A 71,435-nucleotide genomic window follows, 5' to 3' on the forward strand; every position below is an offset into this window, starting at 1 on the left:
CAGGATTGTATGTTGAGGAATAGTTCTGAGGAGGAGGTGAGATGGATGGAGAGATGAAGAGTTCATTACTAGGTGTAGGGATTAGGGGGGTTAATAGAAAGTGAAGGATTATAGAAGAGAGAGTGAAAACAGACAGGCACATTGTTTACTGTGACTGAGTATCCAGTTACCTTCAGTTTCAATTCAGGTTTAATTCAGAGCTGTATACTTCTTCAGTACACTTCTATGCTACACTGGCAGACGACCTCCTGCTACAAAGCGCAGGCAGCTGTGCACCAGAAGTGAGTGGCCTCTGCTCATCCATGTCAGATAATTAACACTGAGCTACATGCAGGATATTTAAACCAGATTTAACAAGGAGGTAGTAAATAAGGGTGGGGGCAGAACAGTGAGTAGGTGACATGCATACCAGAGACTAATGCCAGCAAAGGAGGGAGAAATCACAGCATAGGAAAAGATGGGTTTCATACAATAGCTTTATTTTGTAGGGGCAGAGCTTTCGCACAGCGTTACCCCGATCTTAAAGACCGTGAGGATTTGGAACAGAAAATATATTTGAAAATTTTCTAACGTTAAATTATACAAAGAACATTTGCTGTGATAGTAATACCCCGTTATAAAGCCAGGAGGTAATTAAGCTCAATGGATGCTGGTTGTACCTGTACAGGGAAGAAAAGGCCCTATCTCAGGAACGGAGAGGAGCAGGAACAAAAGAACAACATCTCCGGATTCAGGAGAACAGCGGCATTTACACCAGGTTAAAAAAATTACACATTTATAGCAAGTAACAGGTTTTCTTTAAAAGAATCTATAACTGTTTTTTTCTCCATAACCTTAATAGTTGACTTTAAAATAAGGAAAAAAACAACTCGATTCAAGTAACCAAAGTATTTATTACAAAACACAAAGTGCATAAATGTCCTGGACTGCTGCATAGTATTACCTGCAAGAATACAGGTAAACGGCAGCTGTGACCAGAGATATAATGGGGGTGAAGAGGTTGATTGTTGGAGATGTAAGCCCCTATTTCATGGGATTTTCTCTTGCATTTTACACTTTCTTCTACCTAATGTGCTTGTTATCAGCACATTCACGAAACGTTAATTCCCTTCACTCCTTCCAGGTCTACTGTGTAGTAACAAGTGGAGGGAGGAATGTGAGGTGCAAAAACAACTTCCATGTTCCGTACAATCCCTCCTGTATGCGGAGGAGGCGCCGTCATCTGTGTCCGGGAGACCATGAGCCTCATCAATAGCTGGTTGGACCAGGAGATGCCCAGTGCCGGTTGTACTTTTTTATCCTGTAGCCTGTACAAAAAAAAGAAATAAAGAGTCAATCTGAATTGCAATCCATTCACTTGCGATATTCTGCAATGTGGCAGCGGCATATAGAAATTTTTGGCCGTTTGATCACCGTTGCGGCCAGGGTCACCGTGTAGAAGATTGTACAAATATATCACCGATTCTTGTAGTAATAAAATTATTAAATCAGTATAGAGTTGATTGCCAGTATGGGGTGGATCAGCATCACCCCAAATCCCCCACTCCAAGCTGCACGAAAATGGAGCAGATGATCGGGCATGTGCCATGTTGCTCCCAAAGCAAACTCGGTGGAGCTGACAGTGACATAGACTGGGAATGGAGTAGCAATGCATGTGCAGGATTGCTGGGGGTCCTGATGTAAACATTAACAGTAGGGATGAGCAGACACATGGAAGTTCGGGTTTGACTAAAGTTCGGTCCAGGTACCAGAACGGAACCCTATAGAAATCAAAGGGGACCTGAACTTTGTAGCTGGAAAAACGCTCTCCGAACTCTCCAACTCCCAAAACTGTGAAAAAGACTTCCAGGAGAAGTCAGTATTCGGAGTTCAGCATCGGACACTAGATAAGAACTCCGAACATTACAGTCCGGGTTCGCTCATCTGTCTTTTGGATAGGTGCTAACTTTTGATGCAGGTAGATCCTACGAACGATGGTTGAGCCGTGATTGGTGTGAACACGTACGTAGGAAGTCTTACCCTAAATAACTCAGGACTGAGTCCATCTCCTTCATGGTGTCCGTGACCTGGTGAACAGGAGTAGAGATTTCATTATATGAGATTAGGCCCATGGCTGCCCCCAGCTCTACTGGACCATACCTAGATCGGGACTGGACCTCCAATGATCATATATTAACATGAAAACTTCTATAACAGTCTGTATTCTGGGGTTATAGTGTGATTAACTTCGGTAACACAACAGGTGATCCGAAATATGGACTGTCAAAGGCCTTACTGACTTATTAACTACTTGCCGGCAGCAAGAAGTTTGGGGGAAGCGGCCGTCAGAGATGGCTGGACTCTTCATAGAGAAGGCAGAGATGGTTTAGTACCACCTCTGTCTTCCTCATCACCTCATACGCAACACTGAATGAGCGCGGCTTATAGGAAGCCCCACCAGCGCTTCCTCTTCCCGTCCCAGCAATGTGTTTGCAGAAGGTCTGGAGGGAGCAGAAGCTACCAGCGCAGCAGTGCAGGCAGAAGGCTAAATTTCTACTGTAACTAAGACCAAGTTACAGGGGAAAACAACTTTAAAAAAAATTAATTGTGATGTTGAAATCCCACAAAATTCTTGTAGAACATTATGGGGGGGGGGGGACACAATGTGTGAAATAACAAAAACGAAAAAAAAAAGCCTCCACCAGTCTCAACCTCTGAAAAGAAAAAAAAACATAAGTGCGATATATAAAAATAGTTGAAAGAGGAACGGGATTTAGAACGGATTTGAGTGGGTTTGTGCTCTTAAAAAAAAAAAAAAAAAAATTAAAGGAAATAATGTGGGGAAAAGAAACGTATTTCCTTCTTTTCTTTACAACCGCAACTCCTTCCTGATATTGCCAAAAATAAAAATATAAAATCAAATTGAAAAAAATGATTACATGAAAAAAAAAAAATAAAATGTGATGCTCGGTCCTGAACCGGTCAGAGCCATTGTACCTGATTGATGCAGAATACTGGTGCCGTGAAGCTGCTGCTGAGATGATGGAGTTTGGCCCCGAGAGACTGCAGATGTTTAGCTTTAAGGGCGGCGTCCTTTGCTGTAAATTCACAACGGAACAAAGCAGCGATGGAGTCGATGACGATCAGGCGGACTTGACCGCGGCGGAGCAGGATGGGAAGCTTCTTAGTGATGCAGTCAGTAACAGTTTCCTGGAAGAACAAGAAGAAACAAGTAAATTGAGGAAGATTTCTTAAAAGTTTTGCTAAGGAAAAGTTGTGCGCCATACCGGAACCAATCACAAAGAATGAAATCTTTAAGCGTATAAGAAAGTTGCAGAACTTCTCGATGAGATCACTATATGGTAAGTTTCCCTACAGTGGGTCCGTATGGTAGACGGACATCCTAACTGTGGTCACTGTCGATCCAAGATGCCACTTACGATATCCGCCGCGTGCTCGACATAGACGCCGTCTCCAAACCGGATGCCGCGGATGACGTCAGTCGGGACGTCCGACCTCAGCTTGTGCTGGGATTTAATCAACTGCTGCAATCTCTTGCTTGGAAAGGCGTCTTCAGTGCAGATGTACACGGCCCCTGTATGATAGGTATATGTTATACAGCGCGCAGTGAGGGACCCCTATATAAGATCTGCTCTATAGGTACCTGCTCCAAGACCCCCGTAGTCTGCGGAGTACTGCACGGACAGACACAGCTGGAGAGCTACCTGCGTCTTCCCTGCGGAGCTTTCCCCGGCCAGTTCTGTTATGCCGACTATCGGGATCCCCCCTCGAAGGAAGAGATTCAGGAGGCTGCAGCCGAGGCTCAGCCTCTGGTGCTGGGAAGGGAAGGCCGCCGTGTCCTTGTACAACTGCAACGCTGGGAGTTGTATGAAGATGGATTAATAAGTGATCATTACATATAGGGCAGATGGAGGGTAAAGCAATTCTCCTTCTAGTTTCCAGGAATCATAAATGGTAAATCTGCAGTAATGCATCCCACAGTCCCGTCTCACTGTAATGGCCGCCATATTGATTGCTAGTCTGAGGCCAGAAGGGAAAGACGGTAAAGGGGGTCCCAGCGCTCAGCAGCCCCCTCATCCTCAGGATTAGTGGAGATCAGATCCAAATGACGGTACAGCCTAGTGATACACCATCACTTTATAGCATGGGAATACCCCTTTAACACAGTGTGTCAACTTTGCATGGCGTACTCTACCTCTCTTACTAAGGCCACGTTCACACATTCAGTATTTGGTCAGTATTTTACATCAGTATTTGGAAACCAAAACCAGGAGTGGGTGAAAAAATACAGAAGTGGTGACATGTTTTTATAAGGCTATGTTCACATGTTGCGTTTTTGCTGCATTTTTTTTTATGCAAATTAAAAGCTGCGTTTTACAGTACCAGCAAAAGCTATGAGATTTCAGAAATCTCGTGCACATACACTGTTTTTTTTTCCTGACTGAATTGGAAAACTGCTGTGTTTTTGAAAACTGCAGCGCGTCACTTCTTTCAGCATTTGTGCATCGTTTTTTCACCTATAGAAAGCAATGGGTAAGTGCAAAAATGCAGGTATCAGGTTTTAGTGAAAAAAAAAAGCATGTACAGCAGGATGTGAAACTCATTTATTTTTGTGAATTTCCAAGTTTAAACCATAATGTCTTGGTCGCCTCACCCAAGAATGGAAGTTAGGATTAGTACAGTTTAATTAAATTAGTGATGTGTGCAAAGTAAACATTGGCCAACCAAGATGTGAAATTAAACAATACCTGAGCAACTTAAGGGCCGACCAAAGTGTGAAAGTAAACAGTGTCCTACAAACTCAATGCTCTGCCAATGTCTTAGGTAAACTATTCCAGACCAATTCAACCCCCCCCCCCCCACTGTTACATTAATTGTGTATTTTTTCATGAACTTTTTTGTTCAGAATAGTCACTATTTTTTTCAGACATAAAAATCTTTTTTCCACTAAATATTTTGTTCAAATTGCCCTTTTTTCCAAAAATGTTTTTATGGTTTCATATATGTCTTGCATTGGTGACCTGTGTTCATACTTCTGTGGTGGAAGCAAAGCTGAACTTTGTGATCCTGAAAAACGCAGCAAATGTGAATTTGGGTCAGGATACCCACAAACAGACCGAATTTAACAGCTTGTACTCTGACTGTGACGTCTGTGAGCTGAGTAACATGTAGACTCGAAGAGAAAAGAGATCGTGCCCGGCTTCTATCACTGCAGCTTTACCGGAAAGTATCTCTTTTGTACACTTCCTGATTCAATCTGACCAAAAAAGGGTTGCAGTGTAAAGTATGGGGGACAGATCCGAACCTTGGATCAGACAGTTGTGTTTTACATGTACTACAGTTTAGACCTTTCACCTGTAATTTTCTTTTTATCCTTTTCTAAAGTAACAGCTGCTGCTTTCTGCAAGTCCTGGATGTCTGGAATGGACAGATGAGCGATTCTCTGCAGATCCACAACGGAGAAAGTCAAAATGTCTCCGACGGATTTTATATTTGCTGTAAAGAAAAAAACAAAATTAATTAGGTTTACAAATATATCCACTAACGAATCCCTGGGTCACTGTACCCAGATGAAGGCGAATATATAAGTTCAGTTAAAGGACTTTTCTTCATTTATGAGGGTATTTTTTTTTTTGGGAGGGAGGATGAAAAGTGTAAATAGTGGCGCCTAAGGGCGCATTCACACTACTGTATTTTACAGTCCACAATTCCCAGCTTGACCGAGGCTCTCATGGCCTGAAGCCTAATGGGCCAATCTGGGGCTGTTAGTGAGAGGCAGGAGACCCGTGGTCGGGCCGAATATGGACTGTGAAAGGCGCTGGAGTTACTATATGTCCACATGTGAAATAAAGCTCTTACCCTTACGAAGAGCTGCGGCGACCTGAGGATCCAAATTCAAGTGTTCCCAGTCCATGACCTCAAGAATCGCACTGTAAAAACAACAGGGAAATGTAATATTCCTCAAATATCCAGTATCTACGATTACCCCGGCATGACCTGTGCCTCCATACGGCCGCACATTAGTTATTCTTTTCCAGCAGCAATGCTGGGGAATACAGCAGCAACCGTGGTTCAGATTGTAAAATCCATAATGCGTCAATCCTTGGTGCGGATTTTACCACTTTCATTGTAGATAGCTAAAATCCACATTGTAGACAGCTAAAATCCACCTTGTAGACAGCTAAAATCTAATATATATAATCGTCTTATCCCGTCTGTCTGTCCATCTGTCCAGGAAATCCCGCGTCGCTGGTTGGTCCGGCCGAGGCCAATCAGCGACGCGGGATTTCAGAAAAAGATTGCGGCCGTTAGCGGCTCATCTGCCGGATGGAGGTCAGCACCAATGCAGCCAGGAGATGAGCAGCGCTAGCAGCTCATCTCCCGGCTGCTGGCAGCACAAGTACCCCGACGGGCGGCGCCGCTGACCTCCATGAGGCTACCATCGGGAGATCAGCGGCTTGGCCCGCTGATCTCCCGACGGCAAGTGCGAAGGGAGGACCGGTGAGCGGCGCCGCCGGTCGGGATACTTCAGCTGCGAGCAGCCGACCATCTCCCGGCTCTTCACAGCGGAAGTACCCACACAGGCAACGCCGCTGCTCGGTCCTCAGAAATACGATTCGCTGATTGGTCCCGGCCGCGACCAATCAGCGATTTTGGCGCTAAATTTAAACACGCTCTCCGGTCTCACTAACACAGTTCGCTGATTGGTTGCGGCCGCGACCAATCAGCGATATTGGCGCCAAATTTAAACACCGCTCTGCTGATTGGTCGTGGGCCGCATACATGTTCTAGAATACCCGATGCGTTAGAATCGGGCCACCATCTAGTCCACATCATAAACCGCTAAAATCCACCGTGTAGACAGCTAAAATCCACATCATAAACAGCTAAAATCCACCGTGTAGACCAGGGGTCTCAAACTCAGCTGGGTATATGGGCCGCACACGGAAAAACATTTAATTTGGGGGGCCGCATTATTTGCATGACAAAGTGACATTTTTAGTGATAACATTTTATTTTCTATACACCTTTTGAACTGGTCCTCATCTTGCAGACATGGTCTCCCCTCCAGGTCCCCCATACTGCAGACATGGTCTCCCATCCAGGTCCCCCATACTGCAGACATGGTCCCCATATTGCAGACATGGTCCCCCATATTGCAGACATGGTCCCCCATCGAGGTCCCCCATCCAGGTCCCCCATATTGCAGACATGGTGCCCCATATTGCAGACATGGTCCCTCATATTGCAGATATGGTCTTCCCTCCAGGTCCCCCATACTGCAGACATGGTCTCCCATCCAGGTCCCCCATACTGCAGACATGGTCTCCCATACAGGTTCCCCATACTGCAGACATGGTCTCCCATCCAGGTTCCCCATACTGCAGACATGGTCTCCCATCCAGGTCCCCCATATTGCAGACATGGTCCCCCATATTGCAGACATGGTCCCCCATATTGCAGACATGGTCCCCCATATTGCAGACATGGTCTCCCATCCATGTGCCCCATATTGCAGACATGGTCCCCCATATTGCAGACATGGTCCCCCATCCAGGACCCCCATACTGCAGACATGGTCTCCCATCCAGGTTCCCCATACTGCAGACATGGTCTCCCATCCTGCAGATATGGTCTCCCATCCAGGTCCCCCATACTGCAGACATGGTCTCCCATCCAGGTCCCCATATTGAAGACATGGTCCCCCATATTGCAGACATGGTCCCCCATATTGCAGACATGGTCTCCCATCCAGGTCCCCCATATTGCAGACATGGTGCCCCATATTGCAGACATGGTCCCTCATATTGCAGACATGGTCTCCCATCCAGGTCCCCCATATTGAAGACATGGTCCCCCATATTGCAGACATGGTCCCCCATCCAGGTCCCCCATATTGCAGACATGGTCTCCCATCCAGGTCCCCCATATTGCAGACATGGTCCCCCATATTGCAGACATGGTCTCCCATCCAGGTCCCCCATATTACAGACATGGTCCCCCATATTACAGACATGGTCCCCCATCCTGGTCCTTATCTTGCAGACATGTCCCCCATCCAGGTTCCCCCCATACTGCGGTCAGGGTCCCCGTCCCCCCCCATACTGCGGTCAGGATCCCCGTCCCCACCATACTGCGGTCAAGGTTCCCGTCCCCCCCATACTGCGGTCAGGGTCCCCGTCCCCCCCCATACTGTGCACAGTGCCCCCCTGTGCTGTATTTCACATGACAGAGAAAAAAAAAAAAAAAAAAAAAAAGATTCTCACCTGTCCTCCGTTCCCTCGGCGTCCTTTAAGCACCTGTGGCCAGCAGGCACAGACCCCGTAACGATCGCGGCTCTCTCCAGCAGCCGCCGACATCAGCGCTGTAGTGCAGTGTATTGCCGCGCAGAGACCAGCTCTCTGCACAGCAATACCAGTGTCAGCCGCCGGCCTAACAGAGACCAGCAGCTGACATCTGCACATGGCACGCAAGAAACAGCTGGAGGGGCCGTTTGAGACCCCTGGTGTAGACAGCTAAAATCCACCTTGTAGACAGCTAAAATCCACCTTGTAGACAGCTAAAATCCACCTTGTAGACAGCTAAAATCCACCTTGTAGACAGCTAAAATCCACCGTGTAGACAGCTAAAATCCACATCGAATTCCTCAACAAATCCCTTAAAGGGATTGTCTTAGTCTTTAAACTATCAATTGCTATGGGAATCTGTGCTAAATCGGACAATTTTGTTAATAATTTTTTGAGGGGTAAAAGTTTTGCACCGTTTTCCTTCTATAACCTCTGTGCCGCACTGTGTATTGCCGGCTGTAGAATAAATTAACTGAGAATCTGTCAGTGAGCTCCTTCTGATGGTCTGATAAGGGAGTCCATAACTCTTTTATCTGTTTTTTTTCTGAGCTCTATGATAACATCAAAGTTGAATGTGCTGGAAACATAAGGCCTGTAAAAGCCAAACAGTGCAAAACTTTTAATAAAACCCATATGCAAAAATCATTTTTAGTCTAAAATCAATGGATTTAGACTTAAAAAAAAAAAATGGTCCCCAAACCCTTTAAATCTTATAATATTTGTAAGATTTTGGTATCAAAATGTAGAGCAACCAATCACAGCGCAGGTTTCATTTCTCCATGGCAGTTTAACCCCTTTTCTGCTGTATAACTTACTTTGAGGTCATGCAGGGTGTACTCATAGGAGATGGCGATTTTCACTGTCTACTGCAATACTAAAGCACTGCAGCATATAGTTATATGGATCGCAGGCTCAAGTCCGCTAGGACTAGAAAATGCAGTGAAAAAGTAATAAAAAAAAAAGGATGAAAAAAAAAGTTTTTCAAAATATTAAAACACGAAAAGAAGAAAAAGAAACAATAGCGAATTCTGATAAAGGAGGACCAATAACATAGCAAACACAAACTGCAGGATCCAATCAGAACCCAGCTTTCATTTCTCAGTGCACTTTACAAAGTTAAAAGAAGTGATTTGATTGGTTGATAAGCCGCCTGTACCACTCAGGACCACACTTTACCTGGCATAGGGAGGACGCCTCTTGTGTAAATGGCGGGACTCGCCTACCAATCGCGGATCAGACAAACAAATGTAGCTCTCCAATCACAGAGCAACGGCTCGTCACGTGATTAGCCGCGCCCCACAATCTTTACCTTTTCATTGGCTGCAATTATATATTTTTTTCTTGGTCAACAAGTGTCACGTGATACATTACGTCTCATCCAATTGGTCTCAATAGGTTGTCAACTGAGATCCTGTGATTGGTTCTTCCAGTTAACCAGTTTAATGCCAGTCAGCCAATAGACGTTTATGAATAGACAGGGTTTGGTCCAGCTCTTAAGGTATGGTAAAGAGTTAATGTCTTGCAAGCCTGTTCTCAGCCAATGAGAGAGCACGTAGGGGTGTCTGTACTGTTCTGATTGGTTGCCTGAGATGTGTCAGTCATGGAGGAGCTGGGAGCTGATTGGCTGTGGGGCTCCGGTAGTGTTAGGGAGTAAAGATGTCCACCGACCGAGATGGGAAGAAGCTGGTCCGCTCCCCCAGCGGGCTCCGCATGCTCCCCGAGAACCGGGCGCTGGGGAGTCCTTTTTGCCTGGAGGAACCTCAGTGGATACCGGATAAAGAGGTGAGTGCAGGTGTTCCGGGCATTGTGTGAGCGCGGCTGACAGAGGCCACACCGCTCGTCACTTTCTCCTCCGCTCTCCTGTCATGTAGTGCGGGTCCCGGGCGCTGCTCCCAGTGCAAGCTATGTGGAGCTACAAGTGCCAGGATGCACTGACAGCGGCTGGCGAGATATGCTGGGACTTGTAGTACCACCGCCTTCTATGAGTGTGTGACACAGTGTAATCAGTGCAGTCATCATTCCGCCATCAATCACATAGTGATACAAGGCCGGGGGGCTTGGGCTTGTGGGGCACGGCCGCGTGTGGCCAAGGGGCTTGGGCTTGTGGGTACGGCCTGGGGACCTGGACTTGTGGGGTACGGCCGGGGGACCTGGACTTGTGGGGTACGGCCGGGGGACCTGGACTTGTGGGGTACGGCCGGGGGACCTGGACTTGTGGGGTACGGCCGGGGGACCTGGACTTGTGGGGTACGGCCAAGGGGCTTGGGCTTGTGGGTACGGCCAAGGGGCTTGGGCTTGTGGGTACGGCCGGGGGACCTGGACTTGTGGGGTACGGCCAAGGGGCTTGGGCTTGTGGGGTACGGCCAAGGGGCTTGGGCTTGTGGGGTACGGCCAAGGGGCTTGGGCTTGTGGGGTACGGCCAAGGGGCTTGGGCTTGTGGGGTACGGCCAAGGGGCTTGGGCTTGTGGGTACGGCCAAGGGGCTTGGGCTTGTGGGGCACGGCCGGGGGGGACCTGGCCTGGGCTTGTGGGGCACGGCCGGGGGGGACCTGGCCTGGGCTTGTGGGGTACGGCCGGGGGGACCTGGCCTGGGCTTGTGGGGCACGGCCGGGGGGGACCTGGCCTGGGCTTGTGGGGCACGGCCGGGGGGGACCTGGCCTGGGCTTGTGGGGCACGGCCGGGGGGGACCTGGCCTGGGCTTGTGGGGCACGGCCGGGGGGGACCTGGCCTGGGCTTGTGGGGCACGGCCGGGGGGGACCTGGCCTGGGCTTGTGGGGTACGGCCGGGGGGACCTGGCCTGGGCTTGTGGGGCACGGCCGGGGGGGACCTGGCCTGGGCTTGTGGGGCACGGCCGGGGGGGACCTGGCCTGGGCTTGTGGGGCACGGCCGGGGGGGACCTGGCCTGGGCTTGTGGGGCACGGCCGGGGGGGACCTGGCCTGGGCTTGTGGGGCACGGCCGGGGGGGACCTGGCCTGGGCTTGTGGGGCACGGCCGGGGGGGACCTGGCCTGGGCTTGTGGGGCACGGCCGGGGGGGACCTGGCCTGGGCTTGTGGGGCACGGCCGGGGGGGACCTGGCCTGGGCTTGTGGGGCACGGCCGGGGGGGACCTGGCCTGGGCTTGTGGGGCACGGCCGGGGGGGACCTGGCCTGGGCTTGTGGGGCGACAAAAAGAAAAAAAAATTCCCTGATGCATACGTGGTCCGCTTGACCCTTGATCTCTGTATAACTTGCCAGCTGCAAACATCCCTGCACTTTCTAGCACCATTACTCTTTGGGTCCTTTCCAGCTGGACGCCCATCATTGCTGTATACAAGCTCCCAAAACCTTTGTTTGGGGAGTTGTGTATGTTGGCAGTTCCTCACTCGTTCAATCCATTTTGGGCATTGTCTAGATCACTGTTGATACGTGACACTACCTCCTTGGCACGGCTCCCCTCTGATGTGGAGGTGAGTGGCGCCTAATACCTCCTGTGTCTCATGCCGGAGGTCCTGTAACAAGGAGTTCTTAGGACTTTCTAGTAAACACATTCCCGAATATCTTCTCTGAAACTTTACATCAGACTTTTTTGGGGAAATCTATGTCTATAACCATCAGTCAGTAGTAGGGCAACTGAAATAATCCCCCAGCTGAGCACAGACGACCCTGGACCATCACTGCATCTATTGATGTCTGTATGCAGTACATGACCTGGGTGATACAGACCCGTCCTATTGATAGGCTCTGAAAATTCCCTTCCATATTTATCTCACTAGTGATCTTCCCCTACTAGTCACAGCACAGCCTCGTTAGCTAGGCCGCCCCTTAGGCAATAAACCGAGTCCTTGGCTCCATCACCAGCTTTCTGGCCTTTCACCGGGTCATGCTGCTTGTAAAGCAAGTGGAGAGCAGTGCACACATGACAGAGTAATTGTAGCTGATTTATTGCTGGATTTCCGCAGGGCATTTCCTGGTGTTGACGTCGACAGGTTGTGTGGTGTACGGCTGTTTGTACCTCATGACCTATTATCATGGTGTCAGGCTTCCAAAAGTCTTCCCTTGAGGCCATAGTTTACTCTCCGTCATTGCTCGGGAACATGGAGACATAATAACGCACTGATACAAGTGTATGGAACCTAAATGGACTTCCACCTGCCTTCCATATACTATAAAAATGGTGGCCTACCCCATCAGGCCCGTAGGTCCCGCGTCTATAGGTCCAGCACCCAATGAGGGCCTTTATGTCCCTCTTACAAGGGAGCTGCTTGTCCAAAGAGTCAAAATCCTTGCAACTACCAAGTAATGTTTTCCTGAGCCACTCAAAAAGTTTAGCTCCAACATATTACTGGACGACAACCCAAGGATTGTTGTAGATTTTACGAAAAGTTGACTCCATCTTGGCAAGAATTTGGAGGAATGTAAAAAGGACAAAAGTGAAGTTGGACGACCCCCTAATTATTAACCCATTAGAGGGTGGAGTTTGCGGAAAATGTGTAAAAGGTTTATTATAGCTAGCGGAAGTCACGGCATGTAAGAGGAGGAGGGTTTACTCGGCACCTCATGAATATGCCGGACTCTTCCCTGCGTCTGGCGGACTCTTTGCCATAATTTACATACAGCACGAGATGAAAGCTTTGGCTGAAGATTGTGAAGGTTCATGGGGTTGTTTGGAAAGGAATAGTTGTTCCTTGACCATTTTGTCTCTTGATGGCTTACTTTATCAGACAATAAAGGGGCTTTCGGCCGGACACCTGCTCGCCCAGGAGGCGCCAGCGTGATGTCGACTTTCAGGTTGCGATGTGTCACGTATGTTTGGGAGGGTTGGGTCTGGGTTTATGGTCTCCTCTGTGCTCTGTAAAGTACTTATACTGCCTGAGAGTCATAAACGGTCATGTATAATCCTCGGCCGCTACTATATTTTCAGCCGCCGCTACTGTTTTATGAGTCTGGGTAATGCTCCCACCAGCAAGGTGCGGTGATTGTAAAAACGTCACCGTTGCAGTAAAATCAGTGGTCTCAAAAGTAAGGGTATGTTCACATGGAATGGATTTGATGCAGAAAATTTCCACTTAAAGAGTGGGAGGTGAGTGGTCCTTATGACATTGCACCTGCAGATAGGAGGCATTGAGTGGCGATGGACAGTTCCTTTAAGCACCCAGGAATGTGTTGGGCTTTGTACCATGGAGGGTGAGGCTTGGTGGAAGAGGAGTTGATTACATTTCCATAACCCCCCATTCCCAGCATCGCTTCAGTCCAATCGAATCCCTGGAGAGAGAATTATTATTAGTAATGAACTCTTTTTGATTTTATTGTGTATGTGTGTGTGTCCCTTTTAAGAAGCTGGATACTGTCCGCCCCCCCCGACCTCTGTACTTTTTATTAATCATCCTGGTGTGTAGTGTGTAATCCTCCGGGCTCCTCGCCAGTCACAAGGCTGCGCTCTGCCTCTCCCCTGGACGGGTCACATCCTGTACAGATGGCGCTCCTTCTCTCCACAGTTCTGCTGCCGTCTGCACTTCTCCGCACTCAGTATTGTACTCGCTCTGTGCCTGGGGGGACACGCACAAATAAAGTCATCACGTAACGGGGTCGTGTGCAGTGACGGTCACTAATGTAGGGGTGATCGAAAGAGAAATGCTCAGATATGGAGCCTCATTCAGCGGAGTAGTCCCTTTATATGGAGCGGATCTGTGTGTGTGACATACATACAGTACAGACCAAAAGTTTGGACACACCTTCTCATTTAAAGATTTTTCTGTATTTTCATGACTATGAAAATTGTACATTCACACTGAAGGCATCAAAACTATGAATTAACACATGTGGAATTATATACTTAACAAAAAAGCGTGAAACAACTGAAAATATGTCTTATATTCTAGGTTCTTCAAAGTAGCCACCTTTTGCTTTGAGGACTGCTTTGCACACTCTTGGCATTCTCTTGAACAGAATATAACTCCAAGTAAATCAAACTTCTGTGAAATCAAACTGTCCACTTAGGAAGCAACACTGATTGACAATCAATTTCACATGCTGTTGTGCAAATGGAATAGACAATAGATGGAAATTATTGGCAATTATCAAGACACCCTCAATAAAAGGAGTGGTTCTGCAGGTGGGGACCACAGGCCACATCTCAGTACCAATGCTTTCTGGCTGATGTTTTGGTCACTTTTGAATGTTGGTTGTGCTTTCACACTCGTGGTAGCATGAGACGGACTCTACGACCCACAGAAGTTGCACAGGTAGTGCAGCTCATCCAGGATGGCACATCAATGCGAGCTGTGGCAAGAAGGTTTGCTGTGTCTGTCAGCGTGGTGTCCAGAGGCTGGAGGCGCTACCAGGAGACAGGCCATTACACCAGGAGACGTGGTGGGGGCCGTAGGAGGGCAACAACCCAGCAGCAGGACCGCTACCTCCGCCTTTGTGCAAGGAGGAACAGGAGGAGCACTGCCAGAGCCCTGCAAAATGACCTCCAGCAGGCTACAAATGTGCATGTGTCTGCACAAACGGTTAGAAACCGACTCCATGAGGGTGGTATGAGGGCCCAACGTCCACAGATGGGGGTTGTGCTCACAGCCCAACACCGTGCAGGACGCTTGGCATTTGCCACAGAACACCAGGATTGGAAAAGTCGCCACTGGCGCCCTGTGCTCTTCACAGATGAAAGCAGGTTCACACTGAGCACATGTGACAGACGTGACAGAGTCTGGAGACGCCGTGGAGAGCGATCTGCTGTCTGCAACATCCTTCAGCATGACCGGCTTGGCAGTGGGTCAGTAATGGTGTGGGGTGGCATTTCTTTGGAGGGCCGCACAGCCCTCCATGTGCTCGCCAGAGGTAGCCTGACTGCCATTAGGTACCGAGATGAGATCCTCAGACCCCTTGTGAGACCATATGCTGGTGCGGTTGGCCCTGGGTTCCTCCTAATGCAGGACAATGCCAGACCTCATGTGGCTGGAGTGTGTCAGCAGTTCCTGCAAGATGAAGGCATTGAAGCTATGGACTGGCCCGCCCGTTCCCCAGACCTGAATCCGATTGAGCACATCTGGGACATCATGTCTCGCTCCATCCACCAACGAGACCATCCGCAACCTCATCAGGAGCATGTCCAGGCGTTGTAGGGAGGTCATACAGGCACGTGGAGGCCACACACAATACTGAGCCTCATTTTGACTTGTTTTAGGGACATTACATCAAAGTTGGATCAGCCTGTAGTGCGTTTTTCCACTTTAATTTTGGGGGTGACTCCAAATCCAGGCCTCCATTGGTTAATAAATTTGATTTCCATTGATGATTTTTGTGTGATTTTGTTGTCAGCACATTCAACTTTCTACAGAACAAAGTATTCAATGAGAATATTTCATTCATTCAGATCTAGGATGTGTTATTTCAGTGTTCCCTTTAGTTTTTTGAGCAGTGTATATATGTGTGTAATACATATATTTATTATACAATACATATAGGTTTGTTTTTTTGTCTGGAATTTGTGTTCATAGCAAACAGTACAGCTGAGCTCTGGTTGCTATGGGCTGTTGCTCTTGTTAGATCGGTTGCTAAGAGACTGCTCCTCTGGTAAGCTGGACTCTCATTGGTTGTGGTGGGTGGGTTGCTGCTATGGCACGATATAAGCTGGGCTCTCATTGGTTGTGGGTGGGTTGCTGCTATGGTAAGATGTAAGCTGGACTCTCATTGGTTGTGGTGGGTGGGTTGCTGCTATGGTAAGATATAAGCTGGGCTCTCATTGGTTGTGGGTGGGTTGCTGCTATGGTAAGATGTAAGCTGGACTCTCATTGGTTGTGGTGGGTGGGTTGCTGCTATGGTAAGATATAAGCTGGGCTCTCATTGGTTGTGGTGGGTGGGTTGCTGCTATGGTAAGATATAAGCTGGGCTCTCATTGGTTGTGGTGGGTGGGTTGCTGCTATAGAAAGATATAAGCTGGGCTCTCATTAGTTGTGGTGGGTGGGTTGCTGCTATGGTAAGATATAAGCTGGGCTCTCATTGGTTGTGGTTGGTGGGTTGCTGCTATGGTAAGATATAAGCTGGACTCTCATTGGTTTTGGTGGGTGGGTTGCTGCTATGGTAAGATATAAGCTGGGCTTTCATTGGTTGTGGGTGGGTTGCTGCTATGGTAAGATGTAAGCTGGACTCTCATTGGTTGTGGTGGGTGGGTTGCTGCTATGGCACGATATAAGCTGGGCTCTCATTGGTTGTGGGTGGGTTGCTGCTATGGTAAGATGTAAGCTGGACTCTCATTGGTTGTGGTGGGTGGGTTGCTGCTATGGTAAGATATAAGCTGGGCTCTCATTGGTTGTGGGTGGGTTGCTGCTATGGTAAGATGTAAGCTGGACTCTCATTGGTTGTGGTGGGTGGGTTGCTGCTATGGTAAGATATAAGCTGGGCTCTCATTGGTTGTGGTGGGTGGGTTGCTGCTATGGTAAGATATAAGCTGGGCTCTCATTGGTTGTGGTGGGTGGGTTGCTGCTATGGAAAGATATAAGCTGGGCTCTCATTAGTTGTGGTGGGTGGGTTGCTGCTATGGTAAGATATAAGCTGGGCTCTCATTGGTTGTGGTTGGTGGGTTGCTGCTATGGTAAGATATAAGCTGGACTCTCATTGGTTGTGGTGGGTGGGTTGCTGCTATGGTAAGATATAAGCTGGACTCTCATTGGTTGTGGTGGGTGGGTTGCTGCTATGGCACGATATAAGCTGGACTCTCATTGGTTGTGGTGGGTGGGTTGCTGCTCTGGCACGATATAAGCTGGGCTCTCATTGGTTGTGGTGGGTGGGTTGCTGCTATGGCACGATATAAGCTGGGCTCTCATTGGTTGTGGTGGGTGGGTTGCTGCTATGGTAAGATATAAGCTGGGCTCTCATTGGTTGTGGTGGGTGGGTTGCTGCTATGTTAAGATATAAGCTGGGCTCTCATTGGTTGTGGTGGGTGGGTTGCTGCTATGGTAAGATATAAGCTGGGCTCTCATTGGTTGTGGTGGTTGGATTGCTGCTATGTTAAGATATAAGCTGGGCTCTCATTGGTTGTGGTGGGTGGGTTGCTGCTATGGTAAGATATAAGCTGGACTCTCATTGGTTGTGGTGGGTGGGTTGCTGCTATGTTAAGATATAAGCTGGGCTCTCATTGGTTGTGGTGGGTGGGTTGCTGCTATGGTAAGATATAAGCTGGGCTCTCATTGGTTGTGGTGGGTGGGTTGCTGCTATGGTAAGATATAAGCTGGGCTCTCATTGGTTGTGGTGGGTGGGTTGCTGCTATGGTAAGATATAAGCTGGGCTCTCATTGGTTGTGGGTGGGTTGTAGCTATAGTAAGATATAAGCTGGGCTCTCATTGGTTGTGGTGGGTGGGTTGCTGCTATGGTAAGAGGGACCAATGTAAGGTGTCATCATTCATCTGGGCTATTGCTCTGTTAAGAAGAAAGCTGATCCCTGCTTGGTTGCGGTGGGCTACTCCTCTGGTAACGGTTTCTTTGAGTATAATCATCAGTTGTGCTGCTGTTTCTCTGCCCCGTCACTGGATGTCACCCTGCGTTCTCCTTCTCTTCCAGTGTCCCCGCTGTATGCATTGTGACGCCAAATTCGACTTCATAACGAGGAAGGTAAGAGCCTGATGGCAGGCGGCGTGCTGTCCTCCAATACTCTGCACTTCACTTCCTATTCACCCTGTCGGGCCCAGTGATCCTGCCGGCATCAGAGCAGCGCTTACAAGCTTTGCATGTCCTTGCCTAGGTTACCGGCCATCTCTTATAGACTGCGGCGGTGTCCTATTATATTTAGGAAAACTTAGAATAACCAAAAAAGTCACATGGCTGTGCTCCCTAAGAGATTGTACTGTCACTAATTTTGTTTTTTTTTTTTCTTTTTCTCCTAGCATCACTGCCGGAGGTGCGGGAAATGCTTCTGCGATAAATGCTGCAGTAAGAAAGTGCCTCTGCCACGGATGTGTTTCGTGGACCCCGTGCGGCAGTGCGGGGAGTGTTCTGTCATCTCTCAGAAAGAGATGGAGTTCTACGATCGGCAGCTGAAAGTCCTGATGCACGGTGAGCGGTAGAATTATTTTGTTGTTTCTTGTCCTATGCTGCCCCTTCCACATCTGTGTGTCACAGTCCCAGCACAGACTGTCCAGGAGTCTCCTAACTCCAACTTGACGGCCTCGTAGGCATATATAGGGCTGAGGACATACTAATATGGGAATGTGGCAGAAGTCCAGGGCTCTTTGAAGATTATTTTTTTTTTGCACCACAATTATTTCACTCTGCAGTCATGTTGGATCATAGTGTAATACAGATTTTGCAAAATCACACTGCTGCAACCTTCACATTTTTTAGAGATTGTTCTATTATGGCCTTGTTCACACAATGCAATTGTCCACTTTTTTTTTTTCTTTTTTTTTTATATTTCTGCAAAAGCAAAACCCTGCAATCACATGGTGTGAACTTGGCGTAAAGGGGTTTTAAGAGTCAGGTAGCAACTCCAGCAGTGATACATGTTGAGAAGCAGGAAGATAGGCTGGTTGGCACCTGACCACACATAGCATTTGGGTGGACACATGACGATGGCTCAAACCGTAGAGCAGAATCCTAAAAGTGCAATCAGGCAGTTGCATAAGTCGGACCAAGATCAGACAGCAGTGCTCGGACTGGCCGGCAGCTCTCCTGATCCGAGCCTGGCCACTTCATGTATGCAGCTGTCACGCCTGGACTCGGAGAGCCGCCGGCCAGTCCGTGCCACGCGGTCTGATCTCAGTCCGATTTATACGGCCGTCTGACTGTGTGACCTTACACACTGTCAAAATTGCTGCTTGCTCCAGATAATCCTGCAGTTGTAGTCCGGCCAGGAATGTGTCCGGTGATTCTGGGAGCATTTTCTACAACTATTTCTGTATAGAAGGCAATAATTCTTTTGCATGTTCTTTATTTTTATTTTGTAGGATTGTGTTCTGTTTATATGTTGTTACATTCAGTCTTTTTGTATTTTGTATATATTGTTTTTTATTTCATTTTCCTATTTTGTATCTGATTTCTTTCCTACTACATTGTCAGGAGCCACCTTCAGTATTACCCAGGGATCCTCCGAGAAGTCTGAAACAGTCATGTGTCGTCTCTCCAACAACCACCGGTAATTAAAACTCTGCTTACCTTAAGAAGCCTGAAAGTGACTCTGATTTTTAAATTTTTCTAAATGGAGATAGTGAAATGCAACCGAAAGGCAATGACATAAAAAATTGTAGCTGTTTATTACTAATGGCCTACTGCCTTTAAGGCATTTTGTACAGTAGTTGTATGTCGCCGTCAGTCTGCGGGCCGGGCCAATGTTCCTGAGAGCACTATGCTATTGTGAGGCCTTTTGCAGCAGCTCATAGACACCTGTGATGGGCAGGCGGTGCACCGACACCGATAAATGTGTCCTCTGTGGGCTGAAAACACAAGGAGCTGCTGAATGGTTGGATTTTAGCAGTGGTCAAAATATACTGTATATTATATTTTTCTTTTATTTTTGCAGATATCTGTTTCTAGATGGGGAAAACCATTATGAAATCGAAGTTGCTCGGATTTCCACAGTTCAGATCCTCACAGAAGGGTTCACTCCTGGAGGTAACGACTTACTCCGGACTGTGTTCATTAGTACCCGTGAATGTTCCCCATCGCTCACACTTATGGCTCATTGCACCTATTTCAGGAACGTACAGTGGTGGCCAAAAGTATTGGCACCCCTGCAATTCTGTCAGATAATACTCAGTTTCTTCCTGAAAAATGATTGCAATCACAAATTCTTTGGTATTATTATCTTCATTTAATTTGCTTGCAAAGAAAAAACACAAAAGAGAATGAAGCAAAAATCAAATCATTGATCATTTCACACAAAACTCCAAAAATGGGCCAGACAAAAGTATTGGCACCCTCAGCCTAATACTTGGTTGCACAACCTTTAGCCAAAATAACTGCGAACAACCGCTTCCGGTAACCATCAATGAGTTTCTTACAATGCTCTGCTGGAATTGTAGACCATTCTTCTTTGGCAAACTGCTCCAGGTCCCTGATATTTGAAGGGTGCCTTCTCCAAACTGCCATTTTGAGATCTCTCCACAGGTGTTCTATGGGATTCAGGTCTGGACTCATTGCTGGCCACCTTAGAAGTCTCCAGTGCTTTCTCTCAAACCATTTTATAGTGCTTTTGGAAGTGTGTTTTGGGTCATTGTCCTGCTGGAAGACCCATGACCTCTGAGGGAGACCCAGCTTTCTCACACTGGACCCTACATTATGCTGCAAAATTTGTTGGTAGTCTTCAGACTTCATAATGCCATGCACACGGTCAAGCAGTCCAGTGCCAGAGGCAGCAAAGCAGCCCCAAAACATCAGGGAACCTCCGCCATGTTTGACTGTAGGGACCGTGTTCTTTTCTTTGAATGCCTTTTTTTTTTTTTCCTGTATACTCTATGTTGATGCTTTTTCCCAAAAAGCTCTACTTTTGTCTCATCTGACCAGAGAACATTCTTCCAAAACTTTTTAGGCTTTCTCATGTAAGTTTTGGCAAACTCCAGCCTGGCTTTTTTTATGTCTCGGGGTAAGAAGTGGGGTCTTCCTGGGTATCCTACCATACAGTCCCTTTTCATTCAGATGCCGACGGATAGTACGGGTTGACACTGTTGTACCCTCAGACTGCAGGGCAGCTTGAACTTGTTTGGATGTTAGTCGAGGTTCTTTATCCACCATCCGCACAATCTTGCGTTGAAATCTCTCGTCAATTTTTCTTTTCCGTCCACATCTAGGGAGGTTAGCCACAGTGCCATGGGCTTTAACCGGTTCCCGACCGCCCACTGTAGATAAACGTCGGCGCTTGCCGGGCTCTGTGCAGTGCCGACGTTTAAAAACGGTGGGTGGTCTCGCAGTGCTCAGGACCCCCAGGGTCCTGCAAGCACTGCGATTCCGGTGCAGAGCGTTAGCTCTGACAGGGTACATCATCGGGACCTGATTAGATCAGGTCCCAGTGATGTTAACCCTTTGCTGTCTTCTATATGCTGTGATCTATAGTGATCGCGGCATATAGGAGACAGCAGGAAGAGAGGGGGTCGTCTTACTTACCTCCGAAGACCTCCGTTTCGTTTGAGGACCTGGGGTTGCTATGGCAGCTGGAGGTCACATGACCGCCTCCAGCTCTGCCATATATGGTGTCCTTCCTGTCTGGCTTCAGCTTGTATGTAGCTGAAGTCAGACAGGAGACTCTGACTGAAACAGTCAGTGAAGATCTCATATAATGTAATATATGTGTATTACATTACATGAGATCAGTGATCAGAAAAATAAAAATTAATGTCCCATACAGGGACTAAGTAAAAATGTAAAAAAAAAGTTTTTAAACTATTAAAAAAAAAAATCACAAAATAAATAAAAATAAATAAATAAAATATTAAACCAATAAATCCGTAAATTATTACAAAACCAAAAAAAGTACACATATTTGGTATCGCTGCGTCCGAAACAACCCGAGCTATAAAACTGTCACACTAATTAACTCCTTCTGTGCACACCGTAATAAAAATAAATAAAAAACGGAGCAAAAAAATATGCTTTTTCATCATATCGCCAAACAAAAAGTGGAAAAAAATGTGATCAAAAAGCAGAATAGAAATAAAAATGGTACCACTGAAAACGTCATCTTGTTCCGCAATAAAAGCCGCCATACAGCTCCATCAGCCAAAAAATAAAAAAGTTATAGCGCTCAGAATAAAGCAATGCAAAAAAAATATATTTTTTTCTATAAAATTGTTTTATTGTGTAAAAGCGCCAAAACATAAAAAAATACAGTAAGTGTAGTATCGCTGTAAACGTACTGACCCGAAGAATAACGCTGCCTGATCACTTTTACCACACGCAGAATGGCATAAAAAAAAACTCAAAAAACAATTCCTGAAGTGTTTGTTTTTGTTAACTTTACCTCCCAAAAAACGGAATAGAAGGCGATCAAAAAATGTCACGTGCCCAAAAATGGTTCCAATAAAAATTTAAACTCGTCCCGCAAAAAACAAGCCGTCACATGACTCTAGCGGCCGAAATATCGAAAAATTATAGCTCTCAAAATATGGTGATGCAAAAACTAGATTTTGCAAAAAAAAGCGTATTTTAGTGTGTGACAGCTGTCAGTCATAAAAACCCGATATAAATCTGGTATCTCTGTAATCGCACCGACCCGAAGAATAAAGTAATCTAATCAGTTATATCACACTAGGAACGGCATAAAAAATAAATAAAACAAATATTATTCACCTGCTACTGATTTGTTTATTATGTCTCCCAAAGATCCCAGTAAGGCTCTGCTCACATTTATCCTGTGCTCTGCGCTGAGCACTTACACCAGAGTTTCCGTGTAAATCTCTGAAATACGTGATTCAGCCGGAACCCATGACGGAAGATTCCCTCTAATGAGGCAGATATAGGCCACTGTGGATGCCGTCTGGCCTGGGATCCCACGGTGTCATTTGTTTTAGGCGTGCATAAAAGTGCGGTTGGCCACAGTTTTGTGCACTTCTGAAAAAAAGGACACCACTAAACAGAGGCCAGACGGAGTCCAGAGTAACTCTGCTGCCTCATTACAGTGAATGGATCCTGCAGGGGTTTCATCTGAATTATATCACTTGGAAAATTAGATGGAAACCCCGATGTAAGTGCTCAGCCTAGAGCGCCGGATAAATGTTACGTAAAATGTTCCCAATAAAAGCTTCAACTCAGTCCTCAAAAAAAGCTAGTCCCCACTCGGGTCCATCATCTGTTAAAAATATAAGGGACTTCCAAGTTACTGGTAGCAGAAAGGCTCTGGAAAAGCAAAATGACCCTTGCCCCCCAAAAGAAATTCAGAAAATTTTGTGCTCCCAAATCCAAATGCCTATTCTACAATAATTTGTTCTCCAATTGTCAAATAGCGCTCCTTCCCCCTCAAATCTCACCGTATGGCTAAGTGGTACGATACAGCCACATATGGGGTATTGACACTTTTAGAAGAAATTGTGTGACACATTTCGGCACCATTTTTACCCATTGCCCTGTGTGAAAATGTAAAATCTGAGGGTAAAACATTTTTTTGTGGTAAAAATATAATTATGCTTTTTTCACTGCCCAATGGTATAAATTTAAAAATTAAAAAATGCTCACTACTTCCCTAGATGAATTCCTTGAGAGGTGTAGTTTACAAAATGGGGTCACTTGTGGGGGTTTCTGCTGTTTCGGCATGTCAACGACTCTTCAAATGTGACATGGTGTCTGCTGCCTATCCCAGCCAACATAGCGCTTCTTTCTCTTCCGAACCCTGCCGTACACCAAAGCAGTGGTTTTCCCCCACATATGGGGTATCGGCGTACTCAGGAGAAATTGTACAACAAATTTCATGGTGCAATTTATCCTGTTACCCTTATGATAATGCAAAATTAGGGAATGAAAAACATTTTTTGAGGGAAAAATGTGAAAATTTTATTTTTACGGCTCAATATTATAAACTTCTGTGAAGCAGCTGGGGGTGCAAGGTGCTCACCACACATCTAGATAAGTTCCCTAAGGGGTCTAGTTTCCAAAATGGTGGCACTTGTGGGGGGTTTCCACTGTTTAGGCACATCAGGGGCTCCCCAAATGTGACATGGCGTCCGCTAATTATTCAAACAAATTTTACATTCAAAAAGTCAAATGGCGCTCCTTCCCTTTCAAACCCTGCCATGTGCCCAAACAGTAATTTGCCTCCACATATGGGGTATCGGTGTGTTCAGGAGAAATTGCATAACAAATTTCATGGTGCAATTTTTCCTATTACCCTTATGATAGTACAAAATTAAGGGATGAAAAACGGTTTTGTGGGAAAAATGTGAAAATTTTATTTTTACAGCTCAATATTATAAACTTCTGTGAAGCACCTTGGGGTTCAAGGTGCTCACCACACATCTAGATAAGTTCCCTAAGGGGTCTAGTTTCCAAAATGGTGTCACTTGTGGGGGGTTTCCACTGTTTAGGCACATCAGGAGCTCTCCAAACGCAACATGGCGTCCGCTAATTATTCAGACAAATTTTACATTCAAAAAGTCTAATGGCGCTCCTTCCCTTCCGTACCCTGCAGTGCGCCCAAACAGTGGTTTTCCCTCACATATGGGGTATCAGCACGCTCAAGAGAAATTGCACAAAAAAATTTGGGGTCCATTTTTTCATGTTACCCCTGTGAAAATAAAAAAATTGGGTCTAAAGTAACATTTTTGTGAAAAAAGTTAAATGTTAATTTTTTTCTTCCACATTCCAAAAATTCCTGTGAAGCACCTGAAGGGTTAATAAAGTTCTTGAATGTGGTTTTGAGCACCTTGAGGGGTGCAGTTTTTAGAATGGTGTCACTTTTGGGTATTTTCTGTCATAAAGACCCCTCAAAGTGACTTCAAATATGATGTGGTCCCTAAAAAAATGTTTTTGTAAATTTTGTTGGAAAAATGAGAAATCGCTGGTCAACTTTTAACCCTTATAGCTCCCTAACAAAAAAAAATTTGGGTTCCAAAATTGTGCTGATGTAAAGTAGACATGTGGGAAATGTTATTTATTAACTATTTTGTGTGACACATCTCTCTGATTTAAGGGCATGAAAATTCAAAGTTTGAAAATTGCAAAATTTTCAAAATTTTCGCCAAATTTCCGATTTTTTCACAAATAAACGCAAGTGATATCGAAGAAATTTTACCACTATCATGAAGTACAATATGTCACGAAAAAACAATCTCAGAATCAGGGGAATACGTTGAAGCGTTCCAGGGTAATTACTTCATAAACTGGCAGTGGTCAGAATTGAAAAAATTGGCCTGGTCACGAAGGCAAAAACAGGCTCTGGCGCGAAGTGGTTAAACTTCTTGATGACACTGCGCACGGAAGACACAGGAACATTCAGGTCTTTGGAGATGGATTTGTAGCCCTGAGATTGCTCATGCTTCCTCACAATTTGGTTTCTCAAGTCCTCAGACAGTTCTTTGGTCTTCTTTCTTTTCTCCATGCTCAATGTGGTACACACAAGGACACAGGACAGAGGTTGAGTCAACTTTAATCCATGTTAACTGGCTGCAAGTGTGATTTAGTTATTGCCAACACCTGTTAGGTGCACAGGTAAGTTACAGGTGCTGTTAATTACACGAATTAGAGAAGCATCACATGATTTTTCAAACAGTGCCAATACTTTTGTCCACCCCCTTTTTTAGGTTTGGTGTGGAATTATATCCAATTTGGCTTTAGGACAATTCTTTCTGTGTTTTTTTCATTGAAGACAAATTAAATGAAGATAATAATACCAAAGAATTTGTGATTGCAATCATTTTCAGGAAGAAACAGAGTATTATCTGACAGAATTGCAGGGGTGCCAATACTTTTGGCTACCACTGTATGTCCCCTGTCTTGCAGCTGCCGTGGATGGAGGGGTGTCCACATATCTATAGGTCTCTTATCTCTCCACTTCTCATAGAGGTGAACACGTACTGTCACCTCTCCATTCACAACGGCTGTGAAATGTGGGTCAGGGATCCCTGGTCTTGCGATGGGCATAAGACCCAAAGAAGTGATTCTATATAAAAAACCACTTAGACTTAAACGTTTTGTTTCCAAGATTAGAAAAACATGGTTGTTTCCTTTAAAAACGTTGTCACCCCCTGACCAACATGGGTTGAGTATGAAATTGCAATTCTGCTTCATTGAAGTGAATGCAGCTGAGCCGCAATGTTCTGCACAACCCATGATCAGGTGTGGCGCTGTGTCTGAAGGAAAACAGCCGTGTTTTTTGTAATCCTGGACATCCCCTTTAAGGTTTCTATACGATAGAGGCTTATGTCTGCCATGGCTTTTCAGCCCTTTTAGCTTGAATGAGGATGAGTTGCAATACCCAGATACAGCTCAGTAACAAGAGTGGCGCTGTTTGTTTCTGGAAAATATTGGCCAACCCTTTTGTTTGTTTTTTCCCATCACAATAAGTAATGACATATCAGGTTTCATCTATATTGTATTACTTACTGATTCTATAGGACCCAGATACACTGATCCATAGAATAAATGGGCCTTGATGCTTATACTTGTGCAGAGAACTGCAGCCAAGCCCTATGGATAAGGGGGCTTTCATGATGCATTTGGGGACTATGTGGTGATCCGTGGGTCCTACAATAATTTTATGGTGATCCCATTTGTTCATTCTCAGACGTCCTTCATTACCATGAGCTCACGTTCTTCTCTCGCCTTATACTTGCTCACTTGCTGTTATTTGTGATGATGTCCCACATGCTCAGCCTGTTAATAACTTTCTTTTTCACTGCTCACGCTGCTTTGATGTGAAAAGATATTCATACATACACCAGCCTGCTGGAGAGCCAGTGCGTGATTGAAGGTCAGCACAGGATTTGTGTAGCCCCCTACCCCGTGTCCGCATGCCATGTCCAACTTGTTTTTGTTTGTTTTTTTTGTTTTTTTTTATCCCAAATCAATTTACTCCTTGAACGGACCTACCCTTTAAATTTTTCCCGGTTGCATTAATTAATGGTCGTGATGATCGTGTGAGTAGCTCAGTGCTGCATGCGTCTGATTTTCCATAGACATCGATAGGGTACAGGTACGATATAAGATGTGCTGATCCGGTATCTGGGCCCAGCAGATTTTATATTCCAATCACTTAGTCCTATAAATGGTCCTGATTGCAAAGCTGACCAGAGACGTAAACGCTAGCCCTCCTGATCCGACCAGCGATCCGTATGGGGGAGGGGGTGCTGCCTGTTAAAGGGGCAGAGGTATTAACCTTAGAGCACCCGGACTCGTCATTCAATTCGTGCTGTCCAAACTGTGACGCTGATTCCGGATACCCGAGGTTTGGACAGCACGAATCGAGCGACAGGTTCCCTTTAATGCCCGTCTACCCTGTGCCATGTGGTGATGTCTCTTAACCCTCAGGCACCAGGACACCAATCCATCTGCTAATTCGGCACCCCCTCTAGCTACACTCCTGTGCAGAAAGATGGGAGTCGTGTTCTGGGTGGTGCAATGCTTAAAAAAAAAAAAAAAATTGGCAAGATCAAATTTGAAAAATATTTTCATTATCCACTATAATGGAAGGAATTTTGCTTTCATTGACGTCTTTGGTTACCTTTTTATTCCTGTACTTCGGATAGACATGCTTGCTTTTTTTCTTTTTTATTCTGTGAATTTCTTTGCATTATTAAGTCTTAGTGGATGCTCCCATTGTTAGAGAAAGGTTGCGATGTCGTGTTACTGCAGCCGTGAAAGCTTTGCTCTGAAGCACTGCAACATTTCAGAAAAAATACAGCCAAGGACCATGCGTCTCGGATGACCAGTCCGAGAATCCAGTCCTTAGGGGGCTGGGACTGACCAGTCCTTCTCTCTCTATGGGGAGAGACCTGACCGTTCAGAGGAGCGGGGAGAAGCAGTCTGGAACTTGCCTCCATAGTATGTCAGGTACCTTACATCGCTCCCAGGGCCGGTCCAGACCCCTGGTTTCTCCTGAGCTGGAGCCATGGGGGTGCTGAAGGGTGAGTATGCCGCAGTTAATTATTTTAAAACCATTCATGCCAAGAAAAATTGTATTCAACTGTTGGACAACCCCTTTAACATGTTTTCTTGGCAAAGCAGTTGCAAAATTACATTTTTCAACTACCTGATAGGTTACACCCTGTAACACCCGCTTTAAGTTCTCATAATACAGTGGGGAAAATAAGTATTTGATACACTGCCGATTTTGCAAGTTTTCCCACCTACACAGAATGGAGAGGTCTGTAATGTTTATCGTAGGTCACTCCACCTGTGAGAGACAGAATATAAAAAAACAGAAAATCACATTGTATGATTTTTAAATAATTAAATTGCATTTATTACTTATTTCATACATTTGATCACCTACCAACCAGCAAGAATTCTGGCTCTCACCGACCTGTTGTTCTTTAAGAAGCCTCCTACTCTGCACTCATTACCTGTATTAATTGCACCTGTTTGATTTCCTTAACTGTATAATAGACACCTGGCCACACAATGACACTCCAACCTCTCCACCATGGCCAAGACCAAACAGGACACCAGGGACAAAATTGTAGACCTGCACAAGGCTTGGATGGGCTACAGGACAATAGGCAAGCAGATTGGTGAGAAGGCAAACAACTGTTGGCGCAATTATTAGAAAATGGAAGAAACACAAGATGACTGTCAATCTTCCTCGGTCTGGGGCTCCATGCAAGATCTTGCCTCATGCGGTAAGGATGATTCTGAGAAAGGTCAGGAATGAACCAAGAACTACATGGGAGGACCTGGTCAATGACCTGAAGAGCGCTGGGACCACAGTCTCAAATATTACCATTAGTAACCCACTACGCCGTCATGGATTATAATCCTGCAGGGCACGCAAGGTCCCCCTGCTCACACCAGCACATGTCCAGGCCCGTTAGAAGTTCTCCAATGATCATCTGGATGATCCAGAAGAGGCATGGGAGAAGGTCATGTAGTCAGATGAGACCAAAATAAAAAATTTTGGTATCAACTCCACTCGCCACTTTTAGAAGAAAGATGAATACAACTCCAAGAACACCGTCCCAACCGTGAAGCATGGTGGAGGAAACCTCATACTTTGAGGGTGCTTTTCTGCAAAGGGGACAGGATGACTGCATCATATTGAAGGGAGGATGGATGGGGTAATGTATTGCGAGATTTTGGCCAACAGCCTCCTTCCCTCAGAGCATTGATGATGGGTCATGGCTGGGTCTTCCAGCATGACAATGACCTGAAACACACAGCCAGGGCAACTAAGGAATGACTCCGTAAGAAGCATTTCAAGGTCCCGGAGTGGCCTAGCCACTCTCCAGACCTGAACTCAATAGAAAATCTTTGGAGGGAGCTGAAACTCAATGTTGTCCAGCGACGGCCCCGAAACCTGAAAGCTCTGGAGAAGATCTGTATGGAGGAGGGGGCCAAAATCCCTGCTGCTGTGTGTGCAAACCTGATCAAGAACTACAGGAAACGTCTGACCTCTGTAACTGTAACAAAGGTTTCTCTACCCAATATTAAGTTCTGTTTTTCTATTGAATAAAATACTTATTTCATGCAATAAAATGCAAATTAATTATGTAAAAATCATACAATGTGATATTCTGGATTTATTTTTAGATTCTGTCTCTCACAGGTGAAGTGTACCTACGATAAAAATTACAGACCTCTCCATTCTTTGTAGGTGGGAAAACTTGCAAAATCGGCAGCGTATCAAATACTTATTCTACCCACTGTAAATGCCATAACACATTGGATAGGTCCACTGTCTGCTATTCTTTCTGACAATCACGGCAGGGGCTCTTCCTTAAGAACAGAAATGATTGGGCATGTTAAAATGTAATCAGCCCAACCCTTCTTTCTGCGGCCTTGTGGGAGGAGTTTGGACGCCGGTATACACATCAGTCCAGCACTCCCTCCACAAGTCACAGGTTCAGCCAGCAGTTGATGTGTGTGGTGACCGCTGTATATTAAAGGGGCTTTGTGAGATTGCTTCTTCAGGCTTTCCTGCCCATCTTCTCCAGCACTGGGAGCATCCACAATCCAAATTCATGCAGATGTGACGTGTAATAATCAGACTATTGGGTGACATTGTGTAATGTGCGCTGCCGCTCTGCACCGGGTGATCGGGGGAAGCTACAGGGAAGGTGTCAGCAGAAATGACCAATTGCTTAATCAGGGTTTATGTTGAGTTTGTTATAAAATATGTATTTTTTTTTTTTTATACAAATATCATAGTGTAAAATATATATATTTTTTTAAGTTTTACATTGGTGACTAGGCCGAATATAAAACTCCTACCTCCTGTTATGCTCATGGACATAAGCAGCAATAGATCGACTCTACTGACCCCAGACACTACTGAGGATTAGGGCCCGCTCATCACATTACACTGACAAGTCATTGGGAAGGGAAGGGGAGAAGGTGAACTGCGACATAACACTGGATCCTCTATTACCAATTGGTTATCAGTCATTGTACAGGAGGGGGAGGAGGTGAGCTGTGACATCACCTATTGTGAATGGTGGATCCTGTGTTATCTACTGTATATAGAGATGATATCAGTCATTGTACAGGAGGAGGAGGTGAGCTGTGACATCACCTCTTGTGAATGGTGGATCCTGTGTTATCTACTGTATATAGAGGTGTTATCAGTCATTGTACAGGAGGAGGAGGTGAGCTGTGACATCACCTATTGTGAATGGTGGATCCTGTTCTCTACTGTATATAGAGGTGTTATCTCATTGTACTGAAGCCTGTGATGGCACAGAGAATGCTGCAGTTATCTATACAGGACCTGTGTGTCTGGTATTGGGCGTAGTGACCAGTATTTTTTATTTTTGTCGCTCTAAGAATCCCATAGCTCCGCAGAGATTATCCAGCCGCAGCCTGAGGTCTCGATCTTGCGCAGATTCTCGACTTAGGCCACAGCCCTCCTATCAGTATTTGGTCAGTATTTCTCAGGAGTGGGAGCCAAAACCAGGTGAGGAACAATCAGAGAAAAGGTATAATAGAAAGAAGTCACCAATTCTGCATTTATCACCCACTCCTGAGAAACAATACTGACCGAATACTGATAGTGGGGCTGAGCCCTTACTTGGTAAATCTACCTCAATGTTGGAATGAAGTCTGGACCCCATAACCATCCATGTGAACAAAGCCTTAGTCTCCACTTGATTTTATTCCATCCTGGGGTGTAAAATTCAACATGATTTCTTTGTTCTTTCTCTGCATAAAATATACAGGGGGGAACAGTCGGGCGACCGGGATGCTGATCCAGTATAAACCTCAAGGCTCCGACGAACTATTACAGATGAAGTTTACAACAAGCGAAGACTTTATTAGCAACAAAACGATGGCGGCGTCGTGGCTGGCCGCAATGCACAAGGTAACGTACATGCCCAAGCTGTGCGCTACTGCCCGATGGGAGAAGATGATGATCAATTAGGGTCACTCCTCCCCGCCTGACATCTCTGGCCGGCTCCTGCCGCCCCTCTGGCCTCTGAGATCTCGAGCGCTCTCCATCCCCCCGGGCCGGCTCTCGCCGAATCTCTGAGATCTTGAGCGCTTTCCAACACCTCGGGCCGCCGCCTGCGCTGTAGGGTAACGAGGCATTTGCCCACATACAGGAGCTTGCTGCGCATGCGCCAGCCCGAGCTGTGGAGGAAGTCACCTGCACTGTGGATTCATTCGTTGCAGATTTGTGCTCACTGAGTGATTTAGGTGACTAATGGAAATCACTTTTTATAACGTTGAGATAATCAGACATTATTGGACTTTGATATTAGGTCATAGGATGCGATGGTAAATGAAAGACAGAAATCCGAGGGATTGTCCAAGACTAGACGCGGCGCCACCTCTGTCCACGTGTTGTGTCTGATATTGCAGCTTGGCTGTATTGAAGTGAATGAGCTGCAATACAACACTTGTCCTCTGGACCGGGGTGGTGCTGCTTTTGAGAAAAAAAAAAAAAGTATTAGTTGTTATAAATGACATTTTGGATGCAGTCTTCGCCCCTGGTAGGGGAAGATATGGGGGCTCTGCACACATCCATCAAGTAATTTAATTGCTTCTTACTGCATGCCCCAAATATGTTACTTAGAATTAAAGAAAAAAAAAAATCTCCAGCAGCTCCCATGCAGCCCTATATGTCTCCATGGTTACAGACTACAATCACACCCTAGGTGTAGTCTGATCCTGCAGTCGTGTTGCGTATCGTTGCCCTCCTGCTGCAGCTGAGCAAAAGAGTAACTGCAGGATCTAAGTATACATTGGGTTTAATAGTCATTTATCACCAATGGGGATACATAGGTTTGACATGAGCTGTATGGAGGAGTTTTTAGACTGCATATTGCAGTAGGGAAGCGCCTATAAAAAACAAACTACCCCCTTCTCAAAAAGCAAACTTTAGACGCAGTTTTCTCTGCTGTGTGTGAATGGGAATAGACCCCCAGAGCTCGGGGTAAAATCACTTGTCTCCAAATACCATTGCATGTTCTGTGGAAACGTGAGCAGATGACTGATGCAGCAGAGCTGAGGTTGTCCGCTCTTACCTGTAATCCCACGGAGAACCTCAGATATCCCATTACCCCTGTGACAGTGTCGGCTCTGCTACATCTCTTCTGTTTTCTTCTCTCCAGGCGGCCAAGTTTTTGTATGAATCTCGGGACCAGTGACTGAAGACGGGAGGATGCAGAGTGGTGTTTGTCATGTCTCGCTCCACTTTCCGCACCTGCTGTAAGACTAAAGTTATAATGAAAGGGACTTCTCAGAGCGAGAGTTCCTCACCGTAACCGTGCAATATGTATCCACAGTAAAGCTTCAGACTGTACGTTCACCGGCAAAGACGCCGCCATGTTTCCTTTCAGCACCTTTCCTTCCTGGTGGCCATTTTTGCCACATGTTGTATGAGCCTCAGACGTCTCTGCGGAAGAATGAAGACTTTCTACACTAGATCTCAGGTTCTTTTTCTCTCTTCTATAAAAGCACTAACCTTCTGGGCAATACAATGGACGTGACTTGTGAGGGGCTGGCTGGAGCAGTGTTGCCCACCCCTTGTTTTCTGAGCCCCTTTCTCCTAGTGAAGTGCCCAGGATTCACCTGTTGTTGGCAATTGTGAGGTGCACCACTAGAGGGCAGCACTGGCTGCATAGATATGATTGTTTTACATAGCGGGGGCAGCCATTTTTTATTTCCCTCATTGAATAACACTTTAAAGAATTCAAAAATAAATAAAATTGACAAAAAAGGGGAAACTATGCTTTTAAAGGGGATTTCCACTTTATCAAAAGTGTCTGAATGACTACATATAACATTCACCCTCCCAAGGTCCAGCTCCTGCTCCCCCACCCTCACACTGGTGGTCTCTGTGTTTTGGATGCAGCAGTTACATCATGACCTAAGCACATGTGAGCAGCTCTACTGATGTAGCGATCACAAGTCCCTGAGCTCAGTGATTGGCTGCGGCGGTCACATGCATTGTAGTCATGACCTCACTGCTGCAGTGAATATGTCAGATGAGACCGGCTAATCAGAAGAAATGACAGATACGAGGCCATTCTCAGGGCTCCTGTCTGGCAGCGGCAGGCTCCGGATATGGTAGATGGACCACTTCCTACAAATGGATTTGCACTAACTATTGAATAGTTGCAAGACAACAAATCGATAATGCTTCGCCCTCCCCGGGTCCAGAACTGGTTCTACACTTATGCTCCGGTCCCTGTGTTTTAGCTGCAGCAATGCGGTCACAACTACAGTGCATGTGACCACTGCAGCCAATCCCTGAGCTCAGGGACTTGTGATCGTTAAACAAAAGAGCTGTCAGGTTGTGCTATCCAGTAGGCACTGATTATGGGACCAGGTCCTGCAAATTGATTTGTATCAACCCTACAGTTCAATTGTTTGGGTTCCAACTTTGGGGAAAGTGGAAAACGCCTTTAAAGTCATTTTCAAGTCCAGTCTATATGGGGGAAAGAGGAGTCTGAGAAAGAGATGGCAGCTGTAAAGGTGGCTAGATTTTATAGTCACCATGAATAATTAAAGGGGATGTCTATTATGAAAAAAAAAATATATATATATTTTATGATATATAACTTTATATATTCTAATGAGCAAAAGGTGTTCTGCTTACCAGAGATCATACAAAGAAAAAAAAAAAAGCATCAGACACTTCTACGATCTGCGACCCGTGTAATGTGAGGCATCCTCACAGCCTGTACAGGGTTAATAAGTTCATGAAAGGCGGCATGTATAGCTGTGAGTTTAGGCACTCAAAAATAAAAAAAAAAATCAGCAGTTTTGCAATGCAAGAGCCGCAGCCGCATCCGCAGCACATCACGCGGCCGCATCCGCAGCTGCACAGAACATATAGGAAAGGCTGCGGCTTCTGACCCTGGATCGTGCTTTGTAGGCTTGCCTTAAATAATAAGCTCATTTTCTGACAACACATTCCCTTAAATGAGGCTTTTGATGCTAAATGTGTAAAACTTTTTTTTTTTTCCCCCATTAGGATCTGAAAAATAAAAAGCTCAGAAATCTTGTAACTTTTACACTGGGCACCAGGACTAATATTAGACTCCTACATCCTATTGAGCTCATGGACAATCACTGCAATATACTGATTCAGACACTGGACGAGTAATCTGCCCATGCTCCAATCATGGCAAAGGTCATTGTACAGGAGGGGGAGGCGGTGAGCTGTGACATCACCTATTGTATAATGACTGATTGGTGGATCTGCTCCCCCCTCCACCTACAATGACTGATAACACCTGTATATACAGTAAATAACACAGGCTCCACCATTCACAATAGGTGATGTCACAGCTCACCTCCTCCTGTACAATGACTGATATCATCTCTATATACAGTAGATAACATAGGATCCACCATTCACAATAGGTGGTATCACAGCTCACCTCCTCCTCCTGTACAATGACTGATATCATCTCTATATACAGTAAATAACACAGGCTCCACCATTCACAATAGGGGATGTCACAGCTCACCTCCTCCTGTACCCTTATAACATCTCTATATACAGTGGATAACCTGTTATTATACAGGAGGAAGTGGTGAGCATCAGTTATTGTTCAAAAGGGGGTGAAAGAGTGACATCACAGCTCACCTCCTCCCCCTCCTTTCACCCTGATTAGAGCATGCTCAGATAATGCATCTGTACAGTGTCAGTCATGTCTGTGTGTCCAATAGGAAGGTAATATTAGGCCTGGGGGCCACTGTGAATGTTGTTAGTTATTTTCACAAAAGGTTTTTTTTTTTTTAATAAAAATATTTAAACCTCACATTTAAAAAGTAATAGGTAATTTTTATAATGACACATTATATGTAAGGTAGACGCAAATTCACCTCCTTGTCTTATCAGAGGCCTAGGCTGCTGCTTTACACTGCAGCTCTGCTTATTTAGATCTTATCTATATATTTTTATGAGCCGGTCATCTTTAATCACTGCTAGTTTCTCTAGGATCCTTTCTGTACATCATGGCTGTCCCCATTAGTGTAGGGTGCACAACGTACAGATTTTTTTCTATGGCGAGCATCCCTGTGCGTCTGCCCCATATGGCGGATTATAGCGATGGCACACTATATTATATGTCCCTTCAGGAGCTCGATATCTGTATAACATTATGGGACATCTCTTCTTACCATTAGGACAAAGGGTGAATCCTTTTGTACTGGTCCTGGATTTCCAGGATGGTCGGGGTGGTCCGGCTCCTTGTAATACTCACTTTATACGATGATGATGATATTTGTACTTCTGTATTATATAAGACCTTATTTTACACTAACCCTCGGCTGTGGAGCGGTCATCAGGCGCGGGGTGACGATTCACTGTCTCCATGTATACTATAGGACAACCCGAGCGATCGCTGGATACTACAGTCACATTGCTTGTGGTTCTGTATGGACGGTGAATTGACACCATTGTAAAACCTGATGGGGACGAGAGCCGGCCTCTGTAGGGTCTGCGTTTACCTAATAAAGAGCACAACAGACATTACTGGGGTCTGCGGGGAGTTTTCTTTGTTGATGTGTCAGACCGAGCGGATGAGTTGGTTTTTGGCTGTGGTCAAAACTGATGAGCTTTATAGACAGTAGAAATGAGTGATTGTGATTACTTTAAGATAGTCATTGTACTAATAAGTGACTGCTCAAATTCCAAGATCCCCCAAACTGCCAGTATGGGGTCCTGGTTTGTATGGAGTGGAAAGAGACATGTGATGCCATTCATGAGCACAGCATGCATGCACCATTAACACTTTACTCAAATAGGGGAATATGGGACCCCACTTCTGGCAAATTTTGGGGGGCAAGTCAACCTGCAATTTAACCCCACTTTTAGGCAACTCTCTACCAGGGGAATGATAAGAGAAAGTGCATTCTTCGGTTGTAGTCGCCCTACCTGGTGCCCCGTTTGCCTTTTCTGCTCATATTAACCCTCCAGTCCTCCCACAGTATGGAGGTCCTCAGCCGGTCCATCCCCCAAGCACAGGAAAGGCCGGGAATGGTGGTCCTGATTTACCAGTGTTACCCCCAGTGAGGAGGAAAGCAGAGGGCATCAGATATGTGATGTGATATCTTAACAAATATAGTCACTTTTCTGTCCCAAGAGAAGGAAGTGTATCCACACTTGTGATTGGTGGCTTCTAACCACTGATCTGAGAATGAAGGGGCTACACAAGGCTGCAGTTCCTTCACAGCAGCGCTCCCAGCCCCCATACATTCACTGCAGTCCCTCAAAAGTGAGTGGTGGGGGACCACCCTCTTATATTCACAATTGCTTTATATAGGAGAGGGATACTCCCTTTAACTGCAATTAATATTGCAGTGCGGTTGCTGAAAAGAATATTATTACAATTATAGGATCTTTCACTTTTTTACAGTTCCTTATATCAAGATCTTTCCATCTGATATTTCACTATCTACTCGCAGAGGATAAAGCCAAAAGAGGGAACATGATGGGCGCACGACCTGTAAGACATCGCTCTGATAACTGTACAACTCACGAATAAAGTAGCACGCTATAGCGTGTAAGCATGAAATATATGAAATTAGAATTGCATTACTGCTCTAGAAAATAGGAATAATTGAGAATACTTAGTGCATAAATTGGCCAATTCATGTGTACCCAGCAGCCACGGTAAGGTAACTCTCATTGCTGGGAACCTATCTAGTGTGAATCCTCTCAGACTGAAGCCTACATGTATATGGGAAGGTTACAGTTACATAGGTTGAAAAAAAATCTAGGTCTATAAAGTACAACCTTCCTCCACCAATTGTAATTTTGCTTTGTTTTGTAAGTAACAGTCAATCTTTTCATATTCTGATAACTGTACAGTAAGGGTTCAACCACTGCGCCCATCAGAGACCGGAGCTCCGCAGCTACGTCTTCAATGGAGTGTAGGTGCAGGTACTCTAGCTCTGCTCCATTCATCGTCCATGGGACGGTCAGACACAGCCGAGCGCTGTACCCAGACTGAGCATGTGCACCACCGCTCCATTCATTGTCCATGAAACGTCCGGACACAGCCGAGCGCTGTACCCAGACTGAGCATGTGCACCACCGCTCCATTCATCATCCATGGGACGGCCAGACACAGCCGAGCGCTGTACCCAGACTGAGCATGTGCACCACCGCTCCATTCATCGTCCATGGGACGGCCAGACACAGCCGAGCGCTGTACCCAGACTGAGCATGTGCACCACCGCTCCATTCATCGTCCATGGGACGGCCGGACACAGCCGAGCGCTGTACCCAGACTGCGCATGTACTGTGGCTGTGTCTGACCGTCCTCTAGACAATGAATAGAGCGGCGGTGCAAATGCGCAGTCTGAGTACAGCGTTTGGCTGTGTCCGGTCATCCCATAGACTGCGCATGTGCACTGCAGCTCCATTCATTGTCTGGGTACAGCGCTCTGCTGTGTCCAGCCGTCCCATAGACAATGAATGGAGCGGCGGTGCACATGCTCAGTCTATGGGATGGCTGGACACAGCCGAGCGCTGTACTCAGACTGAGCATGTGCACCACCGCTCCATTTAGGACAGGCCTGCAGAGTTGTGGTCTCAGTGCCCTAACCTGAGGATCGCTGGATCCCCCAATGATCAGCAAATTAACCCCTATCCCATTAGGGTGTGTGTGCGGGGGGGGGGTAAGGAATAACCCTTTAACTAAAGTGATTGGTTTTGTGTGGTAGGTTTTTGCCTTTCATGAGGAGTAGGGACACTTGATCTATAGGTTGGGGGCTTTGTGTTTCCTGCATACACTAGATGGATGCACTTACTGTACCGGCCCCTCTGTTCCCAGGATACATTTTGAGGCTATGTGCCGACGTTGCAGAAATGAAGCAGAACATTTCTGTTTCATTTCCGCATGTCCTCTCCTGGATAAACGCATGCGGAATTATGCAAGCGTTTATCGCGCGTTTTCCACATGCGGAATTATGCAAGCGTTTATCGCGTGTTTTCCACATGCGGAATTGCCTTGCGTTTTTTTATTGCATTGAAAAGGCAATTCCGCATGCGGAAACGCAAAAGTAAATGACATGCTGTGGATTCTTGTGCGCATCAAAAACGCTGCGGAAAAATCCACAGCATGGGCATAGAACTTGCGGATTCTCATTGGGGACCATGGGGTGCGGATTGACAAGCGTTTACGCTGCGGAAATTCCGCATCAAATACACTTGTAAAACGCTATGTGGGCACTCAGCCTTAGCCACAGAGTAAAAGCTTCTTATTAATGAAAATGGGGAGGAATTGATTCAGAAAGTGCCATTCTACAACTGTTCACCATACAAAGAAGAACCCCAACTTGCTAAAAGCTAAATTTCCCCTTAAAGGCCCATGTATAGAGTATGCATTACAGGCTTGTACACACTATATGCGGTTTTCTCCATGTATTGCAGGAGAGCAGCCCCCCAGCCCCTCCAGAATAAGCAGACGGCACATGGGATAATTGAACATGCTATAGCATTTTATTGATAATTTACAACGGGTTTTCTTTCTGAACTCTTATCCTCTAGATCTTGTCAGAAATAAACGTCAGTAGTAGCAAATAAACTTAACAAATAACCTTTCCACCGTCACCACGATATATACACTGAACGCAAACATATCTGTAAGAGCATATTCAGCACGGCATGATGTGAGGACATAATGACACGTATCCGCCGTGCCGCTGAACACAGCCCAGAACTGAAGGAAATACTTCTGGTAATAATAAAGTACAGTGAGTTCCAGTGAAAGTCACTTCTATAGATTTATATACTTCACAATACAGTGTATAGCTTATTGCATCCCTTCCAGAAAAATCCCACGCACGCTCACATGGCAATCACACACCGCAATCTCTCCTGATCCACGGACTGTCACAGTTTAAGACGGAGCTCTCCAACCAGCGGGGCTTCGACTAATGCGGAACTACAAGTTCAAGCATGCTGGGAGTTGTAGTTTTGCATTAGCTAGAGCCATGCACATTGGAGAGCCTTTATTTTAGGGCCATGTCCTGACCTGGGTATCCATTAAAGCTTTATCGAGAAGGTGCCACTGTGGATATTTCTATCTTTGGACTGCCTTTGAAATGTCCAATATCTACAAATCAGGGGGACATTGGCCCTTGGGGTCTATTCTTTGGCTCTCCAGCTGTTACCCTAAATATCCCAACAACGCTGGGAGTTGTAGTTACTGTAGCAGCTACATCCACAACCTGTATTAGGCTGGGGATCGATGGCGACATCGCAGCGTAATGCAGCTGAATGCGGTACTTGCTTGTTGCGGATGCAATTTGACCCCATTCACTTGTGCTACTCTGCGGTATAGCGCCCCCCAGCCTTAAAAGGGATTATTATGACATAAATAGAGCATGGCTGCTCCCATCCCGACCATTGCTCCGATTTGCAGCCATGGCTGAACCCATCGCGTGGTTACACGAGGCGATGTCGGTAGTAGAAAGCAACCATGTTTTTCTAAACTTATACAAACTTTAAGAAAAGTTAGAAAGTTTGTATAACTTTTCTTAGACGTCATAAATTCACCTTCAGTCACCAAATTTTGCATCAAACTTGTGAAAAAAAAAAAAAAAAATTACAGTGCTCTCCCAAATGCAATCACACGTCTAAAGTCACCCCCTCTACTCCCACTTGAATTATCTAGAGAAATGAGATGTCTGGTGATCTAAGTACTACAGTATAACAACCGGCTTCTAAAACATGGCGCCCTCTCCGGGACAAACCACTGAAGCCAATGGAGGTTACTAGTGGCACCTGCCAAATGTGAATACAGATTTACTATGTTCTGACTAGTGGTGAATCCGGTGATGCATAAAATGGATCAAAGTGCAAATAGTGTTTTATCCCCCTCCCCCCCTACTTACATAGAAAACATGGTGGTCCGAGCCCCTCCTCCCATACACTTCCCTTACGTCTTCTATAACCTGCACTTTCCGCTTTCTTGCCCTCTCTCCACGCTGCTGCCGTCAATCATCTACATACAGTTCCCTCCTTGTCCACATCCTCTTCCGTAGTTTTTCAGGGGCACTCTTGATTGGCAAATAAAAAAACTGGAAATGAAGATTAAAAGGCGAGCGAATATGGTGCAGTGCCCATCATGTGTTACAAGGGGTCCCACCTGGTACTTATATGCACAGGCACTAAAACATTGGTGAAAAGCAGGCCGAAGGAGCGAAACGCGTGAAATTAAACTTCTTATTTACACCGAAGCATCTGGGTGGTACCGGAGGACGGCAGATCTCCAGTAGTGCCGTGGACCCGGTTCCTGCAGACGTCCTATGGCATCGCTTCGTACAGTTTGTAAATGTTTGGCTTCAACCACCGGGGAGGAAGTTTATAATACAACTCGGGACAAGTTACGTTGACCTCTCTATTATATAAAGCCACTGAATGTGAAATGTCGTCCTCCAAACACGTCCTGATGAAATGTTTCCAGCACGTGATCTGCGGTTTCCAGTGTGAACATAGGATGGGGTCTACACAACTCAAGCCAGAGTCCTCTGCCTGGGCTTTATACGGGGGTACAGCTGCAAAATACACAAGAATGGGAAGAAAAGATGAGACCGTGTGGGTGGTAGGTGGAGAGAGAAAAGGGGGCACCTCAACGACAGTCACCAGGCTGCAGGTCTGTATAATCTGAGTGCACGGATACTGTGTCCGTCTGCCCATATAATGGAGGGCACGGAAGTGAGAAGGTGCGAATTACACAAGTACTATGTACACATTAATAAATCACAGAAAAATCTGATTCTTACCCCCAACAGGTTCTTAGGCACGTATCCTTCCTTCTCGTTCAGACGTGCCCACCACCAGTCCGTCTCCACATCATCTTTGCGCCTTAGGATCGTGATGGCATCACCTTCCCGGAATGAAAGCTCATCGGCGTTCTGTGCTTCGTAATCCCACAGGCAGTAGACCAGACCTTTATTCATGACGCCCAGCTTCTCCTGGACCCCTGGGTGCAGGAAGGAGGTCTGCGGTTATCATGCAGCACTTTACATGGGCAACATCACATCCAACATGTAATTCATCCTGCTCATGTCACATGGAGGAAACGTAAAAGCCCATCGGTTTATTAAAAAAAACGTATTAAGTAATTTTATGAAATTGTGAGGAGTGATGAGCTCTCGGTACAGGGAGACCAGGCCCGTGTGGGGGGACGGGGTGCTGAGGAGACCAAGCCCACTGCAGGGGGAGACCCCATTTCCTTTCAGTAAATGCATTTCACATCACAGCTGTACGATGTCCTCCATGCTGCGGCTTCTGGATTTGTGCTACATGGAGCCCAGGAAACACTCATGTCTGCTGCGCCGTGCATGGGAGACATCATAGCAGCACCAGATCAGAGATGGCTGAAGATTAGATATAAAGCCTGCAGGGGGGGAAACTGATGACAAATGCCGGATACAACTCATAGTGGCCAGAAATGGTGTTATTCCTCATGTTCGCAGCTTATTCTAAGCAATCGCCTGAAGCAACAGGTCTAACTTACAGGGAACCGGTCACCTGGTTCGTGTGTCCCAACCACGGGCAGCCATAAATCAGAGCCTGGCGGCATAATTGCAGCCAGAGATATATTTTTATCTGACCATAGCTGGACAGAAGACTAGTGTGGTGCTGCCCCTGGCCGGCTCTTCCCAGCGCTGCTGTTGGAGGTGATTGACAGGTTTCTTAGCATGAAAGAGACCTGTCAATCACTTCCGGAGGCAGCGCTCGACTAGTCTCGTCTTTGGCTACGGTTTAACTTTTCTCTGCGTTTCTCGCAGTGGAATGTTCCCTTTCAGAAATGAACACATATATGCATAAAACAGGAGTCCAGTTTACCATAAAGGAACTGAGAACACTGAATATATCCTTCTTCCATCTCCTCGCATTTGTCTGCAGCCGTCTCAATATCGCTGATTGTGGTCGCGAAGATGGCCGCCCCGCACTCTACCAGCATCTTGCAGAGGTGGACGCTGTTACACGACGCTGCGCAGTGTAGAGGAGTCCTGAAAAGAGAAGAAGAGACCGTCCTGAGTGTGACAAATGATCTAGGAAGAGACAGCCCTGAGTGTGACAAATGATCTAGGAAGAGACAGCCCTGAGTGTGACAAATGATCTAGGAAGAGACAGCCCTGAGTGTGACAAATGATCTAGGAAGAGACAGCCCTGAGTGTGACAAATGATCTAGGAAGAGACAGCCCTGAGTGTGACAAATGATCTAGGAAGAGACAGCCCTGAGTGTGACAAATGATCTAGGAAGAGACAGCCCTGAGTGTGACAAATGATCTAGGAAGAGACAGCCCTGAGTGTGACAAATGATCTAGGAAGAGACAGCCCTGAGTGTGACAAATGATCTAGGAAGAGACAGCCCTGAGTGTGACAAATGATCTAGGAAGAGACAGCCCTGAGTGTGACAAATGATCTAGGAAGAGACAGCCCTGAGTGTGACAAATGATCTAGGAAGAGACAGCCCTGAGTGTGACAAATGATCTAGGAAGAGACAGCCCTGAGTGTGACAAATGATCTAGGAAGAGACAGCCCTGAGTGTGACAAATGATCTAGGAAGAGACAGCCCTGAGTGTGACAAATGATCTAGGAAGAGACAGCCCTGAGTGTGACAAATGATCTAGGAAGAGACAGCCCTGAGTGTGACAAATGATCTAGGAAGAGACAGTCCTGAGTGTGACAAATGATGTAGGAAGCCGTGCCCTGGAGCGCTGGCTGTAGCTGCCGTCTACGTACCGCCATAATCTGCCTGTAGACTATTATTTTGCACAGTGGCATAGAGAGGAGACAAGTTCAGGCACTGACAGGGTCACAGGTCGCTTTCTGCACTTGTAAGACCACAAGGTCATATGAAGGGCATTCATTATAGCATGACTGACAAGAGCGCTCCCTCTAGTGGACATGATGAGGAATGCAGGCGATATGTAGACACTGCTGGTGTTGGAGGAGGCCACTGTGCCGCTATACGCGTGGACCATCTCATCAATGATAAGTGTGTGACACAATCAGAAAAAAAACAAAGCATAAAAGACGACTTCTTACCAGCCGTCACTGTCTGCCGCGTTCACATTCACACCAAAGTCCAGCAAGAACTTGACGATGTGGTGGTGCCCGGCGCACACGGCGTTATGCAGAGGGGTGATGCCTTCATCATTGGGTTTGCTGGGATCCTCCACCTGCATAAAGGGCAGAGACGGTGACCACTGACATGACGATGGTCAGACGATGACCACTGGATGGCAGAAGTGCCCCCTACCTCATATATAATCCTCTGAACGAGGTCGAACTCTCCTTCCAGAGATGCGTCGAGCAGCAGAGCCAGAGGGTTAAACTTCACTCTCAGTCCGTGTCCTGTCCGCTCGGAGTTTGGTTTCTTCAGATTTGTGCGTTTCACCTAGAGGAGATAGAGAAAAGGTTAAATGGAACACGGAACGTGGCCATCGGCTAATATTGTCTCCATGAAAAGATGGCGTACGGCCCCATCCCCTGTCCTTAAATCCCCCATCATGTAATGATGAAAGGACCCGGTTGACTCTGTCCCAGTCTACACAGGAAAGCACAGTGGACTAATTGCATTGCCAAAGTGATGCTAGAGGATGGGCAGTAACCAGCGCTTATACTCCGGCCACCACCGCCAGTGTTACCCGAGCCTTCACCATCACTGGAGCCGGCCGTAGTATCCCACAGGTGATGCTCTTGCCTCTGGCTAATCTCGTGGGAGCAGCCATCACTCCTTGTAAGACGCGAGATGTCAGACAGGGAGCATTATTTTTCCACACTAAAATTAGGAGTGACCTGCTGGGCGAGGTCTGGAGGATGTGCCGGTACCGGGAGCACAGCCGCGCCCCATCATCTCGCCCTCAAATCAATGTGATCTCCCAGACTCTTCTGACTGTAGAGTATTGGGCTCTTGTAGCAACGTAGTCACAAGAGAAGTACATGGCTGTTTTTTTTCCACAGATTCTGGATTAGCAAATATACTGGATCATCAGATGTAAATAAAATAAAATAAAATCTTTATGACAATTAATTTCAAAGCTCAACATGACTGGTTTGGTCGGTGGGGTTCACGTGTCTGGCACGAAGCAGCCAAGTCATCACTAACATTCCTGTATATCGGAGACAAAGAATTGGGACCATGTCACGGACAGCGCCTTTGTAGCCTTTTCAGACCTTGTTATCGATGGCTGCCATATTACAGGTACGACGGGGCTGCAGCCCGGACATCAGTCACTCTGTCTACTAGCCTGGAAGTCAAATTACGCATGCCACCCATCCCGGTAATACTCTCATGCACACGTCATTAGGCATTGGCCTATTGTTGAAATCCTGTTTTTAAAGACAAATGTATTTTTTTGTTCCATTTATTTTTCAACTCTTGCAATTTACACACTAGGCTCTACGCCCAATAATAGACTGATACTTCCTGTTCTGTATAGAACACTTTTCAGCAGTCTCATTATCATCACAGAAATTATTAAAATGACTGATAACACTACAATCTACAATTCACCACCTCCTCCTGTACAATGACTGATATCACCTCTACATACAGTAGATAACACAGGATCCACCATTCACAATACGTGATGTCACAGCTCACCTCCTCCTCCTGTACAATGACTGATCACACCTCTATATACAGTAGATAACACAGGATCCACCATTCACAATAGGTGATATCACAGGTCACCTCCTCCTCCTGTACAATGACTGATATCATCTCTATATACAGTAAATAACACAGGATCCACCATTCACAATACGTGATGTCACAGCTCACCTCCTCCTCCTCCTGTACAATGACTGATCACACCTCTATATACAGTAGATAACACAGGATCCACCATTCACAATAGGTGATATCACAGGTCACCTCCTCCTCCTGTACAATGACTGATATCATCTCTATATACAGTAAATAACACAGGATTCTCCATTCACAATACGTGATGTCACAGTTCACCTCCTCCCTCTACCTGCACAGATCATAGCATGTCCAGAACATACTTCTGTACAAGCCAATGAGACAGTATATAGAGGCAGTCTATTTCTGCTAATGTCCATGTGCCTGCTATAAAGAACAGGAATAAGGCATCTAGTATTAGGCCTAGTGGCCAGTGTGAAAATTGCAAGATTTTTTTTATTTTCTTTATAAAAATAGTGACAAAAAAATTACCAACATTTAAAAAAAAATTTAACTTTAAAACCTGATTTAAACAATATTTTCTGCGGAGATTCCCTTTATAAAAGGTTTGCCCAGCACAGATAATTTCCGCATCGAAAATGAGCGTTGCCAATGACGTTAGGACCCCGCATGCTGGCCAAGGCTCATGCACAATCTGTAGGCACGGGTCACCTCCGATGCTGAAGGGAGAGAGGACGTGGGCATCATCTTTAATAATAGGACTTTAACGCGCACGATCCATCTACAGACAGACCACTTTGCAGTTTTGGTAATGTTAAAAGTTACTTTATCCCTTTCCCTATCTCCTCTTGTAGTTAACAGCAGGGAGAAAGTAAAGGACTGCAGTAATTCACATGCCTCACTGACATAGGAGAGTGATGTTTTTAGTACAATCTTCTTAAAAAATCCTAACAAATCACCCAAATTTGACAGTAATGAGTAAACTAGCCTTTATGCGCTTGTGTCTCGGAGTTATACGTAATGCTGCTCAAGACCAAGAATGGAGAGACTGGAGAACATCTAACATGGATCATCATAAAATTAAAGAAACAACCTCCATAATCCATAGTACTCACAGTAGGAGTCAGAGCTGGGGCGCCGCCGCCGGCGGGTGAAGGGACTTCTTCTTTCGCCGGAGATGCTGCTTCGAGTACAGGGCTGGGCGTCTTCTCCGCGGAGGGTACGACGACCGGATTATTATTATTGTTGTCTTCTGTTTCGGAGATCTGGTTTATGATCTCGCTGCTGATCAGTTCCTCTGTGATGGGTGAACACACCTTATTGTCATTATCGTCTGCGGAGATCTGAGGTTCTGGCGCTTGTGGAGGTGAAGGAAGTTGGGGAAGAGAAGGAATCGAGGGGACAGCGGCTGATGGCAAGGAACCTGCCTCTTCTATGTTACCGTTAGCCCCAGCGTTACCATTGTCCACGTCGGCCAATATGCCAAAGTCCTGCGAGTTGCACTGTTGGTAGAAAGGTGGGACTTCCATTCCTCCAGCCAAAGTATTGAAACGCTGATACAGAAGTTTCTGAATGTTGGGTCCGCTGGGACCTTCCGGCTCAGTGATAGAACTCCTCTTCTTCAGAGGTCTTGGAGCGTTGGCCAGCTTTCTCCTTAGAGCTTCCAGGTCAGCATCGCTTTGATATCGCATAGGCGAGTGCACGATTGGGGTCAGTTTGGTGGGGCTCAGAGGACGTGGTATGTTCTCTACACCGCTATTGTCACCCGCTGGAGGTGCACCCTCTCCATCCTTATCAGCATTGGGTGGAGGTCCAGAATGTAGGAAAGGAAGGGGCGAAGAGTTGGAGGAGCTGGGCAGGACAACTGGTTTTCCATATACTGAAACAGATGGATACAATGCATTAATATGGAAGACCAACCCTCTGTAAAGACATCGCACGTCACCATGGTGGCCTTACATCACACCCTGTATAGGTTTCCTGTAAATCTGGATACCCCTTGAATAATTTTCATATCAGAAATCCTGAAAGGCTTTTAATAGCTGTAATTATAGACTTTGCAGTGTTTCCAGCACAAAAAATTACCTCTCTCAAAACATTTTCCCATACCTCCTTTGGTGCGGAGGTCTCCTCACCCATCTGGCAGCAGATAATATAGTCCCTTTCAAACTTCCCTGTAAAAGAGTCTTCTCAGTTTAACTTCAGAGGCTCTCCTCCTTGCCTGACAAGCCGGCCAGAAAGCCAATTTCTATTTCTTCACCAGTAACCTCTTCAGAGAGGACGTGGTCAAGAACTCTAGCGCCACCTATTGGAAGTCACAATCCTAAACGTCAACATCGACCCTTTAAAGAGCCTTGCACACGACTTAGGATAAGCAGCCAAACCAGAAACTCCATATTCAGACATCTGTTTCGGGGTGTCTGCCCATCATCAGTGCAATGCAAGAGAACTGGTTGGGCTGGGTGAGAGGCCTCTGACAGGAGGTCTAAGGGGTAAAATTTCTCCTTGGGGCCAAGTTGATGTAGGGAGACTTGGGCCATAAAACGCTCCTCAGGAAAATTAAATATGCAAACCCCTTCTCTATTCTAATTAGGGTGGGACCCCCAATGTTCTTTTTTTTCTGGCCTATTCTAATGAGAATATGACAGTTAACGCCCCTCGTGTCTGGTGGAGGTGCGGCAGAGTCCTATTTTGCCCTATGTACTGACCCCATATCTATAATGCAGCACTGTGCCCACAGGTGCAGATAGGACCCACCACCCTTACACATTAGATACGGACGTCACACAGAAGCCATTGCAGTCGTGCACTCTTTGGTACCTGCTTTGACAGACTTGTTCAGGGTGTTATACACGGCTTGCTGATAGTTCTTTGGTGGAGTTGATTGCTGAAGATACATAGAATAAATAGAGCTGGAGTTCACCGTCTGTGGCCCTTTTCTTGGGGACTGAGGTCTGGATCCTTTCTCAGCCAGGAAAGGTCTGATGGCCACGGTTAGAGGAGGGTCAGGTCTAGTGTCTGTCCCGGGGAACATGGGGGAAGAGGAAGGCGGGTAGGTAGGGCTCGGGGGCACAGAGATTCTTTGTTGTATTTGCTGCGAGGAACCTGGAGGATGGACGTTGCTGGTTATGGGGAGCGGTAGAGGTCGGGTGCGGGTGTTGGATCCGGATCCAGGTCTTGGCAGACTTCCATCTTTTCTCCTTTCCAAAGAATTTGTAGCGCTCAATGGTAGAGGACCCTGGTACATGCCGTAATTGTGTGGCAGAGACTTGCTCAACCCGGGCATTGGAGATGGCAGCTTTCCAGCATCACCAGACTGGGGAGAAAATGCATAAAGTTTAGAAATTAATTAACTATAATTGGATGAGGGAGGAATTGAGTATTACGAGGCATATACCATAGTAAAAAAAAGTAGGTGTAATCTTTGACACTTCTTTGTACACTTTAATGGTGGTCTCTGTGGTAGAGAACTCCACCTGAGAGAAGCATAATAAGCCGATGTAATTACATAGTTTCATGATATATTAAAGGGGTATTCCGGTCTTACAATATTGACGACTTATCCTTGACCACTTGGACCTCAAGCCACCCGACCCCACTGGGACCCCCCCAGCCATCCAACCACTGGGACCCCCAACGATCATGAGATTGGCCCTGGAGCTTGGCAACCGGACTTTGTCATTGTCTATGGCACTGCCTGTAGTAGCCCAGTAGAGCACTCAGCCATTTCCTGCAGTCCCATAGACAATTCATGGAGTGGACGTCAAGCATGTTTGTCTCCACTCCATTCAAAAAGGGTCTATACAGAGCCCGCTTTCCAAATCGAGGACCCCTGTCTTGTGATCACTGGGGGTCCACATGATCAGATCCCCAGCGATCAGCAAGTGATCCCCTACACTATGGATAACTTCGCATCTTGAGAATAACCCTTTAATGAGTAGCGATGGAGGGTGGGCTACTCACCAACTTCTCAGTGGGCCCTACAGCAGCAGAAGGTAAGGGCTGGGTGGATATAGGTGCGTTCTTGAAGCCGGGCTCCATACTTGATTCGTTCCAGTCCGAGGTGTTGAGTGGAGGCGTCTTTACCACCGACATTGTGCTTTGTTTCAGCGTCGGCCAACTTGTGTCATTACCTGGAAAGTCAGGATTGTGTGACCATAGGGAATATACTTTCCAAACACGATACTTATACCCCCGGCCAAAAATTATATAAAATTATCTCAGCATTATCAAAACTAAGAAAGGATTAAAAAAACATTACAAGTAAATGAATTATTGTGACAATATGATTAAAAAAAAAAAAAAGCCAACGTGAAGCATTAGTGACTTCTCTATATCTACGGGTGACATTGGAGCGGTACGATGATTTATCACACAGACGTCTCGTTCTCGAATGTGAATGGACCCGTCTAGCTGTCCTAGCTGGACTAGGTGTAGTCAGAGAGACAGCCATTATCTGACAGAGGGACAGACAAAAATCTGACGCAGTTGGACGTCTCGCGACGAGACCCCATTCGCTTGTATGGCACTGCGATGTAGCAGCAACACCTACTGAACTTTGATGTGTGACAGCCCCAGCCTTATTGACGACGACAGTTCCATCATAGAAAAAGTTTCCATGATGTTCCTCTGTGTCCCCGGTGACTTCTCTCTGCCCCAGTTTTCACATCAATTATCAGCAAATCCAGGGAACAGAAAGAAGGTCAAGAGGCTAATAAAAAAGTCAATTAACCTGCGTCTCATTACAATTAAGAATGAGGTCTCTAATATAGAAGTAGGAACATCATGGCATTGATGACTAGAAACCAGTAGATCCATGAAATCTGAGCCAAATTTGAGTCAGGCTCTGTTCACACTTTCCCCATGGGGTCCATTTTTTTTTTTTTTTTTTTTACTGGATCTGACATTATTAAGTCATATCAAAGTCCATTAGGTGTAAACATGTTTTTTTCCACTGCATTTATTTTCTTACTGTTCAAGCAAAGTGAATGTAATTTCATGAAAACTCCCACCCACTGCGAGTTAAAAGACGCTGCGGAACGGTGCATTGATTGGTGCCTTTTTTTCCTATAGGCTTCTATGGGGAGCCTTGAAGAAAAAAATGGATGTAAAAACCACATTTGCTTATTTAAGTGCAGAATCACAGCGTTTCTGCACTAACAAAAATGCATTAAAAAAAAAATGCTGTGTGAAATCTGCACAAAAAAAAAAGCAAAACGTTAAAAGGGGAAAACGCATAAAAAGGAGCAACAAAAAGCACAATAATTAAAGCAGATTGCTATTGTGTATTTTGGTGCAGATGCCTGTGGAAAACATGTAGAAAACCACGATGCAAAAAATTAAGCGTTTCCACTTGTATAAACTAATGTCTCTAAAGTACGTGAAATATATCTCATAGTCTTAGGTACATGACCTTCCCCACAGCTTACATATTCTCTTAAATGGAGTACTACAACATCTTTTAGTGATCATATGATGTGCCAATAAGAGATCAAAACTTCATGTCAACAAGCTCTGTAAGAGCAGTCAGTCCTGATGGGACCGCCATGGGCACAAGTGCATGGTCTGACATATAACCAAGGATTTACATTCATGAAGGTCTAAAGAGGAAAGGTCATACTTGGGTTGTCTTTCTAATTCAGGTCTGTGGTCCTTAGCAAAGCCTATGTGTCAGTAAACGGATAATTAGCATTTGTGGGCAGGTAGAAGACCCCACTACAGCTCTCTCCAGAACAGGATGCATGTGATAATACAGCACATAGACTGATTAGAGTGATCTGGTGCGATTCGGCAAGCAAAGGGTAAGAATTCCTGCGGAGCAGACTCACTGTGCAGGGTGTCAGAGAGGCCAGGTGCCTGATGGAAGACACTGTGGTCAGAAGACTGAAGACAGGAGGTGGAAGACGAGCGCACAGGATCCACTAGAATGTCTAAATCTGAAACCTTCCAGGGACCTGGAGATTTTTTCACATAGTCACTGTCTCCCTCTATTGGAGGACAGGAGGCCACCCAGATGTCAGGAGGAAAAAAAACACATCACGGAAAGAGAAAAAAAAAAAAAAAGCACGAAGACCAAGAGAAGACACAAGACACAGGACAAGACATTAGGATGTAAAAAGAATAGTGACGTGAGAAACAAATGCACGGAAACAAGCGTAATAGTACAAGAAATTAATATCAGCATCATGATATGGTGTCAGATCTGGAAAGAAACTTTAAAGAGGAAGTATCGGACCTGAAATCTCTCATTTACAAGATGACATGAATAGCTAACTAGTAGAACATGGGTAGGATGGGATGGGGGTGATCTAGGGATCCGTAACTAACAGCCATCATGGACGTCCGTATCAGTTATTTGTTCCATGTGGTTTGATGAAACCAATAGGAATGAGATCCAACTCCTGGCATATGTATGGCGCTTAGTGGATATGAACACCACTTAAATCCCAGAGTTGCATTCACAATTCTGCTCACCTCTACTGGAAGTTGTAAATGAAATGAGCTAGTTTCAAACGCACCCCTTAAAAAGCTCAGCCGAACTCCATCAGGACTGTTAATTTTCCCAATATCAAATAACTAGACAGTGCCTGGTGTGAAATAAAACCTAGCCACAACAGGGGAGATTTCAGCTCCGAACTCTGCAGAATGGTGAATGCAGCTGTGAACTATAACTCAGGTGGTTAAGGATATATTATGGAGAAGAAGTCTGTCCTCAATTTGCATAAAAAATAATTATTGCAACCGTTATTTATAGACATGGCGTCTTCTAAAATTGTAGGTAATCCCCCCCACTCCGTATGCTAATAGTCAGCAAGAACAGAACAATGCAGGACAAGGACCAGTACTTCCCCTTTAAATAAAACAGGACAATACACATAAGATGATGGTTCACATGAAGATGATTGGTAAAGAGCAGAAGTACAGGCAATGTATGCACTTGGGCAAATAAAAGTCAGGCAATTAGATTTCAGCTTGACTTAAAGGGGTGGTCTGATGCCACTCGCTTCCAAATTGCGGGTTCAGCTGCACCGATGACGTTGCATCTACACCACTGCAGATTGTGCACGAGGTCCATTTGATATTTGTAGAGAAAGTCATCTGCACCATGCACCTCCAGATACAGAAGTGAGCGGCACAGGACAACTCCTTTAATTCCCGATGCAGTCTCTAATGGACAACCCCTTAAATTTCTAAACGCACCATGACATACCAGATTTTGAGCGCTGCTGTGTCCCAGTAGCAGCAAGTGACAGAGATTGAGGTTTGACCGGATCGGGCGGCAGCGGGTAGTTGACTGTGCTTGGAATTTGGATGTAAGGACCCACGGCCGCGACTCGCCCTGACGCCGATAAAGTGGACTGAGGCGACGGCGTTCCATTGATGCGATTCAGCTGTGATGTAAAGATCGAAACGCGTCAGTGACCTCAACTGGAAGGAGGCGATAAAACCATGAAAACGGTAACACAACTCCACCGAGACAAGTGGCCACGTTAAAAGGAAATCTTACGGGAATGTTTTCTTTTTGACGTGCCTCGACTTTCTTCTTGTACAGACGCTCGCGCAGCTCGTTGATCCTCTTGTCCATAATGGCCACCTCCATGTTGCGCTTGTTTAGCAGCTCCTTCTGCTGCTGGAGCTTCGTGTTCTGCTCCTGGTTGAGACGATTTCTGATCTGGAGGACATGAGATGACTCGTTACAGAGGAGCCATATTGTTTTATACACCATAGTTAACTACATAATTGAGGGGGGTGTCGTTGAGTCCCACATGGAGAACGTTCCAAAGAAAAAAACCTGTCTGGTAGAAATTAAGGGGTCCTTATTCATTCATTGTGATGAGCCCTAGTGGAAGACGTTCAATCCACCCGTGTATGGTGAAACCTGGCAGAGGTGGGCATACATGATGCCACTCACCTGCAGCTCTTGGTAAAGCTTCTTCAGCTCCAGTGCGGCAGGACCCGTCATTTGTCCGTAAGCCTGGAAACCATTTAACTTTCCTTTCCGGAGGTCCTCCAGCTGCTGGGTCAGCTGCTCCACCTTCAGCACAGCCGCCTGGAGCTCCTGCTGCTTCTCCTGAAACATGTCACTGATGTGCTCTATTTCTGTAGCTGGAACGTAATGAGAAACGTGTCAGTAGGGATTGACAGCAAGTGACGAGGACACAAGAGGCTGGGACATATACACAAGGCGGACACTTCCCTACTGGGACAATTGTACATGTGGCTAACTTGTATGTATCATGCCACGGGCATATTACTAATGGAGGGACCTGATGTATCTAGAAATGGCTTCCATAAAGGACGTGAGATTTGCACTACTGCAGAAGTATGAAGGGTCCCACTTATCCCGAGAGAGGAGCTCTGGAGTGCCCTGTTGAACAGTCCCGGCATTGGTACCTTCATGCAATGGCATGGGACGGGAATAGCTGAGTACAACATTGGGCAATCGCCAGCAGTCCCGTAGACTTTTCATGGAGTGGTGGTGCACATGCGGAACCATCTCTTTCATACTGGGTAGTCCATGCCTAGTTCTTGGGATTGGTGGACGTGGAACCTTTGGGACAGGTAAAACCCCCTTCACAGGGATAGCAATGTAACTCAGGAATTTAAAATTGAAGGGGTATCCTTCATATATATCATGAATAATAAATGGGAGTCGATCTATTGCAAATCAAATGGAAAAATGGACTATGGCCATCCAGCCTGATCCTGCGGGACTAGAATTCAGCAATAAGATTCCCGGGACCCTGGACCAGCTGCCACGTTGGTTGTACAAGTCTGCCAGACCTCCTCCTACCAGCAGGCATCATCAGGGTGCCTCTTTTGACCAGTAAGCCCAATGCAACGTCATGCATGTGTCACAGTGATGGTCTACTAATCAGAAGAGGCATCCAGGATGCCGGCAGGTAGGAGACGGGTTTGCATGACTCTAGTCTAGCGATCATGGACTACTGACGTGGCTGCTACCCAAGGTCCTGCAAGTTTTATTTTCTAAACTCTACCAGGCAGCTGTGCATGGCATACAATGGAGAGGTCCGTTGTGGCGCTTGATGAAACACTGCGACCCCTTCAAACCACTGATTAGGAGGGAATCGAAGTGAAAGACCCCCAATATTGATGGCCTATCCTTAAGGATAAGCCTTGAACTTTCAAGTTATTAATAACCCCTTTAAGATATATTTGCATCTGAACTTGCTGCTGAGACAATCCCTTTAATACAGTAACACCTACACAGGTTTCCATTCATGACTTTGCTGTAGTCCACTTGTCCTCTCATGGCCCGGATCTTCTTGAGTTTGTTCTCCTGCGTCTCCACTCGTTCTTTGAGCTTCTGAAGTTTTTCGGTTTCGGAGACGGCCTGCAGCTGGCGACGTTCCTGTTGCTTCAGATAACGCAAGCGTTGTTCCTACCAATGCAGATAAAGGAAAAGAAGTTTAGGTACAGAAGATAACAGGAAAGGAAAACCCAAGACTACAGGAAAAAGACAATGGAGAAGGTAAACATGGATTCCCTCACATCTGAGTCTCCCTGCGCCGGTCACTTCCCGAGACCTTCAGTCGCCATCACGGCTCCCTGATGTCTCCTAAACTAGAGATAAGCAGCGGAGGGAGATAATAAACCTTCACTGTGATGAGCTGCAGAGACGGGAGAGCGCCAACCGTGCCAGCGACACCACGGCACCTCCGAGAGGCCATGGAGTGATCGGTCGGTGGGATTGGCACGGATTATTCTGCAGCGACTCAGCCAGAGAACACAAAGAAGCCCGGACAGCCGCGAGGACACTGAAGGCTGCGACACATAAAAGAGCCGGTCACGTCAGTCCGGGCAGACAGGTAGACTAATCCGAGACTCTGTGGGGCCACAGACTGTGCTGTATAGACGCACGGGTGCAGATAAGGGCGCGGGTACAGCCGAAACCTCTGCACTCGGAAACCACAAGCACAAAGAATCGGCGACTGTCAGACCTGACTAACTGCAAACAGCCCCGAATACAGGACATCACCATCCAATCACAATGCAGGAAGGGTTGCTCATAACAGCTAGGGGGCGCCCCAAACCTGTGTGTCTACAGATATCTAGGCACAGGGCTGTGGAGTCTTTAAGCCAAACCTCCGACTCCAACTCCACGACGCCGACTCCCTCATACACGGCTCATGCTTAAATGATACATTTACTGTAGCACAGATTCATCTCCGCTAAAAGTCCACAGAAATAGGACAGACATTTAGGCTGAGTTCACACGATGCGTATTTCATGCGTTTCCGCGGCGTTTTTGCAGTTGCGGAAACGCATGAAAAACGCATGGTAGAAGGGAAGCAATGTTCCCCAATGGAAATCCGCATGTGCTGTGCTCATGATGCGGATTTTTCCGCAGCGTAAACGCTGCGCTCAAAAATCCGCAGCATGTCATTTAATTTTGCGGAAACGCGGCGTTTTCGCCGCCATTGACTTGCATTAGAACGCGCCAATTCCGCAAGACTGCATCTGTACTTGCGTTATTGGTGCGTTCTAATGTGCGGATGGTACCCGAGTGTGGAGAAGAGGAGAGTCTCATCCACACCCAGGTACCATTAAAAAAGCTGTAAAAACAAGAATAAAATAAAAAATATATATATACTTACCTTCTGTCGGCCCGCGCAGCGCTCCTGCTTGCTTCCCGGCACCTGCAGTGAGTTGTAGGACCTGCGGTGACGTCAAAGTCATGTGACGGGTCACGTGACGCTGACGTCGGCAGGTCTTTCAATTCAAAGTTGCCGGCAGCCGGGAGAACGGAGTGAGCAGGACAGCGCGGGCCATCGGAGGGTAAGTATATACACTCTCTAGGGTCACACTATATAAATCCATGCTGTTTGCATGGATTTATACAGTGTTACCTAGTTGTCAAGCACTTTCCAGGTGATGCTATCGCCTGGAAAGTGCTTGTCAATCTGCATGCGGAAACGCATGTGAATCTGCATGTGGATCCGCATGTATTCTGCAGGAAAAACGCATGCACAATCTGCATGCGTTTTTTCTGCCAGGGAGATGCAGAAATGATGCAGAAATTTTCTGCTTCATTTCTGCATCGTGTGCACATAGCCTTATAGGACATTTCATAACTTTCCCAAATTCTTATGAAAAAATATTCCCCACAAACTGCATTGAACTACTGCACCCAATTTATTATATATTTTAGGAGTTGGAGTTGGTCCATTTTATACCGACTCCAACTCCGACTCCACCAAAATGGACACCGACTCCACAGCCTTGTGTAGGCACAGATAGAACGATTTAAGTCAACCTTATTTCCAGGGAAGACAGCACTGTCTACCTATATGGAATATTCGTATGGCTAGTACTGCCTTGCAGCCTCTCTGTAAATTATATAGGCACAGATAGTACTGCCTTCCTGTCTCTCCCTGTAAATGATGTAGGTACAGATAAGAACAGCCTTCCAGTTTCTCTGTAAATGAACTAGGTACAGAAAGTACTACCTTCCTCTCTCCCCTTGTAAATTATGTAATTACAGATAGTACTGCCTTCCTGTCTGCCCCTGTAAATTATGTAGTTACAGATAGTACTGCCTTCCTGTCTGCCCCTGTAAATTATGTAGTTACAGATAGTACTGCCTTCCAGCCTCTCACTGTAAATTATGTAGTTACAGATAGTACTGCCTTCCTGTCTGCCCCTGTAAATTATGTAGGTACAGATAGTACTGCCTTCCTGTCTGCCCCTGTAAATTATGTAGGTACAGATAGTACTGCCTTCCTGTCTGCCCCTGTAAATTATGTAGGTACAGATAGTACTGCCTTCCTGTCTGCCCCTGTAAATGATGTAGTTACAGATAGTACTGCCTTCCTGTCTGCCCCTGTAAATTATGTAGGTACAGATAGTACTGCCTTCCTGTCTGCCCCTGTAAATTATGTAGGTACAGATAGTACTGCCTTCCTGTCTGCCCCTGTAAATGATGTAGTTACAGATAGTACTGCCTTCCTGTCTGCCCCTGTAAATTATGTAGTTACAGATAGTACTGCCTTCCAGCCTCTCACTGTAAATGATGTAGGTACAGATAGTACTGCCTTCCTGTCTGCCCCTGTAAATTATGTAGGTACAGATAGTACTGCCTTCCAGCCTCTCACTGTAAATTATGTAGTTACAGATAGTACTGCCTTCCAGCCTCTCCCTGTAAATTATGTAGTTACAGATAGTACTGCCTTCCTGTCTGCCCCTGTAAATTATGTAGGTACAGATAGTACTGCCTTCCTGTCTGCCCCTGTAAATTATGTAGGTACAGATAGTACTGCCTTCCTGTCTGCCCCTGTAAATGATGTAGTTACAGATAGTACTGCCTTCCTGTCTGCCCCTGTAAATTATGTAGTTACAGATAGTACTGCCTTCCAGCCTCTCACTGTAAATGATGTAGGTACAGATAGTACTGCCTACCAGCCTCTCCCTGTAAATGACGTATTTCTGTAAATTGTGTAGGCACAGATAGTACTGCCTTCCTGTCTCTCCCTGTAAATGATATATAGTTACAGATAGTACTGCTTACCAGCCTCTCTGAATTGATCCCCATGTTCAGAAAAATCCAAATCCCTGGTTAATTATTTGTTACGAGCTTAAAATGGGTATTCCCATCTCCAAGATCATATCCCAATATGTAGTAGGTGTAATAATAATATCATCAGCAAACACCACCAATTAGAAATGTAGTATAGTTTTTCTGATTCGCTATGTCTCTTTCCTCATGTACAGACATTGCAGGACCTTAGGTATCCACGGTTATGACCACTGATATAGTGACAGTTAGCTAGCTGCAAGTGTCCGAAACCATGGATACCTAACTCTCACTATATCAGTGGTCGTAACCATGGATACCTAAGGTCCTACAATGCCCTGCACGAGGAAAGAGACATAGCGAATCAGAAGAACTATACTACATTTCTAATTGGAGGTATTTGCTGATATTATTATTACACCTACTACATATTTGGATAGGATCTTGGAGATAAAACCCCGAATGGTTGATCAGCATTAATATCTCATGCGGACCCCTATACTGGATTTCCTTGGCTGGGCAAGCCTGGTGAACCAGAAATGTCTAGAAATAATGTCTGTGACCTGAAACCATTGTGTTTCTGTAGATTACTACCAGTAACCTACTTACCAGCAGACTTCGTCCTGAAATGCCGCCGGCACTCAATTCTAATGTAAATTATCATGGTGTATATAGAAATTACAGGGCTTGTCGTTCAGACGTCAGCAAATTCCACTTCTGTTTAGTCTGAAAAGAACGACTAGACGAAAACATCTCTAAGACTGTGGGGTGATGGACAGTCCTTACAAGTGTCCCCGAAGTTAAACTGATATTGAGCCTCCCACCACTGGGATAACCAGCGATCAGCTCTGATCTGTGGCAGATCCTGCCAGCAAGTGTGCAATTCTTCTGCAGCGCCACCACAAGGGGAAATAAAGCATTACACAATTTAATGGTCTGTTCAGGGCAAGAATATGTCCGGTCCTCCTGAGCGAGAGGCAGTATTCGTTTCCTCTCCTTTATAGTTCACTGGACTAAAGGTTTTCGGTCACTTGTGAAAAAATAAATTGCATATTTACTGCCTAGTGATGAGCAAACGTGATCGTTTTACCCTTTCACCGAGCACGCTCGGGTGCTTTCTGAATGTCTTCGGCGAGCTCGTATATTATGTTTCAATCCCTGCGTCTGCATGATTTATGGCTGTTACACAGCCTAAACACATGTGAGGATTCCCTAACAAACAGGCAATCCCGGAATATGTTTAGGATGTGTAACAGCTATAAATGATGCAGACGCAGGGACTCGAAGGTAATATATGAGCACACCGAAGATACTCGGGAAGCACCCGAGCGTGCTCGGTGAAAGGGTTAAGCGAGCACGAGCACTCATCACTAATAATTACATATTTCCGGCAAGTGTCAGGTTGTCTTCATTTATCATCGGACTCTAGACCTAAAGTACTCACCTTTGCCACTAACATCTGTTGCTGGTTCTCAATCTGCTGCTGTTGGCGCGAGGCCATATCCTGCAGCTCGGAAAGAGTCAGCTCTACTCTTGGGTTGCCCACCTAGGTAAGGGAAAAAAAAATAAATAAATTAAGCTCTAATATAGTTAAAGCTGCTTTCATATAAAATATGTAAAATCATAGTTGACCTTGAAATCCAAGTGATGGAAAAATAATCAGATTGCAATGGAGACTATAAGAATGAACCGCATGTCTTGTACCCTCACAACCTGCAGACACCACGCGCAGGATCAACACTAGGTCCCTTTAATTCTGCGTAACTTAATTTTGACAGTTTCCAAAAAAAGACAACGTAATAATGATCCAAGTACAGTGAGAAGAAGAAAAGGATTTCCGTATTAAGATAAAGTCAGGTAGACAGGAAATCGCTGACATCCCGAAAAATCAGGTTCCTATTATAGCGCAATCTCCAGAGTATACGGCAAACCAGGGCAGAGTCAAAGGGTCCAGATATACAGTATATACATAGCCAGTGACGTGTATGGAAGGTTCTATAAGTCATGCTGGGACTTGTGGTGCAATCACTGAGCTGCAGGATAATAGGGATCAGGCACTGTGCACAATTCTCGCCAGTACAAAAATTATGGAACATTAATAAAATGATATGACGTTAATGTAAAAGAATCAATCAAGGAAATAAATAACTACAAAATTGGAAACAAATATTCTGTGTGCAAGGAGCTTCTATGATGGATCAGTCAGGGTATGTTCACACAGGGAGAAGGTGGATGTGGATTTCGGAGTGGAGTGAAATTTGCTTCTACACAGACATGAAAAGCTGCCTCAAATACTCTGGGAATAAGTTCCCTATTCATATCAATGGAAACATACACCTATAGTGTGAATGGGGCTTCCCCCCATCCCCATGTCACTACCTGAAAGACAGCACAAACTTCACCTCTGGATCACATGAAGCAGAAAAATGCTCCATACACAAAAAAAACCTCTACATTATTAATAAACGCTGTGTGAACTTACCCACATGGTATGTTCACGAGTTTTTTTTTGTGTAGTTCTTGTCACAAATTCCACAATAAAATCCACATAAAAAAACGGCATCAAATCTATTTGTTCCACCTTTATAATGCGTCACATTTTTTATGCTCTTGATCAAAAAAATAAAAAAAAGCGACAGATTAATTCTTTGACTTGCTGTTTTCTGACTGTGGACAGATTCTTTGCCACAGTTTTTGATGCATTTTATGACAAGTTTTTCTGCAGTAGAAATTTACCAAAAAGTGCACTTTATTGTAATTAAAACGTATCAAAAACCAAGCTAAAATAAAATAAAACACGTTAAAAAAAAAAAAAAGTTATTTTTTTTTTTAAAAAAGTTACACAAAAAAAGTTGCTTTTTTTTTTAGAATTAATTTATTTTTGGACAGATTTTTTTTTTCTGGCAGAAGACTATACGTCAACAAAATCTGTGTGAACACGTCCATAGGGTATGTTTATATAAAGCGATCAAGCTGCGTTTATTTTTGCTGTCATTTCTAAAAAATCACAGCAGAAATCAAAACTGAGCTGTGGACGCTTCAGGTGCCGCAATCTCACCACTTAATAGATATTCTCCTCTAGAAATAATATTCCTAATGGGAAGAACACTTCTGCAATATCGATCCAGTACAATCCGAGAATAGGGTCGGTGCAACTCCGAGGAGCAATCACACCATAATACCCATTGGACTACAGGCCTGTATAGATTTGCAACTTGCCCTAAATGGATGCACAATTTTATGGGAAACATAAAGAAAAAAAGAGATATATAAAAAAATAAGGAAAATAAGCCCCTCTCTATATGCCGTGATTCAGTTACATATAGATATACAGACATACAAAAGGTAAAGTACACAAAGATGTAGCAAGTAAAGCACTAACTATAAGCGGCCATTATTAGAATGCACGGAATGCGGCGCACAATACAACATTCTTATGTTTAACCCCTCAACATCCAGACAAAGCCCTCCAAATCCCTCGCATACTTCATGCTCTCATCCCTGGGGTGCACTCTACATCCTTCCTGGAAGTGAAGGGGTTACAGGAGAGCGCCCAAATCCCCACATAATTAGTGTAAGAGCCAGCAGGAAATCCTCTTAATTCATTCAGCATTAGAGGCGCAGACAATGCGCAGCCACCCACTCTCCAGCCCGATGGAAAGCAGCAGAGATACACGGATGGACGGGGTGTGGGAATAGGAATGGGGGTGAACCTGTAGCTTGATGTGCTGCGCTTTCCTCCTCGCCCACATGGTGGTAGGATGGTTATCGGGGGGACGCTCGTAGACCGGGGTCTTGCTGGGTGACTGCAGGTGCTGAGGCAGGTGTTGCTCTCGAGGAGCGTGCACGTGAGTGACAGGCGACAGGTACGTGCCTGGGAGCGTCTCGCGTCCTAATGAAAGCGCATCTCTGGTGTAATCCTACACATTCCCACAGCTTAACACCAGGCCCTGGACATTAGATCCTCCCTTTTCAAAGCCACAGAAAAAAAACAAATAATAAGCAGCAGGCTCAGCCCATACACAGGATCTAAGGGAGAATTCAGACAGGCGCATAAGGAAAAGGGAAAATAACACTGTACAGAATTAAAGGGAGTCTTGTCATCACCCCCAAAATCTGCATCAAAGGAGTCGTAGGTTCTCCTAAGACGAGCCAATAGTTTTGGGGAACTTTCTTTATTCCTATATGCAAAAGAGGTGCTTAGAGAACTATGGGCGGGGCAACGCAGTCTGGAGCACTCTTCCTTGCCACAGTTTTGCTGACCCCACCTACTGCGCTACAAGAGCCTCATTTGCATACGAAAATACAGAACGCTTCTTCCAAAACTATCCAGATGATTTTTTTTTATTTGAAGCTATGGCTCCTGCGAGTTTCCCATCAGTGTAAAATCTGAGCGTGGCTGTGGATTGTGTACATTGCTCGTGATACAATTGGAGGAAGAGACGTCTCCGGCGTGATGGAAAAATTGGACACACCCTTCATTCAGCTTTGTAAGGGGTCATCATGGGATCACGGATTCACGAGTCTGACTCAATCAACTATTAACTAGTTCCATCCAAGCGGTGTATAAACTACAGGAGAATTTAAAGGGGTTCTCCAGTGAAGAGAAGTTACATCATCTATCCACACGAAAGGCGATCACATATAGATCGGTGGGCATCTGACCGCTGGGACCCGCACTGATCAGCTGAATGAGGAACTATTATCCCCATCAGAATGGGTCAGTGCGCATGCTCCACCGCCGCTCCATTCATTCTCTATGTGGCTGCTGAGTGCCGACCTCTCGTTTTTCTGGCAGCCCCATACATAATGAATAGAGCGGTGGTTGAGCATGAACATTGATGCATTATAACGGGAATAAATGTTCCCCATTCTATAGGTCGGTGCAGGTCCCAGGGGTCGTACCCTCACCAATCTAGAAGTCATTACTTATGCTGCGGATAGGCGATAACTTATTTACATTTTTTATAATTGTAAAAAAGCAATTAAAATTAAGCAAGAATGCAAATAGTCAATTAAAAAAATCTTAACCATTCAGCTCTCTGTGTCTCCATGGTAACAGACTACAAACCAATCCTATGTAGTCGGATTCTACAGCTGCGTCTATCGCTTTCCGAATTCTTGATAGCATGCATTGGCAGGTCGGTAAAATGTAAGGGGCAGATAGAAGCCACGACGACTGCAGGGTCAGACTACTTTGTAGCCTGTTACCACGGTGACACACCGGTCTGCATGGGAGATGTAGATACAAAGCTATAGATTTTTAATTAGAACCATTTTGAGAGTTACTTTCCTTTTTTCTTTTATTAGAATATTAAAATCCCCTAAATATGGCAATGTAATTAAATACCCTTTAAATCTATTAGCGGTATATACTCTATTGTACGGGTAATAGACAAGCCGATATCCTATTGTTATGCTTAATACGGTATCGCCCCATGAGGCATCTATAGGGTTAAGTGCGGTGTTATGTCTTGGCTTTTGTCCTCTGCGTATGGGTGTGTATGTGTGGGTGGGTGGGTGTATGGCGTTCTATCCCTTTGTTAGGAGGACTCGGAGTATTAGAACATTAGCTGGAGAATTTCATATACGCCATCGTGTTTATTACAGTCATTCCAGCAATGTGGGTAGTGCCACCCCCTACTGACAGGACCCTCTGATCCAAGGCATCGCTCACATCTGGAAAGCCGTATGCGGTCAAGGATGGGCAAAACACACACAGCGCCTCCTGGGAACCTTCATTTTGCCAAAGACAAGAAATTAAAGAGGATTTTAAACAATGAATCACAAAGGAAAGTTCTCAATTGGAGAGACTTATAGGGGTATTCCCATCTCCAAGCTCCTATCCCAATATGTAGTAATAATATTAGCAAATACCTCCTATTAGATATGTAGTATAGTTCTTCTGATTCGCTATGTCACTTAACCCATGTGCAGGGCATTGCAGTAGCTTAGGTATCCATGGTTACAACAACTAACACCTAACTGTCACAATATGAGTAGTTATAACCATGGATATCTAAGCTACTGCAATGCCCTGCACATGGGGTAAGTGACATAGCGAATCAGAAGAACTATACTACATTTCTAATTGGAGGTATTTGCTAATATTACTACCACATATTGGGATAGGATCTTAGATATGGGAATACCCTTGTAAAGAGTAATGAATGATCGTTTTAAATTTTATTTCATAAATCAGTAGAACACATGAAAAAAACAAACATAGTAATAAATCTTATCAGAGAAATCTGCTTCCTTCACTCTTAATTCTTGGATAAAATTTGTATTAAGTAAAGATACAGATTCCACAGAAGATGACAGTTGGTGCTTTTAAAATTCGATGGATGAGGGAGGAGCCAGAGGCAGACAGACATTCCTTTGCAAGTTCCATAGAACTTTCTAAGTACCAACCGTTATTCCCCATCTCAGTAATGGGAAAGTCTGTATTCACAAATGACAGATTTCACCTATGAATTGAGGATGTTGAGAATGAATGATCAGTCCTGGAGGAGAAAGAAGCAGATTTCTCTGATAAGAAACAGCAGGTGAAATTGGTATTGAAGACGTCACCAATTTTCTAAGTAAATATATTTGTAAAGGTGCTATTGACATGAAATTCTCACCAGATATCAGTAACAACCCATCCAAACCACACAGGCAAAGAAATCATCCATAGATGACCATAAATTATGTTATGTGTAAGGCTGTGTGCCCACTATGTGTTTTTTAAGCGTTTCCGCAGCGGCAATTCCACTGCAGAAATGCTCAAAACACGCTTGGTAGAAGGTCTGCCATGTTCTCCAATGATAATCCGCATGTGCTGTGCAAATACTGCAGAAATTTCCGCTGCGGATTATCATTGCTGAAAAATCCACAGCACTACCAATTATTTTGCGGAATCGCGCCGTTTTTGCCGCCATTGACTTGCATTGGAACGCTTGACATCCGCATCACTACATGTGCAAATGCGGTTCAATGTGCGGATGGTACCCGGGTTTGGAGAAGAGGAGACTCTCCTCCGGACCCGGGTACCATAGTACCTGTAAACAATAAAATAAAAAAATACATTATACTTACCTTCTGATGGCCCCCGGTGTCCTTATCCGATCAGTCCAGGCTTGCCAGCAGCTCGAAATGGTCTAAAAGGACCTGCCGTGACGTCATTTAGTCATGTGACGGGTCGCGACTAAATGACGTCATGGCAGTTCCTTTTAGACCACCACGAGCTGCCAGCAAGCCAGGACGGATCGGATAAGGACACCGGGGACCATCAGAAGGTAAGTATAATATTTATTTTTTATTTTTTACCATTCTTTTACGGTAGCACTATATAAATCCATGCCGGTTGCCGGTTGCATGGATTTATATAGTGTGACCAAGTTGTCAAGCACTTTCCAAGTGATGCTAAAATCGCTTGGAAAGCGCTTGATAACCCGCATGCAGAAATGCAAGTGAAGAACGCTTCACATCCGCATGTCCCTGGCAGGAAAAACGCATGCACAATCCGCATGCACAATCCGCATATACAATCCGCATGTGTTTTTTCTGCCAGGGAGATGCAGAAACCCTCAGGAAAAATCCGGAGCATTTCTGCATCATGAGCACATGACTTAATAATGAGAAATAAGACAGGGAAAAAGTATTGTGCTCGCTCACTGATATTTATTAATACTTTGTACAAAACCCTTTGTTGGTGATGAATCTTTAAGACACCTCCTGTATGGAGAACCTAGTCGCAGGCATTGCTCAGGTGTGATTTTGGCAGATTCTTCCACACACTCTTCACATCCTGAAGCTCCCGTGGGCTCCTTCTATGGACTCTGAGCTTTATTTCCTTCTATACATTTTTCTATTGGATTCAGGTCCGGTGATCGGCTCGGCCATTCTAGCAGCTTTATTTTTTTCTCCAATTGAGAGTTTTCTTGGCTGTTTGTTTGGGATCAGTGTCTTGCTGAAATGTCCACCCTTCTTCATCCTGGTAGATTTTTATCAAGAATGTCTTGTTACATTTGCCGATTCATCATTCCTTCAATTACATGAAGTTTGCCAGTGCTGTATGCTGAAAAACACCCCCACACCATGATGTTACCACCTCCAAACATCACTGTTGGTATGGTGTTTTTGGGGTGATATGCAGTGCCTTCTGGCCCCCAAAACAGGATGTGTATCATGGCATCCAAAGAGTTCAATTTTGGTCTCATCTGAGCAGACTATATTCTCCCAGTATTTCACAGGCTTGTCTAAATGTTGTTGAGCAAACTGTAAATACGCTTGCACGTGCTTTATGTTCGGCAATGGAGTCTTGCGTGGTGAGCGTGCATACGGGCCATGGAGGTTGCGTGGTGAGTGCATTACTTATAGTTTTCTTTGAAACAATTGTACCTGCTGATTCATGGTCTTTCTGTAGCTCTCCACAGGTTGTCCTTGTCTCTTGGGACAACTCTTCTGATAATTCTTTTCACTACTCTGTCTGAAATCTTGCAGGGAGCACCTGGTCGTGGCCAGGTTATGGTGAAATTATGTTCTTTCCACTTCCGGATTATGGCCCCAACAGTGATCACTGAAACCTTCAGTAGTTTAGAAATTCTTATGTGACCAATGCCATCAATATGTTTTGCAACAATAAGGTTGTGAAGGTCTTGAGACAGCTCACTGGTTTTACCCATCATAAGAAGTTTCTTGTGCGGCACCTTGGTAATAAGACACGTTTTTAAAGGCGATCTGTTGAACCAGCTGATATTTTTCACTAAGTGGCAGGATTGCTTTTTTAATTACTGATAGATTTCAACTCTTATGACTTTCCAGGGCTTTTTGCGCCCCTCCTTCATGTGTTCCAAACTTTTTCTCTGTGTCATTTCTCATTGTTACATATAACTTATGGACATCTATGGTGATTTCTTTGCCTGTGTAGATTAGATGGGTTGTTACAGACATCTGGTGAGAATTTCAGGTCAATAGCACCTTTAGAAATCTATTTATTTAGAAAATTGGTGACATGTTCAATACTAATTTCACCCGCTGTATATTACAAAGTTGCTTATTTTCAAGTGTACTATTGGTAAGAAACAAATCAATAAATAAAATGATGGTTACCCTTTAATACTTTATGGGTCAGTAAAGAATGATGCCCTTAAAATCTATGGATGTAATTAACTGCCTGAAGCGCGTGCCAGGAAATTAATTTGCAGCGCTGGGTGACTGCACCAGCAATCATCGCTGGCTGCAAAGCAATTTATTATATAAGTAGCCAATACAGTACGGAAATCAGATAGGTGCCAAGCTGACGCACCCATGAATCCAGAAACTATGTATCAAAAGGGCCCAACCCTTCAAGACCTAATAACAATATAAACCATGTGGTGTACGCAGCCGTGTACTAAACCTGCAGCCACACAGCAAGCTGCCTAATGCCCTGGATTGCAGACACTGCCCTGAGATGCCAGTTTTAGGGAAAGTCCACCAGTGTATAGCAGCTGTATTTTCTGCTCTGTACTACAGCACAACTGTGGTTCTTGTGACCCGGACTAACTGTCATAGGCATACAGACCACTGCTGGTCCCAGACCTTCATACGCCAGAATGGAAAGACGCTAAACACGACGCCATATAATGCTACGTTTCTTCCGCAACAGATGCTCCAGGGACAATGCCGGCATGTATTTATGGGCAAAATCATCTGCTAGCTGGGGGTGCGCGACATATTGAAAGGAGTTGTTTCGGATGAGACATAACAGTAGATAAAACCCCATTAAGGGTTATCGCTAGTCTGTATTATGCCTGCTGGTCCCAGACTCACTGGAACATACAAAGTCTGTTACTTCTGGTCCATAATACAGCTCCTACACCTAGTAATGGGAAGTTAACCTGAGGATATAGCGGCCATTACGTCTGGTCCGTATTACAGCTGTTGGTTTCAGTATGGGAAGGCTCGCTGGAGCATATAGCAGTCATTACTTTTGGTCTCCGTATGGGAAGGCTCACTGGAGCATATAGAAGTCATTACTTTTGGTCCCAGTATGGGAAGGCTCACTGGAGCATATAGCAGTCATTACTTTTGGTTTCAGTATGGGAAGGCTCGCTGGAGCATATAGCAGTCATTACTTTTGGTCTCAGTATGGGAAGGCTCGCTGGAGCATATAGCAGTCATTACTTTTGGTCTCCGTATGGGAAGGCTCACTGGAGCATATAGAAGTCATTACTTTTGGTCCCAGTATGGGAAGGCTCGCTGGAGCATATAGAAGTCATTACTTTTGGTCCCAGTATGGGAAGGCTCGCTGGAGCATATAGAAGTCATTACTTTTGGTCCCAGTATGGGAAGGCTCACTGGAGCATATAGAAGTCATTACTTTTGGTCTCAGTATGGGAAGGCTCACTGGAGCATATAGAAGTCATTACTTTTGGTCTCAGTATGAGAAGGCTCGCTGAAGCATATAGCAGTCATTACTTTTGGTCCCAGTATGGGAAGGCTCGCTGGAGCATATAGCAGTCAATACTTTTGGTCCCAGTATGGGAAGGCTCGCTGGAGCATATAGCAGTCAATACTTTTGGTACCAGTATGGGAAGGCTCGCTGGAGCATATAGCAGTCATTACTTTTGGTCTCAGTATGGGAAGGCTCGCTGGAGCATATAGAAGTCATTACTTTTGGTCCCAGTATGGGAAGGCTCGCTGGAGCATATAGCAGTCATTACTTTTGGTCCCAGTATGGGAAGGCTCGCTGGAGCATATAGAAGTCATTACTTTTGGTCCCAGTATGGGAAGGCTCGCTGGAGCATATAGCAGTCAATACTTTTGGTCTCAGTATGGGAAGGCTCACTGGAGCATATAGAAGTCATTACTTTTGGTCCCAGTATGGGAAGGCTCGCTGGAGTATATAGCAGTCAATACTTTTGGTCCCAGTATGGGAAGGCTCGCTGGAGCATATAGCAGTCATTACTTTTGGTCCCAGTATGGGAAGGCTCGCTGGAGCATATAGAAGTCATTACTTTTGGTCCCAGTATGGGAAGGCTCGCTGGAGCATATAGCAGTCAATACTTTTGGTCCCAGTATGGGAAGGCTCGCTGGAGCATATAGCAGTCATTACTTTTGGTCCCAGTATGGGAAGGCTCGCTGGAGTATATAGCAGTCATTACTTTTGGTCCCAGTATGGGAAGGCTCGCTGGAGCATATAGAAGTCATTACTTTTGGTCCCAGTATGGGAAGGCTCGCTGGAGCATATAGCAGTCATTACTTTTGGTCTCAGTATGGGAAGGCTCGCTGGAGCATATAGAAGTCATTACTTTTGGTCCCAGTATGGGAAGGCTCACTGGAGCATATAGCAGTCAATACTTTTGGTCCCAGTATGGGAAGGCTCACTGGAGAATATAGCGTCTGTTACTTCTGGTCCCTATTACAGCTGTTCGTCCAAGTATGGGAAAATTTGCCTGAGCATACAGCAGCCATTACTTAAAGTCTGCGTTACATTAGAATCAAGAGACTTTTAGTCGGACGAGGACTTAGGGACGTTACTTCTGATCTACGCTACATAAGCAACTCCTGGATGGAACCAACATCATGATATACAGCTATGATACTGATAGTCCGGGTCACGACCCAGAAGTAACAGCTACTTTACGAACAAAATGCCTGCTTTAGTGGCTCTCCGTTCTGGATTATAAGTGGGGTTCAAAGTGGGGAAACTCCTTATTATATCCCTCCTATGCTCTAATAGTGCATATGGACAGTTTTTGCCTGGATGGGATGACCCCTTTATAAGGCAGGGTGTATACTATTATACTCCGGCCATGCGGCCATTGAGAAAGATATTCATCATTGCTGGGTAATATAATGGTCATCTCCAGAAAGATCTCGAAATACAGTGACATCCGGGATGGCGGCGGTCAGTGATGGCGTGGGCCGCCGCTGTTGACACAGGGAGTAATATGCTGAATGCTGCATTCTTCTGCTGCTGACAGAGTTAAAAGCTTATTAACACTCCATGGCGGTGTGAGGGAGGTCAGGAGAATGACCCAGAAGCCCGGCCAGGAGATCTCCTCATATACCAGGCACGTGGGCAGGGATTTTCGGATTACGTGCTTTCAGAAACTGATGCAAATGTTACGGGTTACTGTGAATCATGGGGTCACTCGGTTATTCATACCGGCAGGTCATCATTCAGCCAATACGGTATTACTCCATAGCGCGGACCGGCTTCATCACCAACGTCTAATCTAGAGGTGCAGAACGTTTCATCCTTATGTGTAGATACATAATCTGTGTCTCACATTACAAATAGTGGAGTGCAAGTTTTTAATAAGTTAAAGGAATTTTAAAAAACAGAAAAAAAATGGCGCCTTTTGTCTTCGCAATATCACTACATAAATGGAGCTGGGCTGTAATACCAGCCAGACGTAACTCACAAGAAAGGTGCCGTTTCTGTGAAAAAGCAGCCATGTCTTCCTAATATCAGACAATCCCTTTAAATCCCGCCCCTTGGACTTGCTCCTCAATGCTCAGAGTCCTGAGGGTAGTCTCTCCTGCTAGCAAACAGCAATTGTCCATCTCCTGTAAGAGAGCGTATTTAATGGAAGGCACCGTGCACGGATAAGGAGGCAACTCTCTGGACTCACTAGCCTGACAAGAGAGGACGTGTTACTCACCCTCTCCTGGGTCCAGCGCCGGGCACCACTACGTCCTTCTCCTTTGGCCAGCTCTCTCTCTTCCTTGGGGCCATTGCCATCTAATACCCACCTCTGATGTCAAGCTCATAGGTCACCTCAGATAGCTGGCATCCACACCGCTACCATGGACTGCGGGTCTGCTCTAAGACTCTCTAACAAAATCAGCTCTGCCTTGGACCTTGTGACAAACCCAGCTCAGTTACATAACTAGTCAAGTCTTCTACACTGCGGCACAGATCTGTCTTGGACTTTGAGACATACCCAGCCTTACCACACTATTGGACCAACTCTGCGACAAAACTAGCTCTGCTATATTTCTGACTCAACTCTGCCGCACTGCTGTGACAACTCTGGTACTTCGCTGTGTAACTCTGATCTATAATTATGCAAATCTGCCCTGGTTCTTCAATGCTGAGTTAATTCTGCTACGTCGCCAGATAAACCTCCTCTGCCACTCAGCTCTGCTTCATCGGTCCTTTACTCCTGCAGGAAGTACAACACTGTAACACCCGGTGCCTTAATCTTAACTCTGATGCATCGGATCTTGTGATTCCCATTTTCTCCTCCTGTTGCCAGTCTGTCTCCATTGCTTTAGGTGTTTATCCGGATCTCGCTGCTGCACCAACATCATCGGTCCGTGCTGCATAAAAACTGCTCATCTAGACCAAGGGCTTCGGAGATCCATCTCACAAGGTGAGACGTAACAGTCCGGAGCCAGAAACATTCGTTTGTGCACTACTCATTAGTAGTACAACAACAGATTATCCTGGGTAAATGTTTATTACCGTATATTTTTGTAGTAAACCACCCAAGAGGATAAAAACATTTACTCAAAAGAAGAGAGAACTGTTCCAACAAGGCAGAAAAATGTAATTTAAGCCCCGAGCTTCACGAGACATTATTTCACACTAAAAAGTGTTTGCGGGGCAGACGAGAAATTAAAGGTTATGTTCAAGTGTTTTCATCCTCTTGCCTGGAAGAAGCCGGAGATGGAGGAAGAAATCTGAGAAGGGGATTAATGTACGGACACAGGTTCTCAGAGTAAAGGTGCATCTACTACATGGTCCTTCTCTTCTAGAAACCAAGGATGGGAATGGATCTCCAAAATGGGGGGGGAAAAAAGGAAAACCTTGCCTGTTTCTTCTCCCCTCCTTGGTAGAAACTAATCCTGATGTAAGGAAGCATCATACATGTATACGGTATAAAAGATGGGAGTG

General features: G+C 45.5%; 3 protein-coding genes across 9 annotated transcripts in view; 1 reads left to right on the forward strand and 2 right to left on the reverse strand.

The window, feature by feature from the left end:
• Nucleotides 1–873: 873 nt before the first annotated feature.
• Nucleotides 874–9,649, reverse strand: XRCC3 (X-ray repair cross complementing 3). Its single transcript, XM_073637509.1, has 8 exons — nt 9,525–9,649; nt 5,860–5,930; nt 5,356–5,496; nt 3,644–3,856; nt 3,420–3,574; nt 2,977–3,189; nt 2,020–2,066; nt 874–1,307 (listed from the first exon to the last, which is right to left on the reverse strand). Exons 2-8 carry the CDS (start codon nt 5,912–5,914, stop codon nt 1,091–1,093), a joined length of 1,041 nt encoding a protein of 346 aa, XP_073493610.1. The 5' UTR covers nt 5,915–5,930; nt 9,525–9,649; the 3' UTR covers nt 874–1,090.
• Nucleotides 9,650–9,935: 286 nt separating this feature from the next.
• Nucleotides 9,936–35,879, forward strand: ZFYVE21 (zinc finger FYVE-type containing 21). 4 transcript variants are annotated; one of them, XR_012247328.1, is made up of 9 exons: nt 9,938–10,130; nt 17,882–17,932; nt 18,205–18,373; nt 19,376–19,451; nt 19,836–19,927; nt 26,661–26,708; nt 31,108–31,250; nt 32,503–34,675; nt 34,763–35,879. XR_012247328.1 is itself a non-coding variant. In XM_073638621.1 (8 exons), exons 1-8 carry the CDS (start codon nt 10,005–10,007, stop codon nt 32,536–32,538), a joined length of 741 nt encoding a protein of 246 aa, XP_073494722.1. In that variant the 5' UTR covers nt 9,938–10,004; the 3' UTR covers nt 32,539–35,879. The 4 variants fall into 4 exon arrangements, 3 of the variants coding, with proteins under 3 accessions (XP_073494724.1, XP_073494722.1, XP_073494723.1); XM_073638621.1 differs by having other exon boundaries at nt 32,503–35,879; XM_073638623.1 differs by lacking the exon at nt 17,882–17,932 and having other exon boundaries at nt 9,936–10,130; nt 32,503–35,879.
• Nucleotides 35,880–39,944: 4,065 nt separating this feature from the next.
• Nucleotides 39,945–71,435, reverse strand: part of PPP1R13B (protein phosphatase 1 regulatory subunit 13B) — a 63,412-nt gene continuing 31,921 nt past the window's right edge. For 2 of the 4 annotated variants that reach the window (XM_073638625.1, XM_073638624.1), the window contains exons 5-18: nt 59,004–59,105; nt 54,253–54,427; nt 52,937–53,130; nt 52,532–52,696; nt 52,235–52,415; nt 50,853–51,011; nt 48,988–49,157; nt 47,845–48,340; nt 46,140–46,903; nt 43,633–43,770; nt 43,419–43,552; nt 42,210–42,376; nt 41,141–41,340; nt 39,945–40,912 (exon numbers count right to left, since the gene is read on the reverse strand). In XM_073638625.1, the coding sequence (XP_073494726.1) occupies nt 40,871–40,912; nt 41,141–41,340; nt 42,210–42,376; nt 43,419–43,552; nt 43,633–43,770; nt 46,140–46,903; nt 47,845–48,340; nt 48,988–49,157; nt 50,853–51,011; nt 52,235–52,415; nt 52,532–52,696; nt 52,937–53,130; nt 54,253–54,427; nt 59,004–59,105 (3,087 nt within the window). In that variant the 3' untranslated portion in view covers nt 39,945–40,870. Of the gene's footprint in view, nt 40,913–41,140; nt 41,341–42,209; nt 42,377–43,418; nt 43,553–43,632; nt 43,771–46,139; nt 46,904–47,844; nt 48,341–48,987; nt 49,158–50,852; nt 51,012–52,234; nt 52,416–52,531; nt 52,697–52,936; nt 53,131–54,252; nt 54,428–59,003; nt 59,106–61,272; nt 61,478–71,435 lie in introns of those variants that run through there. The other 2 variants (XM_073638627.1, XM_073638626.1) reach the window with 2 other exon arrangements.

The sequence above is a fragment of the Phyllobates terribilis genome, unplaced genomic scaffold (assembly GCF_046119375.1).
Source record: "Phyllobates terribilis strain yellow unplaced genomic scaffold, ASM4611937v1 Scaffold_7__3_contigs__length_470593459, whole genome shotgun sequence".
In the NCBI taxonomy this organism is placed as follows: domain Eukaryota; kingdom Metazoa; phylum Chordata; class Amphibia; order Anura; family Dendrobatidae; genus Phyllobates; species Phyllobates terribilis.

Bases quoted from the DNA above. Each gene is read 5' to 3' on its own strand.
- XRCC3 (XM_073637509.1), bottom strand. From the start codon at position 5,914: ATGGACTGGGAACACTTGAATTTGGATCCTCAGGTCGCCGCAGCTCTT. The intron at 3,190-3,419 runs GTAAGTGGCATC...TTGTTCTTCCAG, and splicing joins TCGAGCACGCGGCGGATATC to GAAACTGTTACTGACTGCAT. The intron at 2,067-2,976 runs GTACAATGGCTC...CCTGTTCACCAG, and splicing joins CAGTATTCTGCATCAATCAG to GTCACGGACACCATGAAGGA.
- ZFYVE21 (XM_073638621.1), top strand. From the start codon at position 10,005: ATGTCCACCGACCGAGATGGGAAGAAGCTGGTCCGCTCCCCCAGCGGG. The intron at 19,928-26,660 runs GTAACGACTTAC...TGATGTGAAAAG, and splicing joins AGAAGGGTTCACTCCTGGAG to ATATTCATACATACACCAGC. The intron at 26,709-31,107 runs GTCAGCACAGGA...TAAAATATACAG, and splicing joins GAGCCAGTGCGTGATTGAAG to GGGGGAACAGTCGGGCGACC.